The sequence below is a fragment of the Centroberyx gerrardi genome, chromosome 11 (assembly GCF_048128805.1).
Source record: "Centroberyx gerrardi isolate f3 chromosome 11, fCenGer3.hap1.cur.20231027, whole genome shotgun sequence".
In the NCBI taxonomy this organism is placed as follows: domain Eukaryota; kingdom Metazoa; phylum Chordata; class Actinopteri; order Beryciformes; family Berycidae; genus Centroberyx; species Centroberyx gerrardi.
In genome coordinates, this window is record NC_136007.1 from 4779149 (window position 1) to 4840096 (window position 60948).

General features: G+C 42.8%; 1 protein-coding gene and 3 non-coding genes across 4 annotated transcripts; 1 reads left to right on the forward strand and 3 right to left on the reverse strand.

The window, feature by feature from the left end:
• Positions 1–15273: 15273 nt before the first annotated feature.
• On the reverse strand, positions 15274–15346 carry trnav-uac (transfer RNA valine (anticodon UAC)). The gene has a single exon. It is a non-coding gene; the product is annotated as a tRNA-Val (tRNA).
• A 1720-nt stretch (positions 15347–17066) lies between these two features.
• On the reverse strand, positions 17067–17139 carry trnav-uac (transfer RNA valine (anticodon UAC)). Its single transcript has one exon. It is a non-coding gene; the product is annotated as a tRNA-Val (tRNA).
• A 561-nt stretch (positions 17140–17700) lies between these two features.
• trnav-uac (transfer RNA valine (anticodon UAC)) lies at positions 17701–17773 on the reverse strand. The gene has a single exon. It is a non-coding gene; the product is annotated as a tRNA-Val (tRNA).
• Positions 17774–26733: 8960 nt separating this feature from the next.
• Positions 26734–57658, forward strand: nsd1b (nuclear receptor binding SET domain protein 1b). Its single transcript, XM_078286693.1, has 26 exons — positions 26734–26755; positions 28755–29658; positions 33643–33803; positions 34962–35134; positions 35573–36614; positions 36837–36977; positions 37410–38663; positions 39140–39252; positions 39686–39944; positions 41408–41508; positions 41733–41778; positions 42249–42532; positions 43909–44046; positions 44989–45112; positions 45572–45772; positions 48600–48779; positions 49019–49175; positions 50248–50453; positions 52158–52270; positions 53515–53661; positions 53801–53923; positions 54470–54586; positions 54932–55073; positions 55706–55812; positions 56197–56398; positions 56940–57658. The coding sequence occupies exons 2-26, from the start codon at positions 28772–28774 to the stop codon at positions 57656–57658; spliced, it is 7137 nt and encodes a 2378-aa protein (XP_078142819.1). The 5' UTR covers positions 26734–26755; positions 28755–28771.
• The last annotated feature ends 3290 nt before the right edge of the window (positions 57659–60948 follow it).

Here is a 60948-nt window from a genome sequence, read left to right on the forward strand (position 1 = left end):
TTTGGTGACTTTAAATAGGGGATTTGAATTGAATGACACTGCTGTCAGTGTGTGTGTGTGTGTGTGTGTAGGTGGGTGGTTGTGTTTTATGTGTTTTGTGTGTGTGAGAGAGAGAAAGAGAGATGTGTGTGTCACAGAGAGTCTTACAGAGGCAGAGCATGTGCTCATAAAAACACGGGCCACAGGATTTTGATACACTATAAAACTTTACTGGACTTTTTTTTTTCACAAGTATTCTAGAAATTTCCTCCCACAGTTTGATTGTGCCAGGATTTGAGCGTTCTAGGTTACCGCTTTCAATAAAAAAAAAGAAAACAGTTTATCCACTTTGAAAAAAGTGGGTTGTGAAAGTCATTCCGTAAACGGCGTCAGGAATGGATCATTAACGCGGCAAACAAAATTAAGGAACATTAAAAATACCACACAACAAGGACCGGGCACACGCAAAAGCATTTTAGGATTAAGATTAAGACCATTACACATGTACGCAACACTGCAGATTAGAGGCTGGATAAATGGATCCAAAGTTCACGGAAAAGACGTCAGAAAATGCAGCTCCTGCAACTTTACAATGTCTATAATTTCTAGTCTTTCTGAAAAACACAGTGTAGGTTTATGCATGAGTGTACAAGGGAGCTGTTATAAAAGTCTCACATTTATAGGAAAAATCCACCATAAAACACTTGAACACTGTTTAAAAAACTGCCATTGGCGATGTACTTTGCACTGTGTCCATTTTGTTGTTAGGTGTATTTTCCTTATTCCTGTGGATGACTGGCCAAACATACACTGAACAAAAATATAAACGCAACACTTTTGGTTTTGCTCCCATTTTTCATGAGTTGAAATAAAAGATCTAAGACTTTTTCTATGCACACAAAAGGCTTATTTCTCTCAAATTTTGTTCACAAATTTGTTTAAATCCGTTAGTGAGCACTTCTCCTTTGCCAAGATAATATCAAGATGCCGATTAAACAGCATGATTATTGCACAGGTGTACCTTGGGCTGGTCACAATAAAAGGCCACTCTAAAAAGTGCTCACTAACACGGATTTAAACAAATTTGTGAACAACATTTGAGAGAAATAAGCCTTTTGTGTGCATAGAAAAAGTCTTAGATCTTTTATTTCAACTCATGAAAAATGGGAGCAAAAACAAAAGTGTTGCGTTTATATTTTTGTTCAGTATAGATGTCATGTCCAGATATTTCCAGCAGCTACTTTGATATCAGAAAATGTTTCAGGATGTAAAACATCAGCGGTAAACGTCAGGTTTTTGGTGTCAGTCCCTCAGAATCAAAGAGCGAGGGCTTCTTTCTAGAGCCGCCATTTTGCACCGAGAGACGTTCAACAATCATACAGGGAGAAATCCATCGTAGAAGAGGAGAGAGACCAGTTTCTCCACCCACAGGAGCAGGAGAGAGACCAGAATGCAATGCTTGTCGGTGCAAAATGGCGGCTCTAGAAATATCTCACTGGAGTAAGAAAAATACTAAAATACTCAACCAAACAACGAAATGGGCCCAGAAATGCAAGGTACATCACCAATAACTGTTTCTAGTGTCCAGGTTTTAATAACAAGTGAAATAACTGCACGTCCATGTCTGCAGCTGCTGTACGTTCCTTTAAACCAGCAGTACAGGAAGAAGACATCAACTGGTTGCATAAATAAGCGGTCAGCCAAGTCATGGTGAAACGGTGCGGCGGTCAGCCACAAAGAGCGAGTGGCTTTTATAGCAAGTCATCCCCTCCGCCTCCCATCATCCTCGTCACTCTCCACCGCCCTCCAACGCCTCAAAATAATACTTTAACAACTATGTATACTATCCAGTAACTCAGAAGTACCTTGAAATGTTCGTATGTGGGTGCATGTGCAACACTTTAGTTCAGTTAATTTAGTTTAGATGCACAAAGCTCTGGAAAAAAAGAAGAAAAGCAACACAAACGTGTGTGGATGACATTAAACCCCCCAAAGGGCTTATAAAAATACCTCACCTCAAAAAGACAAAAAAAAAACCACAAATCACGCGAAAATTCAACAAGGAGGAGAATGGAACAAGTAACGCAAATAAAATAGATTAAGGGAGAGTGCAGTCAGCAGGAGGTCTGGAAGTGTGTGCATTCAAAGAGAGTAAGTGTGTGTGTGTGTTTGTGTTCATATTTCTCTACACACTGTGTATACAATCAAGCGCCAACTGTGTCAGCATTAAAACAAGGAGTGCAGAATGAGAAAACCCCTCCATTATTTGTTTCTGTAACTCACTCATTTATTTTTGTCATCTCTAAACTTTGCTGTCATCTCTAAACCCTGCCTCATGCAAATCCTCTCTCTCTCTCTCTCTCTCTCTCTCTCTCTCTCTCTCTCTCTCCCCTTGCAGTAGCTCTCTTCAGTCAATTTTGAATCTCAAATTTAAAGAGTGAATTTTACATTTTAAACAAATAATGACATTTACATGAAACCAGTCCCCAGCAAGCATTTGATGCAACATGCAGGAGGAGGCCGAGTTCAAACCAACACAGAATTGGCACACTCTGCTATCATGGCACGACACAAACTCATATTAAAACAGCTTTGGAAACTGTTTTGAACTGATATCAGAAAAATATTTAGGTCCTGATTTGACAAAAATCAGTACTCGTACTCATGTCTTACCAACTTGAACCGTACTCTCATGGACAAAGTCAAGTTGCAGTCATAAGTGTTTATAAGTTCAAAGTTTAATTGATTAGTTTGATTCATTCACTCACTCAAGTGCATTTAACAGAGATTTCCCAAAGCAAGGAAGTTCAAAACAGTACAAATGAGTTCAAATGGGGCAGCAATTCAGTATTATAGTAAAAACAATCCATACACAAATGAGGGTGAAGGTACAGTCTGTAAAGGTGCGGCCTAAGACTTTTAGCTGACACTCCTATCCAGAGAGACTAATGGGTGCAAACAGTAGAATAAGCTGCTCCCTGTTATCTTTCATGTAAAATAGGTACTGGCACCTTTTTTATGAATAGTGTGAATGTGCCCTAAAGTATTTTTTTAAGGGTGCGTTCACATCAAGCATCGTTGGAGTGGTTTATTCAAACTCTGGATTGTTTACTCCTCCAGTTTGTTTGGGCAGGTGAGAAGAACGTAATACCAAACGACCCCAAAAACGCAAGGGATTATGGGTATGAGGAAACGGATGTTAACATCTGACAGCCAGCAGTTCCTCATGCTTGGAAAGCCCAGCAGAACAAAATGAAGTCTGGACTGATGCTCATATTCAGCTGCTTCTTCTTCATGAACACCACAGAAGAAGAGACAGACAAGTCCATCATGCTGAGCTAAAGTTACAGGAGCTGGAGTCAGATTAATTTTGACTCTCTACTTGTGAGTCATGTGACTTTTGCTTACAAGCCCTGGTTCACTTGTAATTGGACAGTGTGATCCTAAATGAACCAAATGCAACAAAGTCAACCTGTCCACTCTGTTTCAGACCAAACTAAACGATCTGTCGGTGTGATCACGGCTTTAGAAAGTGTTTTTCGCCGAAGACTTGTACGCTTGATTCAGAAGTTTTCAGACAGCCGACGGGCAGGTGGAGACACAAACGTCTCCGTCCGTCGGCCTTACGTCTCCTGTCGTCTTCAGCCTTCACGTCTCTTTCCTCCCTCCCTCCCTCCCTCCCTCCCTCCATCCACCACACCATCTCTTTGTCTGTCTCTGTCTCCCAGATTTTAGCCTGGACCAGACGCATTGTCTTCTTTGACGACCGACTTGACATCTCTCTTTTACAAACGTCTCTCTCTCTGTCACATACACACAGACACAAACCCACACAAAGACACACACAAACACACACACACTGACACACACACACACAGAGCTGCCCCCGGTCACAGTCTGCCAATTCTGGCATCTTGACAGATTTTCGTTCAAAGGTTACATGTCAATCTGATTTGACAACCATGATAAAGACTTTTAGATTAAGTCCCAGTCAAACTCTAAACAGGAATCTGAACCAGCTAAATGTCAGCGAATCAGGGACTGAGTGTAAAGTTTGTGAAATGGCACCATGTCAGGCTCCACTGCTGTTTTCTAATGCCTGCCAAGTAGTAGTTAGAAGAGGGTATCCCATGCTCATGCCATGTGAAATCATTTTGAAACCTCTGCCTTTTCACAGTAACAACTGTCTTTTATTAAAACCTTTATTTATGTCCAGGGAAATATCTTTGAGCTCCATGCTCCTAGTTATGCAAACATTTCTCAGAGGCAGAGCTGCTCTGGAGGCTGAAATAATCTGATTGGTTGAGTTAAACCTCAATGGGCAGAGCCAAAGTAGCACAGTTTTTCTTTTAGTAACGTTATATTGAAGTCCAGTGAGAAAGACAAAAGGTAAGAGAGGAGGAAGCTAATATTATGAAGCCTAGTGCTCTGCTGCTAACTGAAAAAATACAATCTAGTCATACTAAGTTATCTAGGTTAGCTAGTTAGCTAGCTGACCTTCAACATCATGATGCCATGGTCATGAAGGAATGAAAAAAACAAGTAATTCATATTTATTTATATTGTGACCCAAATTTCTTCTTTACCACTCAAGTTTGCCAGTTAGCCGACCTCTGACCCCTGCCTCCTTAAGTGTGCTAGTTAGCTAACTTGTGCTTTGAAAAACTGTGGTTCTTTATATAATTTTAATTTTATTTGAATGCTTTGTTCTGTAAAATAATGGAAACATTTAAATAAAAAGTAAAAAAAAAACAAAAAACTGTGGTTCTCTGGCTCCACCCACTGAGTTTAACTGACCCAATGAGATTATCTCTGTTTGTAAAACATTTATTTATGTTTGTAAAACTAAAACTCCAATCTGCCTCTTCACAAACACCTTGTTAAAGAAGAAAGGGTCTTTTTTTTACTTAACGTGGTAATCTGTGAGCTCCTCATTTATTAAAATTGTGTCTCCATCTTTGTTGCTCAGCGCTCATTGGAGTAGGTGTCAGTTTCTAAACATGGTGGATATCTCATGTTGGACTGCACCTCTTCAGCTTCTCTGTACAGTTTACAGTCGTCCACCGTGCGGCATCGTGACCGACACGGCCCGGCTGCTGCCACGCCGCCGCCGGGGGTCATGTGACGGGGCGGTGGGAGTGTCAGTCAAACCTCTGGGTGGAGAATGGAGAGGGAGCTGTTGTAGCATTAGGTCATCCCCACCCCTCCTGTTCTCTGTCTCTCTCGCTCTTTATCCCTCCATGCCTCCCTCCCCTCGCTCGCCCGCCGAAGACCCCTCCCTGCTATTAGCCCCATCTGTGGCCGCTTGACAGCTCTCATCACACTGGGACCTGCCGGGCAGATTGACAACTCAATGAGACGACCAGCGCCGGCCTTTTACAAGCACCATTTCACGGCTGCAGTCTTTGTATGAGCAAACCCGCCCCTCCCCTCCCCTGTCCGACTCTCTTTTTCTCTCTCCCTTTCCCTTTTTGTTTCTTTCTGTCCAACCGCCCATCACCCATCCACGCCTGCAGCCCCACCTTTCCACCGCTCTGCCTCCGGTTTGGGGTGGGAGCGGTGATAAAGAAGTCAAACAACCACCAATATAAACATAAATCAATCAAATCAGAACTTCAGAATAGCATTAAATGTATGTTTTTTTCCCCCCTTGAAAGACCTTATCCTCATATAACTTACATCAGTTTGACACCACGAATTCATGAATGTTTATGCCGGCCCAATACGAGGGGTCAACTCTATTCTGCAAATAAAAAGGTTTAATTTAATCAATCATTTTCAGTCAATCATTTACTTGTATAGCACATTTCATACACAGAATGCAGTGCAATGTGCTTCACATATTAAATATTAAAAAAGGATTAATACACAAAGTAAAACCACGGCCATGTTCCCATATTAAAAGCAGGAGAAAATAGCATCAGATTACGACACAAAATAAAACCAACATAATGGATAAAAAGAGATATATAAGTTAAAAATAAGCATTTAAGGTGGGTTTAGCTTTCACTACATCCATTGGGTTGGGAGGGAATGGATGGGAGGATTGGAAGGAAGGAAGAGAGGGAAGGAGAGAGGTATGGAGAGGGGTAGGAGGAAGGGAAGAGAGGGAGAGGTGATGGAGGAAGGGAAGGAAAGGAGGAAGGGAATGAGGAAAGGAGGGAGGGGAGGGGACACCGTCACGCCTTGGTGCCTCTCAATTGAAGTCTGAATCAGCGGCTCGCTCCATATACCTCATCTTTGCATGTGAATGGCCGGCCCATTGTCCGGGCCTAACTGCACATTTAACCTGTCTGGGAGGAAATAAAGGGGGAAATTTCTCTCTCTCCGTCTCCCTCCTCACACCCTCTCTCTCCTTAACAAACCAATTAACTGGACATTTCTCCCGCAAAAAAAGACGACTTCTTTTGCACAAACCCACAAACAGTGAAGCAGCGGCTCTCCGTACAAAAGGGAACGGGATGTTTATGGTTTAGCCGGAGGGAGAAGATAGCGCTCTCTCTCCGTTTCTCCGGCCTCCTTTCTTATCTGTTCCTTGGATCGAGGGGGATGATTGGGGTTTGGGTTGGGCCACGTGGTTCGACAGGCCGTCCCGTAACGCCACGGTCGCAGGTTTGATCCCTGTAATGGCCAATGTGTCCATAGAGCAGGAATTAACTCATTGGTTGCTCTCCATCTCCCCATAATCCCTTTCATTCCTTACAGTGTCATATAGTATATTGTCTGTTTATATTAGTTATGTGCAGAATTATTGATTATTTTTGTCAGTTGATGTGTTACTGATTGTTCATTTCCTACTCTGATTTGTTTGCATAGGTTATGTATTGTGTGTGTGTGTGTGTGTGTGTGTGTGTGTGTGTGTGTGTGTGTGTGTGATGGAAGACACATAACCCACATCACAGTGTCGGTGATTTTAGTCAGAAAAAGAGAGAGACAGAGAGAGAAAGCGAAGGAAAGAGAGGAAAAAAACCTGACTATTAAGGATGTAGAAGAAAGAGAGAGAGAAAAGAAAAGATAAATGTGAAAGGGAAGAACTCGAGTCACAACTTGACTTGATGCATGAAGAGAAGACTTGGGACTTGACTCTGACGTTGTGAAAGTGTATATGTGGATGTGTGTTTGTACATGTATGACGAATTTATATAATGTATATATGCTGGGTGGTTCTTACTGCAAGTCCTTAGGGTTTTTTATACCACCTGTGCATTATAAACTGTTATATACAGTATATTGCACAGATAAGCAAATAAATAAATTGGTGTCTGTTGTTTGATATTAATGCACAAATCAGCTCACCTGGACCTGACAGGCTCGTGTCAGCTGGAGCTGAATCTCTCACTTAATTGCTTGGAAAATACTGTAATTATTGTAATTACACAATTGTGAGAAATGTCAGGCTTTAGTTGGGTTTAGCCTCACAAACTATTATTCATCAGGCTTAGTTTGGGGTTGGACAAAAACACTGTAGGCTCCCAGCTCTCCTGGAAAGACTGTTGTATGTATTTTCATTTTTCATCCAAATTTTTGTTTATCACTTTCTTGCTCGAGTTGAAAGTTTGCCTTGTTCTCTGTCTGTTGATTGCAGTTGACGACTCATCATCTATGAAACTCATTCAGAACACATTCTGTAATTTCACAAAACACTCTGGCCTCAGTTGGAAAGCAAGAACCTTGTTTTTAATTCCTGAAACCCTTCCTTTTTCTTTCACCTAAATGGAAGCATAATGACCCCAAGCTCTTCTGCAGGTGTGTTCCCAGAGTGCACTGCTCCCGCTGCGTACAGGAGTGGGGATCAGTTTTTTCTGCCGTAGCCCCTGGCTGTGCTTTGTGTGGCTGAAGGAGTTCAAAAACGCTGGTTGTTTGGCTCTGCACTGGCACCAAGCCGACCACCCGAGGCCAAACCCGGGGGGGTGGGGTGGGGGGGGGGGGATCACCAAATATCTCAGAGTTAAGGTGCTGGTCTAGGATCAGTGAGTTGTTGGCCCAAATCAGCTCAAATAAGCCCAAATCAGCTCACTGTTTTTTTGTTGTTGTTGTTGTTGTTTTGTTTTTTTAATCATTGTCAATGATTTCTTCGAGAAATAAATATGAATTTGAATGAATGTCATAAAAACAGCCAAGTGTTTGTCACTACATGACATTTGGTCGTCATGTGTTTATGTGGGCTTGGACATTTCCCGACATTGAAAATCCCTACAAATGAGATGCCTGTGGCGGACACAGTTTGGCTCAGCACCAAATAAATGGGATGAGCGTAAGGACTATTAGAAACCTTTATGTGGGCACGGCCGATCACATAATAACTTCATTGAAAAAGGAGCTTACACCGTCACTATCAAACCCGACCAAAGAAGTCACAACACTGGCACTTTACTCCCACAGTCCAGAGACATGCAGGTCAGATCAACTGAAGACTCTAAATTTCCCATAGGCTTGAGTGTGTAGCACCAAAAGGTTATTATACAAACAACATTTCGAACTGACGAACGTCCATCCAGGTCGAAACGTTGTTTGTATATTAAACTTTTGGTGGAATTGGCAGAATTCTGTGTGCGGACCGACTTTAAAATGATTGAAACGTGTCTTGAAGAATTGGATGTGTGTGTCCTGGGTTCGAATCCGGCCCAGGACCTTTGTCGCATGTCATCCCCCTCTCTCTCCCAGTCTTTCCTGTCTCTCTCGACTTTAAAACTGTCTAATAAAGGTGAAAATGCCCCAAAAATAATCTTAAAAAAGATAAAAAATTGGATGTGCGTATCACAGGACATTTGAGAGATCTAAGAATTTCAGCCTTTTCCACTGTGGTGCTCATTGTAAGTCGCCCTGGACAAGAGCATCAGTGAAATGCCAAAAATGGAAATGCAAACCTAAATGGGAAAGCTTGCCTCGGCGCAGCGCTGCGACCCTAAGCTCCGGCATGAATGCAGGCCGGGTTTCCCGAGGAGCCGGGTCCTGGGGAGAGGACGCCGTCTCGGTACCTGTGAAGCCGTCAAACGACCCGCTGGAGTTTGTTTGTGTCGGCGGCACAATGCGCGACGCCCCGGCCTGCTGGTTCTGAAGCCGAGCCGAGGGGCCAGCTGTAAGAGGGTCTCAGCCGGGGGCCCGGCCCGTCGGACCCGCTACGGGCCGGGCCCTGCGAGGCTCTGACAGGGGCAGCTGCGTCCCAGCGGCCCCTCAACGCCCCGCTCATTCTTCTAATTAGACACTTGGAGAATTAGCTCCCGCAAGGCCGGGATCCGCCTCCCAACGCCCCGCGCTCACCCGCCACCCCCAGCCACAGGACAGCGCACTGGAAAAAATGTCCACATGAATAAGTCATTCACTGGTGTTCAGTCTGGTGTTCAGTCTGGTGCTCAGTCTGGTGTTCAGTCTGGTGTTCAGTCTGGTGTTCAGTCTGGTGTTAAGGCCGGTTCCCTATTAGAGTTAAAACGTCTGTCAGTGCAGTGAGATGATTGGTGAGCGCAGGTTCACTTGCTTGAAGAAATTTCTCGGAATAAGTGACGATTTCTTGAAATAAAGTCTGCTAGATTTGAAAAATAAATTCATAAACAATGAACAAGTTGTCATTTCAACAACCTTGCAAGCAAAATGATCTCTTCCCATTGGTTATTTTTCACCTTTTTTTTTTTTTTTTAAAGGCTGTATTCAAAATTTAAGCTGCAGTAGGCAACTTTGAACGTTGTTGGGCCCCAAATGGCAACGAGAGGTAACTGTTTGAAAACTGTTTGAAAATTTCAAAACCCAGAAATCCTGTGAGGTGTCGTCCGTAAACTGTTCACCAACCGGCTGCTCTGTGATGCTTTATTATAACAACGCTGGTGAGTCCAGCTTTCTCTGCTGCTGTTTAGGAGACAGTTTGGATTTCACTCTTTAGTTTTGATTCATCACTTCCGGTGTGTGGGGAAGATTTTCCCGCCACTGACCACACCTGACACTAGAATTTCATTTGGGCAAACAGGGAGAATCTACAGCGTCTTAATTAGAGGGAACGGGACGCTCCTCTTTGTTGCAGCCCCTCTTTGTCTGCTAAGACAGGGGCATTTTTACATAGAAATCTTAGCTTAGTGCAGCTTCAAATGACTTGTTGAGATGGACATTTTTTTGCAGTGTGTAGAAGGTGGCAGGTTGTGATCCTACAACCCACATCTCATATACATAATCCAGCAGGCAGGCGGGCCCCTGCTCTTCTTGAATGGGGGGCTCTCCCCTCCTTTGGGGACGTTTTGGGGCTGAAAGGGAACCCTCACCACCCGGCTATTGGGGGCCCGTGGGCGCAGTGAGAAAATGAAGACCTCTGCGCCCCTCTAAATCCCCAGGAATTTCTCATTAAGCGCAGGTCCCGGGCTGCCGAGGACCCCGAGGGCCCTCACCCGCCCCCTGTGAGGGGTCTCCCTCTCTGGCGGGGAGAATGGAGCACTCCACTCCACTTTGTGCTGGCTGCCGGTTACCAATGCATGTTATTCACCTCTTCCCTTTCTCGCCAACACAAGAGGTTTCTCCCAATCACGCTTTCAAAGGCCCTCAGGACTTCCTCTTCCTTTCATTCTGTTTTTATGTGTGTGAGTGTGTGTGTGTGTGTGTGTGTGTGTGTGTGTGTATGGGATGTGTTATAAGGCCCAAGCATTCGGCTAGAGAGAAAGGCATAATTGAATTTGACATTTTTTAATGGTCTCCTGAGATATTTTTGTCTGGAGGCGCCCAAAGCCGGAATGGACCGGACTCTCATTTCAAAGAGGTTGTTTTTTTTGTTTTGTTTTTTTTTCTCTGTGCCTTGTTCATAAGTAGAAGTAGGATTAATGAGGATTATGTATATGAGGAGAGGTAATGAGTTTTGATGAGAGTAGAGAGGATATTTAGTGTAAGATTTCAAAACATCTCAGTTCTGGCAGCGAGTCAGGGTTTGGCAGCGTCGGCTGTTGCTTCTCAACTCTCTTCCTGCTTTCATTTTGGAGTGCTAGTAGAATATATGGGCTACTAAAATCAAAGGTAAAATATAAGGCAATGAAGTTGTACTCAGATTACAAAGCACAGACATATTGCAAATAAAAGCCACACTGCTTCAGCTGTTGTCAGTTTCTTTTATTTTGCCTAAAGAAATGCTGTTACCTCCCCTCTGTGGTGAATTCCTGCTCCTACAAGAAGACTGCAGAAGAAGAACTGATGGCTTTCACCCCAAAACACTCAAGTAAATATCCATTTGGAAAAACATTGTTACCGGATGCTCTATTCGTCCCTTAATATCTCAAAAATAAGATGATTCAATTTTCAATAGTGTTACTATTTCATAGGCAAAAGCCTTAAGATTTCTAATAACATCAATACTATTGAAATATACAGACTGTAATGTTATTTTCATACCAGCGATCATTTTGTCAGAGTTGGTTTTTCATGTTGGAAATTCTCATTCCTCCAGTTATATCCATCAGTATTATGATTCATTGTAATCAATTTTTAATCATGATGTAATATACAATAACGCCTGCAGCAACCCAAGGGTTTGAATACTTTCTTCTGGGTATTTCTTTTCTTTCTGGTATTACAACAAATTCAAATTTTCTGGCGTGATTATAACGTGAGAAGAGTGCATGTTTTGCTTATAACACCTCAAAATGCTCTGTGAGTAAAGTGTTACTCTGTCCTCTTTCCATTAGGACTGATATGTTTGTCAGTGAGGAGAGAGGAGGCAGCCGAGAGAGAGAGAGAGAGAGAGAGAGAGAGAGAGAGAGCAGCTCACTTGGTCACTTGAGTTCAGTTATCAGCTGTGTGTGTTGGCGAGTCCGTGGGGAAGTGTTGGAGCGACCGGTCGGGAGGCTCATTACCAACAGGCTGTCAACACGTCCAGCAGGAGAGAGGAGCTCCATATGGCTCGCTCACTCAGAGAGACCCTGTGAACCGGCGCTGTGGACGGGGCCGAGCGACGGGGCCGAGCGACGGGGCCGAGCGACGGACGGACGACCGCAGAGGCTACTGGCCCGAAACCCTGAAACTAACACAACATGACCGAAGGTGCTGTGGAATGATCTTAAAGGGACAACAAGTCAGGTTTTTACCGCAGAACTTAAATGTATAGAACGGCCCTTCCACTGTTTGCCACTTTAATTTAGCTAGCTCAAAACGGCGATTATGGAATTTTAAGGTTTAGTTGCTATGGTGACAACACAAGTCTGGACATTAAACTTGCTTGAGAACTGTGCAGATCAGTCTGTTAGCAATCAAAACTCAACTGAAAGCTAACGTTAGCGACGAGGCTAACGTTAGCTTTATCACAGACTGTGCTTCTCTGGCTAGCTCTTCTACTGAACATTAGCATATTAGCTGTCCTCTCGCCTCAGCGTCTTGCCGTAAGTCGGTTTATACGGAAGCTAGCTCAACGGTTCACATAAAAATGGCCGCCGCTCCAACCGTCCAGGAATATAGATTTGAATGGGAATGATCGTTCTATCCATTCAAGTTCTGTGGTTTTTATTGTCCCCATAGCACAAAAAAGACCATAACACTGTATATCTGCAGGAGGGTTCATTGGTCAATACCAAGGAGATTTCTGGCTTTTTGTATTCCCTAAAAAAATGGTTTCCCCTGGTGGCATGGTCTTGTTTTGTCCTCAGTGTGTGTAGCTGTTTTGCTACAACACAAGGAAATTATTGTCGGGAAAGCGCACTTAATAAATGACAAGTAGACTCATTTATAGCGTGACAACTTCCTTCTGGAATCAATGGATGCTTGTGGTTTGAGGTGAGAAGATCACAAACAAGCGTGACATTCGGTTGGCTGCTTTCACTTTATAAAACAGTTTTGGATTATTTGAAAAGCTAGCAACGGGAAAACAGTCCACAAAAATGTAAATGATTTAGTTATGTTCTTCCCTGGTGTGAAATCGAGGCGAAGACACACAGCCAAGGGAGAGACATTTTTTAGGGGATACAAATTTTGGCACAACACCGACCCATACTCCGTTTTGGAACGAAAACTCCCAACCCATTGGAATTTCAGGAATGAAATGTCAAGTTCAATAGATATAGATAGACAGACCTGAATAAATACATACATAAACACATACAGTAGTATATCAATAACAACCAAGAGGGCATTCCTTACGGTTATTGGTACAACAGAGATGCAGTAGGTACAAAACACATCACCACAGTAAAAAAAATCTCCTAAGGTGTTGTAATGTCTGAAAAGTATTATTTAATGTAGTGTGAATTCATAAGAACGAACAGTAAAGGCGGAGCAGCTGTTGTAGATGAGATTCTATTAGTCCCTCGAGATCAAAATACTCTAATAAAATACATTCAAGTACATCAAAAGTGTAGTTAAGTAAAGTATTTGAGGACCAGCGTTACTTTCCAAACAGACTTCAATAAAGCTCCTGAATAGAGCCATTTTATCTTGTCTTTAATGCCGGCAGATACAGGCAGTAAGAGGAGAGTGCATATTTAGAGACAGAAGAAGAAGTCAGCTTGTAATGTGAACGCCGCTGGTTTGATTGGTCCCCACAAACACACACACACACACACACACACACACACGTTTTTACTGCAAGTTGCTCTGCATAAGGGCCGTCAGCTAAATGCCTAAAATGTAAATGTATGAGAGGGAAAGAGGGAGAGATGAAGAGGGGAATACAATGAAAAAAGAAATAAATAAAAAATTAGTGGAGAGAGAGAGAGAGAGAGAGTGAGAGGGAAAGAGAGGGAAAGAGAGAGAGAGAGAGAGAGAGAGCTGTCCCATGCAGGCCAGGACAGCTGACAGCTGGGTTCAGGAAGGTCAGAGGTCGTGGATTGGCAGCAGCGGGGGAGTGAAGCGGAATCTAAAACAACAGGAAGAGCCATACACACACACACACACACACACACACACGGTTCCGGGAGAGGACAGCGTGGGCCTCCGGAAACTCTCTCTCTCTCTCTCTCTCTCTCTCTCTCTCTCTTTGTGAGGGAGTGACAGACAGTCGGCTAAAACTTCATCAGTGTTGACGCTTCCTCTCCCTCACCCACCCACACACCCAGGATCTCTCTCACTATGTGTGTGTGTGTGTGTGTGTGTGTGTGTGTGTGTGTGTGTGTAGCTTCTCTCTATCTCTTTCACTCTTTCTCTCTCAATTAAATTGCCGTGAGTGTAAAGCTGAACTAGGCAAGATTATAATGTAAAAATATGCCCGTCTTGATATTAATATTCAGACAAGAGCGTCCCATCCCCACTGACTGAGACGCTGTACGGTGGCCCTGTTTGCCCAAATTACATCCTGGCATCAGGGTTGGTCACTGGCGGGAAATCTTCTCGGTGCACAGGAAGTGACGAATCGAATTACGGGTAATTATTACAGGTGGAGCGCACATGAACACCCCAGTGAAGTGCTAAATACAAATGGGAACGTTGAATTTTACATGATACCCAAAATGCCAAGACGTGACATTCTCACTGTTTGTTCTAGCCAATAAACATATTAAAACTGATACAAATATTCTCCTCTTTTTTCTGCCGGTCCAGCACAAAGCACTCGGTTTCTCAAACAGTCACCAAAAAAGCTACTTTTGTTTCAGGACCCATTTTGTTATTTTCCGAATTAAAAGTAGTTGAATACACAACAAGCTGTATTCTCGACTGTAAAAATCCTAAATACAAGCTGACGAGGAGCACATGAAGGCAGCAAGACTCTTCCACTAGATTGCTGTAGGGCGACCAAAGCTCTGTGAGTGGGGAAAATCTAGGAGATCATGAGGTAAATATTGGACTTTTGGATCTACAGTGCAATCGTTTGGCCTCAGAATACTTGGATTATGCTGTTTAGAGTAATTTTATGGTCATTTTTTGCCCTTTTTGGAAATCTAAAGAAAAGAAGAAGAAGTTGTTTTGGAGCTGCGGAATCTAACTCACTTTGTTTTGTTGACATACAAACTTCACCAGTGTTTCAACTGACATGAGGGTGAATATATAATGAATTAAAATTTTTGGATGGACTATTCCATTAAGAGCAAAATACAAAACTGTCTGCTTTAAAGCAGTGAGCGAGCGCTCAGAGAAAGCTGGACTCACCAACGATGGCTGAACGTTTTTATGAAATCAAGGATAGTAGAAGTTTCTCAACAAATAGAGTAACACGTAATAGTTCATTTGAAGTTAAAACATGAGAATCACCATCACCACGAGGTTTTCACAAGGCAGCATCAATACACAAATTTGCCCAGAAGGGTTGGAGCTCAGACAGAGGATAAACACATGGGTTGTTCCAAACCTTTGACCCTCCAGTTACTGAACAGGCTGTAATCAGCACATATCCCTCCTATAAAATGGTGGTTCCACTGGGGGTCAAACCCAGGACTTTTTGCGCGTAAAGCAGATGTGATAACCACTACACTATGGAACCATGGGCAGAAAACGCATTTATAGATATTGGCAAAATACTAAACTGTCTTCTTTACAGCAGTAAGTGAGCACCACAGAAAGCTGGACTCACCAACGATGGCTGAACCTCTTCACCTCCTCCATCTCCACCACACACTGAGAAGAAGACATTTAGGTCAGAGGACTGTGGAGTTTACTGATGTCACATTACATGGTTTCTGGGTAATGAAGTCCTTCAAACTTTGCTGCCACTTGGGGTCGCCACAGTGCGTAGTTGCCTGGTGCAGCTTTAGAAATGTTTTCATACATTTGTTTTCGAACCACGCACTGCGATTGTTGAATTGTTGTGATGTTTTCAGCTGAAAGATACAAAACTGCTCAACCATTTTTTGCATTCATTGGCCATATGACACTCAGTATAATTAGCAATTTCTACATATATAATTTGTACATATCATCACTGTCAGGTGAAAACCTTGTATCTCCAACACGTCAACTTTTCAGGCGCTAAGAAAAGTAGGTTATGTTTTTTGCACCATGAATTTTTGAGCTTCTACAATGGGGTTTGAAAGGTTTTTATTATTATTATTATTTTCTTTATTTAAGCAGGAAGTCTCATTGAGATCAAGATCTCTTTTCCAAGAGAGACCTGCTAACAACAGAACAGTTATAAAAAAGACATGCAAGTTCATTCAAACATTACACAGCAACAATCAGCAATCAAACACAAATCAGTGGAAACAGTTACAGTCAATGTTAGAAAAATCATGGATTAAGAATTTGAACTTTTCTAAAGAAACAAGGTATTCTAATTTCAAAGACCTTTGCAAATCATTCCATTTGTAAGGCGTAGAGTATCGAAAACCATTTTTGCCAAGCTCTGTATTTACATGCGGAATATCTAAGATTAGGTAAGTATTTATAAGAATCTACAGTTTCAATTTGGGTCCCATTCAAAGTGTGAATACCAATATTAGATATAATGCTATTCACACAGTGAGACCTTGAAAAAAGCATACATTTAGTTTTATCAGAGTTCAGGGAAAGTTTGTGATTGACTAACGATATTTGAAAAGTGTCAAAGGCGGACTGCAAGTTCGAGACAGCTGTGTCAGGCGAGGAGCCAGAGGCATACAAGATTGTGTCGTCTGCATAAAAATGGACATTGCAGTATGATGTTGGAAGGATTATATTATTTATATAGATTGTGAAAAGAAGTGGGCCAAGAACAGACCCTTGTGGAACTCCTTTACTAATTTCAAGTGAGCTTGATCTAACACCATCAGCAACAATAACTTTCCCAGAAAGGTAAGCAGAAAACCAGTTAAGAGAAACATCATCAAATCCAATGGAAGACAACTTAAAGAGTAAAATGCTATGATCCACAGTGTCAAATGCCTTCGACAAGTCAACAAAGAGTGCGGCACAATGTTGTTTTTTATCCAGAGAGTTGATAATATCATCTATTACCAGAGTTGAAGCTGTTACCGTGCTGTGACCAGGTTTATAAAATCAAGGATGGCAGAAGTTTCCCAACCCATAGAGGAACAGGTTCATCAGAAGTTAAAACATGAAAATATCCATGATTGGATTTACGAGGTTTTCACAAGGCAGCATCAATACAAAAAGTTGCCCACAAGGGTCTAGCTGAAACAGAGGATAAACACACGGGTTGGTGCCAATCTTTGACCTTCCAGTTACTGTACAGACTGTAATCAGCACACCACCTTGTTATGAACTGATGCTTCCACTGGGGGTCGACCCCAGGACCTTCTGCGTGTAAAGCAGACGTGATAACCACTACACCATGGAACCATGTATGAACATAGGCAAAATAAGATAAGTGTCTCCTTTACAGCAGTGAGCGAGCGCTCAGAGAAAACTGAATTCACCGGTGATAGCTGAACTTCTTCACCTCCTCCACCCACCACACATTAAGAAGAAGACAGTTAGGTCTGGGGAGTGCGGAGTTTACTGACGTCACATTACGTGATTTCTGGGTAATGAAGTCAAACTTTCTAAAATTCACAGTTACCTCTTGCTGCCATTTGGGGTCGCCGCAGTGCGTAGTTGCAGTGCGTAACCTTGTATCTCCAAAATGTCGACTTTTCAGGGGCTAAGAAAAGACATTTGTTTTGTTTTCTTTGCACAATGCTTTTTTGAGTTTCTACAATGGGCTTGAAAGGTTTTTATAAAACCAAGGATGGTAGAAGTTTCTCAACATTTCAAGTTAAAGCTCAACATACCAATTTGGCCAGAAGGGTTGGAGCTCAGACACAATATGCTCAGAGGATTTAAACCCATCGGTTGTTGGAAACCTGTGACTTTACAGAACTGAACAAACAGTATTCAGTAAATCAAACTCCTTCAAACCGTTGGTTCCACTGGGGATCGAACCCAGGACCTTCTGCGTGTAAAGCAGACGTGATAACCACTACACCATGGAACCACCATGTGTAGATGTTGACAGAAGTAACACTTGGTGCTCTTGTGGATTACGAAACAGTAGTGAAGTCCTTAGGTTTATAGGTGCTCATTGGAAACAGGAATCAAATCTGTAGAAAACTGAGATACTAGAAACTACACTGAAAACAGCAAAGGCTTTTTCAATTCAAAGCTTTTAGTCTCTTCCCTCCTTGCTGGATTTTGGCCTTGGACATTTTACATACAGCTCAAGAGTTTACTTTTTTCTTACTGGAGGTTTTCAATCTTAGATCTCTGTTTTCTACTAATGTATAGATGTCTTTAAACTTGTCAGTATTTCCATCAATATTAGCAGCAATGTAACGGACACCACCAGTTCACATTCACTTCATTTGTGACAGTTTACTGCAGCTGATATAACTCCTAATTATCTGATTTTATGGTATGTGCATTATTAGTAGCAACACAGTTAAAACTGACAATATTTTTTTAGTCATTTCATCTCATATTCTGTCTGTATGTCTTACTTTTTCTGAAAACTGAAAAAGTTAAAAAATTCTGCCAGGTACTGTAATTACACGTTTACAGTGCAGTGTCACTTGTTTAAGGAATTTTCTAGGAAGTGTCAATAAGTGTCAAATTTGTCAATATCTTGAAAAAAAGCCAGATTGGGCTTTTTTTCACTCCACTGGTATCAGGAAAAATGACACTTGATTCAAGCAAATTATTGAAATTAGCGGATTTGCATTGGAAACAGGTGAACTGATCTTTTTTCACTTGTTTTAAGAAAAATAAAATTTGAATCTATGGATGGTATTTCCACCAGGAGTGAGTTTAATCAGTTTCTTTAATTCTGTATATGTCACTCTAGTTTAAGGTTAAGGTGCAAGTTCAATTTCGACATCAGGCATGCAGACATCTTGATGTTTTTATAGCGAGATAAACTTGAGGATTTCTTTCATTTCATTCAGCAGCCACTCCTAAACCGCTGGTCTTTTGCCTCCACCGCTCTCCAAGTCGTCACTGGTGTAAACAAACACACCGCTCATGCGTCTGGGTCGACATCCTCTGGGACCGCTTTTGTTTTTCCTTAACAAGGTGAGAGGGAGACAGGAGAGAAAGCTCTGGCACATTTTGATCTTAGACCACCAAGGCCACACATGTGGTTCCAGAGACTCTGAATACTAGGCTTCCACAGATATAGTACGGGTTTTTCAAGGCCAATACCGGTATTTTTGCATTGGAGCAATTTTGCGGCAGTATCTTTATATTTGACCATTTTTATTCTCAAAAAATTAAAAGTCAAAATCTTCTCTGGGTAGAAAAGGTCTCTGAAACAGAATTTGGACCATCATGGGACACCAAAACTCTCCACTGAGACCCAGCTCTTTCAGGCAGGTTGGCCCACCACACCTCTTCAACGGGAGGGGAAACTCACTTACTGCCTTTAAATAAAGAATACATTGACAAAAAAATAAAGTAATAAAGAAAATGTGCAAAGAAAATAGCATTTCGTGCCAGGTTTTACAGACTGTTCCAGACTGCTCCATCATATTGGCTGGATATTTCATAAAAACCCAATATCAGTCCTATCGGCAGGCTAAATATTGAGTCGTAATCTAGGTGTGTACACTGGTTATGACATTGCTCTTAAGATAATCAGACTGAAGTATGGATAAAGAGTTTCTATTATTATTATTCTATATGTCAGATAATTGCCTTAATCAGGTTGAGGTTAGGATTAGTGCATGTAAACGTAGCCACCAGGTTGGGGGTCAATTCATGAATTAACTCATCAATTCCAGTTCAGTTATGACTTACATTATGACTGAATGTCTTTGATTTGTTGAACTGTCTTTTATTTGATTCATAATGTTTGATTTATAATGTGCGAGCGAGTCAAGAGAAACTCTCTTAGGAAACAGAATTGAATTCCATTAAATTCCACTTCTGTCATTCCAGTTCACTTCACATTCTGCTTCCTTAGATCTGGGTGAAATTCACATTCCGACTCCAGGAACTGAACTGGAATTTTCCATGCAGTCTCCATTCAGTTCATGAACGGCCCTGACCCCGGCATCCAGTGTCGGCCCGCTCAGTGACCTGCAGCTCCGCCTCATATCAGGTGTTGTGCTGCCCCTTGGTGGCAGTATCAGGTTACCACAAGCTGGCTTCACTGGAGTCAGCCTTCACGTGGGGCTTTTAAAGACACAATCTGCTTTTTTTTTTTTTGACCATCGAAATTTGGGGTTTTAATCATGTAATTGAAGGGTTTGATGTGAAGATGATCTGTTTTACTTCAGTGATTACAGAAGATATGATTATAAATACACTTTTTACAGCTTGGGTGTCAATTCACTTAACCCCAGCATCTAATATCATGTGCACCAAAACTTAAAAACCTGCATATCAACTAAATTTCTTAGACAAATGAAGCTGATGATTGCTGATTATTTTGTCAATTGTGATTGATCATTAGATGAGGGTCACCAAACCTTGTTGCACAGACACACACAGCTACAGTGGCTTCCCAATACATTTCTGGCAATGATCTTTGCTCTCCATCATAATGAAGATCAAACTCACTGAGGCTAAAGTGTGGCAAGTAACATACTTTGCCATACCCAACTGATGCCCATGTTTTACATCCTCAGTTAATACATCTTAAAACTCATGTTTTGTTCAAATATACTGCCAGTCCTTGTGTCAGTAGCTCATTCACTCAATTTCAGCGTCAAAATGTCTTCAGTCAAATCGTTAACAAAGCCAGTGGAGTAACAGCAGTGGGACAGGTTCAGCACAGTGTTCTAGTAATTTATGTGAAATGTATATGATGTTCTTAATCGCCCTTAACCTTTTCACGTCTGTCAAACAACTGCATGATCGTAATAATTTAATTATCTGGAAGTCGCAAAATGCTAACAAGCTCGCTAACTTCCATGCAAACTTCCATTCAAGACACGAGTCAGGTTAGCATTTTGACACTTAAAGAAAAAACATTTTAATGATCCTGCTGGCAAATTATTTACACCATACATTTCACATAAATTATTAGAACACAGACAAAGCAACCACTGAAAATGACGATTTATTGTTTTGTCCATAGAAACTGAATAGGGTTTCGCACTTGTACCACACTTTGGCTTTTTTGCTGCGTCATTGCCATTTTTATCTATGGTTGTTGGCACACAAAAAAAATGTAATTCTGTAATGCATTGATGTAATAATTTCGTTATACCATATGTCATTTCTACTTACATTATTTCACCCATTTTGAGAAGAGAGCAATTGGCTAAAGACATCCAAAAATTCCATTCAATTATTTTTTGGAATAGGCGAAGACAAAAAAAAAGGATCCGGATTGAATCCAAAATGACGGTAACACTTAAGAATTAGAGTATTGGGGACGTTTTGGGGGCGTATACCATTTGCTGTGGGCGTGGCCAGCAGTGAGCTGGTTGTGGCTATTGAGATGAGGCCAACAGCCACAGAGCAGGAAGTCATAGGAACAACAAAACGGAAAGGAAGCAAAGTACAGCGAAGCTAAATATGCAGCAGATAAGACTCGTGAATTTGGCATTGTGTTTTTCTTGCAGATTGGCTGTTTAGCATCTGTGGAGGCTTTACAGATGTCAGTCACCTCAGCTTCAGGATAGATGACAACTCTGTCATATTGTAGCGTTAAAACCAAACGGCCAAAACCACGCGTGAATTTTGACGCCAATACTGAAGTGGCAGCAGCAGCAGTTCCTCTAACGTCCACTAGAGTCCGGCTCCAAAAAGACTCCAAACCGCAACTTCTGCTAAAAATATAAGTAGCTAATTTCACTTCTTCTAATGTGTGTCCTTATGGCGATTTTCAAAATAACTGTGTCACGGGATATCTAACGGGTATAAAACAGCGTTGTTTGCCTAGTGATTGACAGGTCGCCTGTCCAGTGATTGACAGGTCACTGCATCATCATGGGTCACTGGCCCATGCATCGCCGATTATGGGCCAATAATAGGCGGAGCTGCGGCTCTGCAGACGACCCAAACTCCGCCCCCTCCACCTTGGCTCCACCCTTTGTCTCGCTTTGGCTGCTCCGGCTCAAAAAAATGTCGACATAGCAGCGACTGTAAACCCAATTTCCAGGCTTCACCCATTGGCTTCTAATGGGTGACGTCACACTCACTACATCCATCTTTTCTAACAGTCTATGGTTAAAACCTTTCCCCCCGAGCATTTAGGAGAAACTATAAGAGCAGAAGAGGGCCTCCACCCCTTGCCTATTCCCTGAGCCAATGGGCTGCCAGCCTCATGTATAATGTTGGAGAGGGGAGGAGGGAGGGAGGGAACGGCCTAGATTTTCTACCCGGAAACTGCCATGCTCCCTCTCTCCCTCCCTCCTCTCTCCTTCTCCCTCTCTCCCGCTCTCTTTCTGTTTTTTCCACAGGAAGAATGCAGCCTTGTGTTTGCCTGAGAAAAGAGAGGAACCAGGCGTCTTCGATTCAGGGTTGTGCACAACATGACAACACGCTGCATGCAGGGACGTTACGTCATGATACATCTGATTCTGGTATTCTAATTCGTAGATTCAGACAAGCAGAAAACATGCCACACACACACACACACACACTCCCTCCTCTCCTTTCCACTGACCAGAATGAATGGCTGGTGGAGGAACACTGGTCTTTTCAGAAGTACATTATCTACTAAGTGGCTAATGTTTTTCAAACAAAAGAGGAATAGCTTGGCTTCCTTTTTTCAAATATTCTTTTACCCTTGTCACCAGTGTCAGACTTCAATAGTTCAACAAAGAATAAAGCAAGGACACACTCTACTATCTCCACTCGACCTGAAAGAAAAAATGAATGAAAAACGTGTCATATAATAACATTTATTATATATTTTATTTTTCACTTATTCCAGATGTCATCGTAAAAAAAATAGAGGATGATCTAGCGTCCAACAGCATTTCTGGGATCCGGTTTTCTTCGCAGAACACTTTTTTTATACAACGCTGACGCCATATAATAAACGTTTTTGACATTACAGAGGTTCAATTGTCCTTCCTAAAACTTCATAGAACAGTTTAAACAAGGTTGGACAGAGGTAAAAAGGATGTTAAATGAATGATCGCCGTCACATTTACCCCTACAATCTACACTACAGTATACAAGGTGTACAATCTTCTACCCAGTCCCTTTTTCATCCAGATTTTTATAGACAGTCCAGAGATTCAAACTGCGAACCATCCAGTCACATGTCTATTTCTTTCTTTTCTTTTTCTGTTTTTTTTCTGGCCGTTTTTGCCTTTATTTGAAAGTTGACGGTGGAGATGGCAGTGTTTGAAAAAGACCTTTTGAGAAAGTACCGGCTGCTTTGACTGTGTGGAGTCTTTCAGTTTCATATTACCAGAAAAGAAACCTACAGAAACCAAGCGTGTCTCTTCTAGCTGAGTCATGTGAAGGCCGGGGAAATGACAGAGAGAGATGGGTGTGTCACAATTGGCTATAACCCCTATTGGTAGCTTTAGCAACAAAAATAAGTCAGAAAACAACATTTGTTGTTGCGTAAAGCGTGGATTCTTGAGGTTTTTAAGGCCAAGACCCAAATCTGACAGAATTTCCCCTTGTTTTTCCTGGCATGTGGGGAATGTTTGTCTCTCCATGCATAGCAAGACTTGGCCCATGGGGGACATCATGGAGAATGGCAGAGAATTCAAAATCCTGGTGCTGGCATCCAAGGAAGATAACAGAGCTGCACCCAAATACCTCCAGGTCATGATCCAGCCCTGCACCCCCAAACCTCCCTGCCATGGTCCAGATCTACTTGCCTACACGCTCCACCAGCAGCCACATGGCACAGCATAGCATAGCATAATATTCCCAGAAAATCCCATTGTGTGCTCTCACAGTCTCCCATGCCATCCTCCCAAATTCAGCTCCACTGAGCTGTACATCAATGTGACATGGAGTGGAGTTTTAGTCATATTTATCAGAAGCAGAGCTGCTCTGGAGGCAGAAATGATCTCACTGATTGAGTTAAACCAAAGAACCACAGCTTTTCTGGCTAAATAACGTTAGACTGAAGCCCAGTGAAAAAGACAAGAGGTAAGAGGAAGCTAATATTATGTCTTATATATACAGTCTTACTAATGTTACTAACTAAAAAATGCAGTCTAGCCTTACTAAGTTATCTAGGTGACCTTCCAAGTTCAAACTAGCCATACTAGCCTATATCTACAGTTAATCTAGTTAGCTTCTGACCTTCAACATCATGAATGCCATGGTCATGATCAAATGAATAAAAAAAAAGAAGTAATTTATACTTTTTATTTATATTTTAACCAGTGTTGGTTCTCATATTCAAGTTTGCCAGTTAGCTACCTGAAAAACTAAGGTTTAACACATGGACTTGAGTATCCCGGTTATGATCGGGTTTTTGAAGTATCCCGTTTTTGTGTTTGCACATGTAAACATCATATCCTGATTTCAGAAACCTAGATAAGCCCTTATCCCGGTTTTGAGAAACTTGATTATGCTAGCTGGAGCATAATCAAGGATACTGTTGCATGTATACATCTTATCCCGGTTTCTGACCGATGCCGACTACCTGCGCAGGCGTGTAAAAATCTACAATTGGAAAAAACGCTAAATTAGTAAATCTACAATGGAATATCATTAAATTGAAAAGAACGTGAGTGGCCTAGAGCTTAGAGGCTTTAAGGCGGACTCTTTTGCATAATGATGTGATGATTTTGTGACAAAAACCCACTGTCGTTCAGTTTCTAACACAGTTAGCCATTAGTTAGCAACTTACTTTATTAGGGCACATAAAAGCTTCAAAGGTGGGATGTTTAATGGTTTATTTTGTGAAATATGAGGCTTTTAACCAAAGCCCCATTCAGATTGTAATCACAATCAAAAATGCTAACTCACTCCCTCAAAACTGGACCACTCTATTACAAATGGACATGAAATTAACATATTTGAATTTTGAAATTGAGAAATTAATTACAATATTTTTTATAATATTCCTAAAGTGACCTTACTTTATGGTATTTTTTTAGCTGGTGTGGTATGACTATAATATTGCTATATATATTGCTTATAGTGTGTCTGTGGTATTCAATAGTGAGGTTATAGTGAAGTTATCATACTTTATGGTACTTTTTAAACTCCTATGGAATCACTATAATATTCCTATAGGGACCTAGAGTATGTCAGTGGTACTCTGGTGAAATAATAGTGACCTTATAGTACTTTATGGTAGTTTTTCCATATCTATATGGAATCACTATAATATTGCTATAATAGTCATATAGGGACTCAGAGTAGTCAGTGGTACTCAATAGTGAGTTTAAAGTGAATTTATCATACTTTATGGTACTTTTATCTCCCATGGTATCACTATAATATTCCTATAGTGACTTCTTGGTAATAACAGGCTGTATTATAGGACTACTATCATTCTCTACTATCACCAGACGCATTAAGCAACTTATAAATGCCTTTTTTCAAATCAATACCTGGTCTGATGCAGCAGTGGAAAGTCCGGGAACTTAAAACCCCATGCTGACTGACTCCTAACTACAGTATGTGGCTGCAGTAAATGAGAATTAAAACCAGGTTAATGATGGCTTGTTGGAGACGCATGGCGCTCCCTGGCCCGCCGGGGCGCTGTTCTGTTCTGCGGTGCGCAAACCTGCAGCAGGCCCTGTCTGTCTCTCTCCCTGTCTGTCTGTCTCTCTCCCTGTCTGTCTGTCTGTCTCTCTCCCTGTCTCTCTGTCTGTCTGTCTCTCTCTCTCCCTGTCTCTCTCTCTCTGTGTCTCTCTTTCTGTCTGGCTGTCTGTCTGTCTCTCCCTCGCTCTCTCCTTCTCTCTCACTAAACCCTTCCTGCTGAGATCGAGGCTGAAAAGGGAAAACGCAGCTTCTCCTTCAACCAAAATGCCACTGTACTGAGTAGAGAAAAAGCACGGCAGGGAAAGTAGGGAACTGATATTTCGTGAAGCGGCTTGTTTGAGGATGCAAAAAAAACATCCATCTAGCGAAAAGAAAAACACCACTACAACATTCCCAGAATATCCCTACAGGATCTCTGCGGGCTCATTAGTGAGTTTGTGGTGACCTTGTCGGACTTTATGGGTTTTTTACCTCGGGTATCTCTAGAATATTCCCATAATATTACCGTGGGGGCTTAATCTGCTGGGATCTACGTATGGTATCTTTCTAACATTTATTATAGGGTTACTATAGGTCTTTGTCGACAGGGATATGCCACTGGGGGAACGCTATTTTCCAAATCGCCTTCCAGAGCCAAGAGTGTGGGGTATTTTTATACCTGAACCCCCCTCCTCCTCTTCCTCCTCCTCTTCCTCCATATCTCTCTGTCAAATCGTCTCCAACAAATCGGAGGGATTTCCCCCCTCCCTTATAATCAAATATACCAAAGTGGAAATCTCCCAGTTCAGCCCCGTCTCAGCGGCCGAGCTGCATTTCACCCTGCGTTTCTGCACACACACACACACACACAACATGAAAAAAAAAAAGCCCTGACTGCGTGTCGTCCCTTAATGCTTCCATTTTACACACAAAAGCCACAAACCAGCAAGCCCAGACGACGCGCAGAATGTCATTTAGTGTTGTGGCCGTGCTGCCAGGCGTGCGTTTGACACACACCAGGTAATAAATGTGTCTCAATCCCCCCCGTCGAGGCAGAAACGCACATAAGACAGTGACTTTGGGAGGCACAACATGTAAAGAAGGGCTTTCTGTCGTTGCCTGGATGATTCAAGGCTCAAACCGCCTCCAGAAACATCTCAGGAGTGCAGGAGAGGTGCGCTTGGTGGCTCAGTTTTTGCGTGGCTGGGTGAACTTTATATCGAGCATATATTAACACTTTGTGGCCTGTTTTTTTTTTTTTTCTCTCTCCTCTAAGGCTGGAGGACTCCATTTTGAAGGGACCGGGTGTGCAGAGACTACAGCAACTCGTCTCAGGAAAGGAAACCCTCTGTTTTTCCGGGTAGCCCGCCCTGCAGCACATTTCACTGCTTTCAGACGTGGACGTTTCTGAATTATACTTTACATTTATTTCGTGTCCAGGGCGCATGTGTGGCTGCCAAGTGCGCGTCGTGCTGGTGAAGATGCCATTTGTTGGCACAAGTTTGGCATGTGACATGTCAGTGGTGATGGCAGCCCGGTTTAGGTTAATAATTGATGCTTATAATTAAGGGAGGGGGGCGGGGCGTTTTTGAAGTGCAGTCCGTGGTCGTCTGGTGCGTTTTGGTGGCTGACAGCTCAGAATTTTTTTTTCTTAATGTCTTTTTTTTTTTTTTTTGGGAGATTTACGGCCCCTTCTGTGCTCCATGCTGTGGACTGGCTGGGGAGGGAGGCAGTGGTGACGACTGGCAGTGCGCACAGACTGGCTTGCAAGGGGCAGGTCTGCTCTGCAGGCAGGAAACAGCCGTTTAATAGAGCAATAATCCATAGTGAGCAGAGTAACGGGGAATTAGAAAGTTGTAGTTTAAAACAAAACAAAGGGGGAGTGTCGCCGGAGCAGCCCAACACGGCGGTATTTCTATTCTAGGGGCCGCTGGACCAGGCGACAGCGCATGTAGAGAGGAGGAGGAGGAGGAGGAGGAGGAGGTGGTGGGGGGCGGGAGGTGGAGGGGAGGAGGGGGGAGTGTGTACGTTTCACAGGATCCAGGCCTAGTAGTATTGCCGCTGGGATTCTCCTCATCCGCTTTCAAAAAATCGGAAATTAGCGCATTTAAATGAAAAAATGAATGGGTTGAGGGTTATTTTTGCGGTGGCCGACACCGGAATGGTAAGATTCTTGCGGCGGATCCCGTGTCATTTGGCGTTTTATCCGTGATTTTGTTGTTTGATGCACATACATCTGTCGGAGGGAAGCCTGCGTGTGTGTGTGTGCGTGTGTGTGTTTGTGTGTGTGTGTGTGTGTAGGTGAACTTGGTGTGTGTCGTTTCTGCATGTTATGTGGCGTTCCTGTTTCTGTCTTGTGCACTACTGCAAGCCACGGATGACACACACACACACACACACACACACACACACACACTTATACACACATACACACTTACACACATACACACTTACACACACACACACTTACGCACACACACACATACAGCCGGGTCCATTTTAATCTCAATCAGGGGCATTCGTGATTTTTCGGCCCGGTGTTTTCATACCGGGTTAACCCCTCTGAGCGTCGCGCGGTTACATTGGTTTAATTTTAAGATGACGCGCTATAATATTCCTATAATAATCCCGCGGGGTTTTAGTGTGTCTGTGGTATCCGGTAGTGACTTTACAGGCTGCTGACCTTATCGTACCTGATGTCATTTCCATCACGATCTTATCCCTATAGGGCTTTATAGTTTTGCTGTGGTGTTTGCGCAGTATCCTTCTAAAATTTTATTACGGGATCACTATAGATCGGCGCATTCCTCGTTATTTAGCGGTGTGTTGTGCATACCCTGCATGTGTCTGTTTACCTTTTTATTTGGAGATATGGAGGCAGACCATCGTGTCTCTCAGCACTAGATGTTTAAATTATGTGAGCAATCAGTTGCCTTCCTCAGCCACTTTCAACTATATCTGATTACAAGCGGTTTGGGATAACTTTGGATATAGGCTACCAATTTTATAGCAAACTATTGAGTGAAAGACATGTTATCAGTGTCTATTATGAGAAAGAATCAAAGCAACCGTATAACTGAAAAATCAGCTAAACTATAAATCCCCATAGGAATATTATAAATAGGCTATTGTAAGTGTATTACTGGGATACTATACGAGATGAAATAGCAGTAAAATCTAATAGAATAACTATAAACTCACTATAGTGTACCACAGAGACACTATGAGTCCCTATATGGATATTATAGGAATATTATAGTGATTGTTCATTATGTTGTTTGTCTTAGGCATTTTGATGTTTATGATGACAGCAAACAACATTCAGTGTATTAAACGAAGCATGTTTTCTGTGTTTCCAGGGAGGAACCATGGCAGCATGAGCGGGCCTCACAAAGGGCCCAGCAGAGAGACTCCTCGCTCCAGCTGCCCTTTGACCTCCGGCCGCGACCTCTCCACCCTCTCCTCCTCCTCCAGACACCATGACCGCCGGACCGGCCTGAGCATGTCTGCCGCCGCCTCCTCCCTCAAACACACGTCCGTCTATGGGTTCACACAGAGGGACCACTCTTCCTCCTCCTCCTCCTCCTCCTATAGTCCGCTGAGGAGGCTGCAGCATCTCACCAGCATGGTGAGCCAGCCTGACCTGGTGCTGCCGGAGAGGGAGGAGAAGGAGCGAGTGAGGGACTGGGAGTGGGAGACGGGTAAGAGGGAGAGGGAGACGGAGAGGGAGTCCTGGACCGGTCGCACCACCAGGGATTACGCTCACACCCGGAATACAAGCAGGGAGAACAACTTTGGGAATTCCTCAGACGGTCAAAAACAATCCGCGGTCCAACCCGGAAGTAGAGACGTGCCAGCAGCAGCCAATCAGAGCGATCCTACTGCCTCGGAGAGAAAGACGGAGGGCGGTTTCTCGGGCCCGCCGAGCCCGGCCTTCTCTCTCGACAGCAACAGCCCCTTCGCCAACGGCTTCCTGCACTTCGAGTCCTCTTTGTTCGAGGACGACGACAACGACAACGACGAAGGGCGGGAGAGCGTGTCGCCCGCGGGAGACAAGCGCGAGAGGGCGGGGAGCGCTCTGCCGTCCGCTCCTGGGGTCTTAAATTCGGACTCCAAGAACCCGGCCGCGTCGTCAGCCAAGGTGGTCACCCGGTCCCAGCGCTCCGGTCAGCGCAGGAGGTACTGGGACGGGTCGGACGACGACTGGGACAGCGACGCCGAGCCCTTCCTGTTTGGGAATAGTCCCTCAAGAAATTCAATGGCAAGTTTTACTATTTCAAACAAGCTTGCCACAGGTTTTTCCACATTTCAGGCTTTTTCTGGCACACAACTCCCATTCATTTCCAGTTGGGATTACTACATTTTCATGCTATTTTGTGTTCCTGATCACATCCCTGTCAGAGGCACATCTAGTCTCGCAAGGCCAGACCCAGATCAGCCATTCTCCCTAAATCTCGTTGTGGGTCTGAGAAATACCTTCCCCTTTTTCTCGTAGTCAGTGCTTCCTGGTTGACCTGCGCTCGTATTTTCATTGGCTACACAGAATGTCATCAGCGACAAACTCAACTTCCCAGCGGGGAGAAGAAGAGTCCAGCTGAGTTTGTTATTAAAATGAAGATGGCAGATTTAGACGATGTCATGCCTCCAGTTTGTGCTGACAGATTACAGAGATGAAGCACAGGAAGTTAGTTCAAGGGAGAGATGTGTTAGCATATCTACGGAAAAAGCTTCTTTGCTCGATTCTGATTGGTCGTCCGTTTCCTTCGCTTTCTCCGCCCCTTTTTGTGTGAAATAGGGAGGGAGATTTAACAGGGTTTCTCGCCTGCGAATGAAACCCTGGTAGAGGCTGATGCACATCCGGCTTTCTCACTGGTGCAGACAGAGACAAAATAGGAGAATTTAAAACTAGGCTCGCACAAAACATTACTGCTCCACTTGGCCTCGATATCAAACTCTAATCTCATCTAAGCACTACTCTGTGTAATGTGGCCCTTTTTTATGTCAGTTGTTTCATACCTTTTAGAACATCACTCAAAACCATTTCTGAATCTTTAGGATCCACCAAGCAGCTCGTATTTCAGTAACATCTCAACTTCAGTATCTTCCTCAAATTTTTCCTACTTACTACCCAACATGATCGCCAATAAACTCCTCATAATAAGGCCGGAGCAACACGTTGGTCATGTGAAATTGTCTTCCTGTATGCAAGGCTTGCTTCACAAATATTTGTTGACTTACAAAACATTGCGCTTGTGGATCTTCTCTCACCAAGACTCCAGAGCCTCTAGCCAGCCTTAATGTGAGGAGTTTATTAGCAATTGTGTGGGGCAATTGGAAAAAACGTGCAACACATTTTCCTTGAACAAGCCAAACAGTTACAAAAGTTTCAATTTTATTGCATTTCGAGCTGCCTGGCGGAGAACCAGGGCATCCCGACGCTTTAGAAACAGTCTTCAAAATGGCCACATTACATACAATAGCATTTTAGATGGAATTTTAGATGACAAATATGAGAGAATACCACGTATGTATGCTTCAAGACAGTATTAAAGATACATAGACAACCTTTTAATGTTTTAACGTGGTGGTATGGTATGATACCCCGAACCATGCAGGGACGCACAATGGTGCGCAAGATATTTTCTTTCTGTGGATATAAATTAACTGTAGTAAATTTGTGTGGAGCAGTAATTCTGTGTGCAGGTCTACTTTAAAGAGTAACTAAACCCCAAACACAAATGTGTGGTGAAGCCTGACATCTAGGCTAATGGTGAAAAGTAGGGTACTGAACTGGCCTTCTGCTATTGGCTGGTCTTCGGTGCCAGGTGATGTCACCTTCTATAGAGTACAATAGGTGGTGACATCAGCTGGCACCAAAGACCAGCCAATAGCAGAAGGCCAGTTTTCACAAGGCTACTTTTCACCATTAGGTGAAATTTTGGATTTGGGGTTTAGGTAGTCTTTAAGAATCCTAAGCTTTAGTACTGACCTTGATTCAGTATTTAAATTAAAAAATACACTCTCAGATACTTTAACACTGAGCACGTTTACATGGATTGCAATATTCCGATATTAACCCGATTAAGACAATACTCTGAATAAGACACTGCCATGTAAACAGCATTTTCTGATTACCTTAACCCGAATAAGGTCATAGTCGGAGTAAGCAATAGTCGAATTGAGACATGTGGAGTATTCCGATCTTAGTCGCATTATTGAAGTGCATTGTAGACATGTAAACACCTTAATCGCACTGTACGCACTAATCGCACTAATCACACGTACGGCAATCCAACTGCTTGACGACGCACGCTCTAGCTTCCAGCGAGTGTTGCGCAACTTGTTTACAGGAGAAAAGACGACTGCCACCGGTAAAAAGAAGTCCCAACATTTTGTCCCGACCACGGTAGCAACATGACAGAAAGGGTTTCAGGTTAAATTCTGGAGGGAAACTCGGACGTAGGACGTAATGTGGGCGTGCGTCTTCAGGCATTAATCGGACTATGCTGTACCTTAATCGAAATATTGTCTTATTTAGAATAAATAATGTAAACGTAGTCACTGTAAAATATCATCAATCTGTCATGTTCAATGCTTTCCACGAGTTATTTTATGATCAAGCGTTGTAATTTACTTTCCCTCAATCTGCCTTGTCTACTTCTATTTCGGTTAGTGATTTCCTACATTTGCCTTTCGAGAACCCCCAGAGAGGGAGCATGAACTTGTTGCTTTCAGTCAAAGATGGGCATATGGGCATAGAAATACAGCTAGTTAGCCAACTAGTTTGTAAACATTCAAAACGCAGCCTGCCTTGTGGCTGCATTGCATTCTGGTCTATTGAGACTACTGTCTGGTCTCTCTGCCTCTTCTACGAACTACAAACTGTAGTTGAGCCAAAGAAATGCAGGAAATCACTGTAGGAAAAGTGAAGTAGAAAATATCCGTTCACAAAATAACTCCTGGAATGCACTGAACATCACAGACAGATACTATCTAAAGATGTAATGGTGTCCGAGGGTGGATTCTTCCATTACCCACAGTGCCGCGGCTTGTTTTTTTCTGCGGCTGGCTGAAAACGACCCTGCCGTGGTTACATCACAGCAGCAGTCCTGCTACATGCCAGTCATAACTCAGGCCCGATCGTATCCGCCGCTCGTCCACTCAACCTGCCGCTGAGAGCTGTTACTCATTTACACAGTGCAGCCAGGGAGGAGATACTTGGCTGGTGATCACAAATTGTGACATCATTATATTTTGATGTAAAAAACCTGAAAAATGTTAAGCTGCGAGCCGTTTGAAGAACACTGCCTACAAAAGATGAGCATTTTTGAGGATGTACAGTAGTCTTGAAATCTTGAATCATGAAATTCAGGCAACATTATTTTTCTTAAAATGGATATACAGCATTTTATTATTATTTTGGATTAAAGTCCTTCTTGTCTTTTGAAAAAGTTGTTATAGTGACATTTCAGTGTTGCCATGGCTCACACAGTAAGTATAACCTTGGGCACATCGAAGTAGCTTTTGGTTAAATAAAGTTAAGAACTATTATTGTACATAGACCCAAGGCTTATTGGCACTTGTATTTCTATGACTGTTGACATTTTAATGACTCGAGGTTTGGGCCTGTACTTGAGCTAGAGGCCTAGAGAGGTCAGTCGAGGTCAGTAAATCTGTTTGTAGTTGAACACATCCCCAGCAGCCTCCATTTGTTTTTGGGCTCACAGCCTCAGAATAGGCTTATGCTTCTTATGGATGATAATGATTTGCATCGATAAGATTATTCCTATGATTGTCGTTCAGGAATCTAATATTTCAGGATTCTTATTCTTGGAAGATTTTGGACACAACACCCCCATTAATTTCTAATGGATAGTCCTGTGTTCTGTTTTTTTTGTCTATTATTTCTTGCTTTTTGTGTGATTACATCCTTGGTTATACAATTCAATACAACATACATTTATTAATCCTTCTGGGAAGATAAATTTGAGGACCAGCAGGGTGTTCAAGACAGGCAGACACAAGCATGAAAACAGACACTATTAGATTATAACATTAGGAATTATGCAAAATGTCTATATTTATGTCTTTGCAAGTAGAGAAAATGTATATTTGCAATGTAAAGGGTCATTACAGGCCAGTGGACACAAACATGTTGGAATAAGGGAGACCACACTGTCAAAAGTCTCAGATGTTACAGATGTGCCGACAAATTTCTGTTTTTACCTTTTTTCTGTTTTTTTCTTTATTGGCATGTCTTCAACAGCAAAACAGCCCAAAGAAAAAGTTTCTGCCGCCTGTGAAGTTTTTAGAGGGAGAAGTCATATGGGCAAAGTTCAACCGAAGACCATGGTGGCCTTGTGAGGTGATCGTTGACCCTGAACAGGGAATCTACCACAGAATGAAAGGTGGGCCTGAAACATTACTCACTTGCTTGGATATTACTTGGAGTAATGTATTGTATATCGGTTGCTTTCACTTGTGTGATTTGTGTTTTGTTTTTTTTGTCTCCAATTTTCCATTTCTAAAAAAATGAGAAACATTCAGTGCATTTACTGAACGAAAGAAGAGTAAATAAACTAAATTAATTAAAAATAAAAATACCTAAAATCTATAGGAAAAATATTATATACATTTCCTAAATTATCTTATAATGTATGTATATTTATATTATGGTGGGTGTCTAGGCGTGACTAGTCCCAGAACAAACAAAAATGTCTAATTAGCTGTGTTCAACTATTCCATTTCTTGCATTATGCCAACTCCCTCTCTAGTGCTACTGCTAATTGTTGTTGGAATTTTACGTCATTGAGTACCATCTTGCTAGAAAAGTTTTCAAAACATGAAAGACAAAAATCAAACTAAAATAGATACACATTTAGAATAAGAATATACATTTCTCATATTGTTATCAATAACCTGATATATTGGTAACTTCAACCAGTGGATGTCCTATTGCGCTGATAACCCACTGCTTTTTGAAGCTATTTCAAGCACTTGCATCCCTTGACATTTAGTATGTATTTATGCACTAAAAGTGTTTGCCTGCTTTAAGATTTAGACTTATGTGGCTTGTGTGGAGTAAGTTGGGTCCTAGTGATTCAGCAGGCTGGGGCAAATGCCATGTAGTTGTGATGTAGTGGGTTTGACCTGGTTCTCCCATCTTTCCTGTCACTCAGATGCATGCTACAACCACTTATTTTCAGTTGACAGTCAATAAATCTGGGCATAAAACAACCACTCATGTTTAAAATCCTGACATTATTATGCATGTTCGATTATTTAAGTATTTTTGTAGAGATTTAGAGATTTTCCCTCCCTTTAGTGTTTCAAATCTCAATCCCTTTGGTATGCTGATGTACTTGTGTACTTCCTGTACAGCATGATGTGCCGTAAATGTTGCAGTGAGTTGCATTGGGTTGCAGGTTTATAAAAAGGCAGAGGGGCAGAGATCAGCCAAAACTGAGAGTGCCATTACACTTTAAAGTAATCTTTTTATTATTTCTTAATTATCTAAGGTGCTTGCATCCCATTACATCAAGGCTGATGTTTTCTTGTTGTTTTAGAGCCCAGTGACCGGCCTTGTCGACTCTACCATGTCAGGACCTTTGGGGAGCCAGTGGAGCTGGCCTGGGTGGAAGGGAAAGCCACTCACACTTTCCACGGAGGCTTTGAATTTGAACAGCTGCCCCTACTGCGCCGGAGGGGCAAGCAGAGGGACCAGAACTACAAATACACTGTAATTACTATTTTATGAATGATGTGTCACTACTTAAATCCCCTGTTAAAATGTTTGTCTAAAGCAAATGTTTTAATCTTTAGATTGCTCCATTGTTTTTATTGTATTATTTTGTATTGTTTGTTATTATTATTGTCATTACCACAGCTGGGTGGTAATATCATGTTTGATGATTGAAGGAATTTGTTACACGTGATGTGATTTGTTACACAAATTATTTTTTTTCTCTTTACAACAAAGACTTGTCAAGATCTATCCATTAATCACTTTAATTACCAGGATGGTGATTACCACCACCATCAAATTCTTTCTTCTATTAACTGTTGTGTAATATGTGTAATTATTGAGGAGTGTCTGTTTTTGTGCACTGCTGGCTCTCTTTATGTGCAAAACAAATTCACCACAAGGTTAATAAAGACCCATTCTCTTTTCCCACAGATTGCTAAGCGCTTTCAGGGCTCTTGGAAATCCAGTGTGACAGAGGCTGAATCCGTTCTCCCAGAGAGACCCAAAATGGCTTCCTCCATATCTTCCTCCATAGACGAGGCTTTCCATGACGGCTCCACACCAGAGAGAGAGAACAAGGCCCATCCAACTCTTCCTCCCTCCACTTCACCTGTCTTCACTCCCCCTGAAACGTGTCACATGACCAATGGGTCCATGTCATCCCTGATAACAACTCCGACAAAGCCAAGCACTTTAAGAAAGCCTCCTGGCAAGAAGAAACTGTGTAAATCATCAAAGGACATGAGCAGTAAAAACTCTAAAAATACATTTCGCGAAAGCCCAGATCAATCAGAGAGGGACACTGGAGAGTGCCCATATTCTGACCTTGACTCAGTCCCTAAGATTTTATGTCCTAAAGCACTTGAACGTCAGTCCAAACTGGTCCCGACTCTACCTTCCGTTACAGTTGTCAAAGAGGTGAAGAAACAGCCAGAGATTCAGAGTGGGCTGTGGTTCAGCAAAGCAGGCAAAGACAGACGACCTAAAACGACCAGTCCAATATCAGACCGCACTCTCTTTAGTAAGGTGCCCTGTAAGAAAAAGACCTCATCTGTTGTCAGTAAAAAGACCCTGGTTACTAGTGTCACCTCCAATGTGACTGGTGGGCCCACTGACCAATCAGGATGGTCAGACAAGCATAAGATCCCGGTATGCGCTGAAACTGACATTCCCTCTGACCAATCAGGACATCTGAAGGGTAAAAACACCCAGGTTGTTAGTATGCCTTCTGCTACGACTGGCAGGTCCATTGACCAATCAGGATCGTCAGACAAGCATAAGACCCCTGTCTCTGTTGAGACTGATGTGCCCTCTGACCAATCTGGATATTCAAAGGGTAAAAAGACTCCAGTCAATAATATAACTGTCAATGTGACTGGCATGCCCTCTGACCAGTTAGGCAGTTCAGATGTTAAAACGGCCCCAGTACCCAGTGTGACGGTCAGTTTCAGTGACCAATCCAGATTGTCCGAGGGTAAAAAGAACCTGGTTTTCAGTCAAACTATTGAACATTCTGACATATTGGCCAATAAAAAGGCCCATGTAATTGGCATGATTTCTGACCAAGCAGAAAAAACAGAGAGTAAAAAGACCCCAGTTTCCAGTTTAAATGTCAGCACTACTGACCCATCAGGAAGGCTAGGGAAGCAAAAAACCCGGGTCTCTAATGCATCTGCCATGCCCATTATCAAATCAGGACGTAAGGACATGAAGGGTAAGAAGACCCCGAAGTCCAGTATAATCGTCAGTCCCACTGACCAACTATGGACAAAGCATGGAAAGACACCAGACACTAATGTGACTGGTGTGTCCTCCAAACAGTCAGACTGGCCAGAAGGTGTGACTGGTGTGTCCTTAAAGCAGGTAGTTAGTTCAGAATCCAAAAAGGCCTCAGTTACAAGGTCAACCGCTAGTTGTGTGACTGGTATGCCTTGTCACCAATCGGAATCATTAGAAGGGAAAACTATCCCGGCCTCCAGTGTGACAAGTATGGCCACTGATGAGTTAAGTAGCCCAGAAGTCAAAAAGATGCCAGTCACAAATGTAAGCCCTAGTAGTGAGACTTGTTTGTCTTCTAACCAATCAGGATGGTCAGAAGGTGAAAAGTCCCCAGCCTTCAATGTGACAAGCATGTCCTCTGACCAATTAGGCAGCTCAGAACTTAAAAATACTCCTATCACCAGTGCAGCTTATAATGTGACTTCTCTGCCCTCTGACCAGCATGGGAATTCTGCTTCTAGGAGTCCTCCTTTATCCTCCGTGTCTGTAGGTCCATCGTCTGACAAATCAAAGAACATTGTAGATGAATCAAAGCAGGTTCCAGATGAAGCACTTAAAGTTCTAGGTGAGCAGCCTGCCCACCTTCCTGCCAGCAATCGGCTGATGACCAGAGCCCTGAAGGCCATGCGGGAGGCTGAACAGAAAAGGCGTGAAAAAGCCAAGCAGAAAAAGGACCAGGCGTGCCACTCCACACACAACTCCACTTGGAAGCCAGAGAACAAACCGGGCTTTTGCACTAAAATGAAATCTCTCAAGTCTGATTATGATGATGATGGTGATCAGGACACAACTTTTTCCAGCTGTAACACTCCCCCCTTTTCTTCAATTTTTTCTGATTCAAATGACTTTGAAGCTGACGTCAAGAGCGAGGATGAAGACTTCTCAATATCCACAACTCCGCCAATGGACTTCATACCCCTGACTTCTAGAGTAAAGGCAAAGAAAGAAAATCTTTCCTCTGACATATCCTCCTCATCCTCATCACCCTTTTCTTTTATGAATAACCTCAAAGACCTGGAGGAGATATCCTTCCAGTCCCTGACAAATGAGAGCGACGGTAAACCCATCTCATTCAAACCAGACACAAACTACAAGTTCAGTACTTTTCTCATGCTGCTGAAGGACTTGCATGACACTAGAGAGCGAGAGGGGGCTCCCTTAGAGCTGGAGATTGGGCCACCAAGTGCACATGTCAAGGAGGAGCCGTTAGTGATGCCCACCTTGCCTGTGAAAGCTTCAACCACAGGTCAAGTTCAAGTTGAACACGTCAATGATAAGTCTAAACCTAAGTCAAGTCCAAACAAAGAAATCACACACATTGAAAACAGCGCAGGTCAGCCCACCAAAAGGATCTGTAACAGAAGGAGCAGCTCCTCTGGGGGGAGGAAGAAAGCCAACAGCAAAGTGCCTTGTCGTCCAGCCAGGTCAGGACCTGGCTACCCTGGCTACCCAGCAATGGGTTCCTCGCCAGTAACGGAGTCCTCATCGGGTGTGCAGGCCAGCACCTGGGAGAGTCTTGTCCAGGATGGAGGTAGTGAAGGCGGAGTGGGGGAGGAGGAGAGATGGAGCAGAGCAAAGGAGAAACTACAGAACATGGTGCCTTTGGAGCAGAGGGGCTCCGACGCCGCTCTGTCCTGTCAGCCAAAGACGGGTCTGGAACAGCCAAATGGCCTTGTCGCAGACTGCACTGAGATGAACATAAGCTCAACGCACAACACTGGAGGAGGCCAGGAGGCTCCCATGGGTAAGATCAGTCTAGGTTAGTGTCTGGCTAATAAATTCAAGCCCAGCCTGACCCAAACCCCAAACATTTCTCCCCGAACCTGAATGGAGATTAGCCTCGCAAGCCAGACAAAATTCACAAGTTGATCACACTGTATGACACGTCTGGCCATGCGGCAACACCTTGGGGAAGCCAAATGTGTCTTGCACTGTGATCAACTTGTGAGACTCGTCTAGCTTGCGAGGCTAAACGGAAACCAAGGACCAATAGCTTTTTGTGAGTGTGAACTTGACTTTAAGTGTGCGTACACCAAGCCTGTGGGGAGCAATTTAGTCAATCTCTGGAGCACTTACTCCTTTAGTTTGGTTCGTTTACATTTAGCTAGTTTTTGTTCTTAACTGAACACTAGAATTAGATTTGTTTGTAATATTTCACATACTGTAAACAACATAGCAATGAAAACAACTACAGTGTCTTTTGTCACATGTCTGTTTCAGCACATAAACGAATAAGAAAACCAAGCAAAAGGCTGATCGAATGGACTGAAGAGTACGATCAGATTTTCTCCACAAGGAAGAAACCCAAAAAGCCTGTCCAGTCAATTGAAAAGGTAAAAAATATTATGCAAATTAAAATCTAATGTAATTATGTAAACACATGTTGTGTTATATATGTGTAATGCTATTGTATTAGGGATCCATCAATACTGATTCTGAATGCTAACATTTAAGTATTCTCTAACATCAAGCACTGATCCAAGCCATTACATTTACTAGACAGCAAAGACTTTGGACCAAAATGATTGAGATATAATTGAGTTTTCTCCATTAGAGAGACCAAGGACCCTGTGTTTAAAAAAGGCAGAAAAGCTTTTTGACATTATGTGGCGCTTTGTGGGAAATGCTACCATTGGGAAAATTCTCTGATACTGAATTTTATCCTGGTTTTGGTCCAATACCTGATACAAGTATCAGTATCGTGGCATCCGTACATGGCGTTTGTATCACTGACTGACAATGAACTCTCCCCATTTATTTTCTTAGGCTACTCCAACCATCAACCCCAAGTCCGATCCACCGCTATTGGACAAGAATGCAGATGACCAACCCCCCTTGAACTTAGTTCCTGAAATCCAGACACCACCCCCTGAGGAAGTCGCTTTAACAACACCCTCAGAACTACAAATTCCCAGTACTGAAAACTCATCTTCCCAAGATGCACCGGTACTTTCCATCGACACACTAACCCCTCCCCCTGAAGCTGAACCTTCCCTGTCAACAGAAGCCCACATCAAAGACAATGGTGAGGCACTACTTGCATATCTTTTTTTGAAACTAACCGCATTCACACACATGTATGCTGCACAAGAAGTCTATCCTCTATCTGTTAGTCAAAAAAATCTCTAAGAAAATCTCTTTCTGGTTAGGTATTTTAAGGCTTTTACAATGGTGATACTACAGTGCTATTGCAGTCATAGACCATTTAGTGTTCCATCTAGTGTTTATATTATATGTATTTTGCACGTGTCCTACAGCATCCACTGCAGTTTGTACTTTCTCAAAAGATCTTAAGTAGATTTCAATTGGCATGTTCAAACACAAAACTGGAACTGGAGTCTTTCCAGTTACTCATTACTAGACTGCTCCCCACAGCTTCTGACAGCAAGAGAACAAAATTTGCATTTTATTAAAATATGTCTCGGGGGCAGAGTGCCAGTAGAATAGAAATGTACTACTGAATGTAGCACATGCAGTACATTTTTAGATTTTCTAAGATACATCTGTATATACATCTGTATATTTCCAACTGTTCCTAATATAATTGATGATTGATTGATTGATTGACATTTCTAATAATTATTGTTATTATTATTAATAGCCTAGAAATATGATGAGATAAAAAGATAAGATAAAATCATATAAATCAACCAATCAGGTTGCTTGGTTGAAACTGCCTGTTGTGTAAAGGCTCATGTGAATTGGTTGCTAAGCTAACAAGTGAGAACAAGGATTATACAACAGTTCGTTCTGGCTGAGTAATTTGATTGGACAAGAGGCATTCCATGAGTGCTGATATACAGACAGCACTGGGACTTTTTACTCTATGTATCACTCCACTTCACAGGCGTTCTAATATAACCTTGATTAGGCTATACAAAACTCTTAACTTCATTCGCACCTAGTAGCGACAGCGCAAATATGGATACGTTTGACCTTAATTATGAACGGTCGTCAGAGGAGGACGATTGGGAAGAAAGTAAGCTGAATTTGTCTGTGCTAACCTCAAAGTAGCTAGCTTGCCTGCAGTCGGGAAACAGTTAACCTGTTGCTTGGCAACACTTGCTAGTGGAATCCTGAGGGAACTGTTTTTGTTGGCGGAGACGAATAAAAGACAAAAATCATCTGTTGTCTCAAATTACCATTACTTGATAATTAGCTTTGTTTGTAGAACTGTTGTATAAAAGCAATTATTCTTAGTTTTTGTTTAAACCTCCTTATAATGCGAGGTTGGGGGTTCACTAGACGTTTCTATTGGATCTTTGCTCTAGTTAGCTAGCATACTCGTCTCTACTGCAAAAATGTCAGTTCATTGTTGTCAATTACAGGATACTGTACCTCAAGGGGGGAGTCAGGTGGGGCCAGAATCCTGCCAATATTGTTGCAATACCTACTGGTTGCAGATAGAGGATGATGAAGGTCACAGATGACTTCATACCCCTTTACATTTCACATCATCCTGATCGGGACATTGTGTTCCATTCACAGGAAATGCTCCTCTGCTGGAAAGGAAGAGGAAGAGAAAACCCACTCAGAAGATCCTGGAGTACTGTCTGGAAGCCGAGGCCTCGGCAGGCCCCAAGAAGAAGGTACGAAATGGACATGGGATGAAGAAGGGTGTTTTTGTGTGTGTGCGTGCAAGTGTATTTATATGAAGTTTGAGTGCATCTATGGTACAGTATGTCCACTTCAATATACCTGTGTGTCAGTGTGATGTGTCTGTGCACAGATGCATGTTTTCAAACTTTTGTAACTATACTGTTTGTTGTTTTGTATTTTGAGTAGATTTTGACTGGGTTTCTCTTTGCTACAGGTCAAGTCACTGAAGAACAACGTAGCAAATCCTGCTCTTCCTTCAGGTCAGCCAATATGGAAGATTATTTGCTGTTTGAAATATTCTAGTGCAATTTATAATGATTATAGAATGTGTTATTGTGCATGCCATTCTCGTAAGTAGCTTCTCCTACACAGTAAGTAATGTCAGTTTATTTAATTGTGTTCACTCTTAAAATTGTATTTGTCTTAAAACGTGAAAATTAATTCCACTTATTTCCAGAATGTTTGGAAAGTGGAATATCTTGAAATAAAGCAAATCACACCGCTTGTTTCAAGATAATGTATCTTGATTAAAGAAAATTCTTAAGACAAGTCAAATTTGGAGACACATGAGATTACTGCACACCATTGGTAGTTTTCATTACTTGAAAAATGAGATTTTAAGACCGAATACAAAATTAATTAAAGATTTTTTTGCAGTGTATGAATTTAGTTCTCTAGAGTCAAGTTATAACTGTGATAACTGGTGCTAACATGGCTGCCTTACACTCAGGTGCCGGAGTGGCATCTTTAAAATCAAAGAGCAAGCAACCGACGGCGTCCACCTCCACACCTGCGACCCCAGAGGTTTCCACCTCTGTACCCGCGCCCTCCGTCCAAACCCCACCCACACCCACCCCCACCCCCACCCCCACCCCCAGCACCCCCGCCCCCTCTACTCCTGCACCATGCCCACCCGAGCCTAGCCCTGAAGAGAGCGTGTCGGACAACGTCACTACTCCACAAGAAGAGGACACAAAGGAGGAGGAGGTCAGAAAGGACACAGTGGAGTCAGAGGTCAGCCATCTTTACTTTCCTAACTTGGATTTGTTGTGTGTTTTTTCTCCTGTTCACATTTGGAACTGTTACTTACTTCAAAATGACATGGTGAACTGGTGATTGCACGTACCGGTGTTTCACCAAACCCTGAATAGACTCCAAAGGCAAGAAGTAACACAAGGAGTTCATCAGGATTTAAAAAAACTCTACTCATGGGTAGGGAAGAAGCTAGAGCCGGTGAAAAGACAAAGGAAAGTTGTACTTCTATGGTTGAAAGCAAAAGAATCCAAGTCCAGGCACAACTGAGTTTTTATAACAAAAGCCTTTATTTAGAGGGCAAGTTTTTATAACAAAAGCCTTTATTTAGAGGGCAGAGAAAATATAAAAAGAATGAAGAAAGAAAAGCCAACACTTATAATGTCCTTTTGTCTTTTAATTAAGAGAAAATATACTATAAAAACACCAACGTGTTTCGGCGTTACACCTTCCTCAGAGTTCCTCAGACACTTGTGTTTGTCCTCTGGACTTCTTGTGCTTCCAATCATAGAAGTACAACTTTCCTTTGTCTTTTCACCTGAATAGATTGGTTGAACCAATGTGCTTAGGGGAGCTCTTATATACGTAAACGTTTCATTTTTAGGTCACATTGTCGAAATGCGACTCTGAAGGTCAGCCACCTTTGGTTCCTGAGTTAGCTGACCACCAAAATCTTACATTGTACACAATTATTATGATGAGACTTTTGAGGTAGTACATATTACATGGGTACCTGTACCTGCACAAAAGCCATGACACCCAAGAGGAAATTCTTAACAGTTAATGTGGGTCCTTGGGTGATGCCTGCTTCGTTCAAGCATCTCACACCTGGCATCATCACCATCCTGTCCACAATCACTCTGAAGATCTCACTCAGGTATCACTGCTCTCAGTTAAGTATATGTAATAAAGTAAATGATGCCTTTTCCTCGAGGACTTTATTTGCGTACAATTTTGATGTACTTGAAACAAACCTGTTACAATATGGTAACAGGTAGAATTTGAAAATACTTGGTGGTTAATTTTACCCTAATAGGTTTCCAGATGGACTGGGTTGTCCACAGTGTAATGGTTACCAGTAAGTTCCTAGAAAGGAAAGTATTTGAAAGTCAATTTATTAGTTTTATGTAATTGACTCCTTGTCTGACCCTATCTGAATTGGCCTGATGCAGTAAAGCCCACCCATCTCTGCTAAGAATTGCTTGCAATTGCTATTTGACCCAGGTTTGACGTGTTCTATTTATTTATCATAGGAAACTTTGTTCTTTCACTCTGCTACATTTTGAAACAAATATCCTATTGTTTTGCTGTAGGACACTGTAATTCTCCTTTACCACACTGTACTCTTGTCTCCTCAGGGTGACCCGTCCAGCCTGGATAACAGCTTCTCTTCTCTGAAGGAAGACTCGTCACTGTGCGACGACCCGCTCTTACCCACCAGGAAGATCATAGGGGACCGAGGAGGCCCCGCCTCCATGAAGGAGAATATATGTCAGGTGAGTCGGACTTGACTTGTCCGAGGGCTGGATCTTCATCAGTGCTATATTTTTTGTAAGTTCAGAAGCTTCTTGAGAACTTCCTAACTTTCTTCTATAAATCTTATTTTGTAGAAGAAATTGCAAGTTTTATCTTAGCAATGATGAAGGTAGCTTAGTAGAAGGTTTGTGAACTCGGTCTGTAGTGGCTCAGAGGGCTGAGACGCTGGTGACGATGTGGGTTCGAACCCAACTCACAGCCTTTCTTAGTAGGTGCTTGGGAGCAGATCTGTAAGAGCCGGGATCTGTGTGTGTTGGTTGGTTGGTTGGTTTTGTTTGTGTGGAATGCTTCTTGCAATGCGCAGTGCCTAAGGAAGTCACACAAGCATGAGTGAGCTCTAGGTTGGTGCACAGAACATTTGCATACTAGGAAGTAACTGGAACTGTAGTGGTAGTCAATGCATGAAAATACACATCCTCCACCCCATAGCACACTCGTTTTTCCCTGATATTTTGCACTTATTACATCCGCCTCACCTGCGTCTGTGTGTTTGTCCGTCCATCCGTCTGTTAGCAGGATATCTCAAAAAGTTGGGCACGGATTTGCACAAAACTGGTATGAAGTTTGGTTATGGGCCAAGGAAGAACTGATTAACTTTTCATGTCTATTGGCCAAAAGGGGGCGAAAAAAAATGTCCTCTACTGAGCACATTTTGTAGTTCCTCTTTTGAATGACATTTTTGGGGCTCCACTGGGGCCCCCAGTTGGTGGACGTTTTGATACAGAGTGCGTTACACTGCTATGAGTGCATACATTTTTAGCATGTGGGAATCAGACTCCTAACCCTGGTCATGTTGCTGCAATGCTTTAACCATAGAGCTACACAGGACCACATTTTACAGCTACTCTGAACCTTTATTATTACATTACGTCTTTTTACAGCAGGTTGTGATTTTGTCCTAGGTGTGTGAGAAGACGGGGGAGCTGCTGCTGTGTGAGGGTCACTGCTGCGGGGCCTTCCACCTGCCCTGCATCTCTCTGGCCGAGGCTCCTAAAGGGAAGTTCATCTGCCCTGAGTGCAAATCGGGTACGTCTGTTAAAGAACCTAAACCTGGAAAAAAAAAAAGTCTGTCTGCAGTGGCTGCTGTTGGATCCAGTACTAATGCAGGACAGATGCAGGGTTGGGGTACTTCTGCAAAGTCTACCACTGTATGCAACTAGAGGATTAATACATGAAGCGGGACTTAATGGCAACCACAGCATACAGTGGTAATGCAGGACAGATGTCGGGGGAGCGGCTGTTACAGTGGCAATGAAGAACAACTTCAGGCGGTTATTTTTCTTCAGCTGACACATTGTGTGAAAAATGTTTCAAAAATTTAGCCTATTTTTTCTCTGAAAATGGTTTGTTGTCATTGCTAGCATTCCTCCTCCAGCCGCAAATGAATTACTTCGAAAAATAACCAGCTAAAATAGGGGGAGGGCTTCTATTTATAATGATAAACTGCTGTGCCAGATATTAATCATATTATTATTTTTCTCCCAGGCACCCACACCTGCTTTGTGTGTAAGAAGCGAGGTGAGGATGTGAGGCGTTGTATGATTCCTGTGTGTGGGAAGTTTTACCACGGGGAGTGTATAGCCGGCCACGCCCCCACCGCGCCGCTCAACCGCGGCTTCCGCTGCTCTCTCCACGTCTGTCTGACCTGCTTCATCGCCAACCCCAGCAGCCCATCTGTCTCTAAAGGTAATCTAGATGATGCTATGCTCCACCTCGTCCTACTGCTTCTGCATCATTAAAGGTACCATGTGAAACATTTTCACATCAAAAGATCATTACCACATTCATTTTGAGTTTTTATTACCGTAAACAAATGAAACCATCAATGGGAAGATTGGCAGTCTCTGGCCTCTACACTGCGTTTTATATTGGGCACCACTGGGTCAGTTTTCGCAGGAAATCTGATGGATTGCTTTACGGCACAAAACGAGGGCGCTGTTCTTCCAGAGCTTATCAACATGTTAGCTTACGTTGTCTGAATGCATATTGGCTGTTATCAAGGGCTGTTACATTGGGTGCAGTTGTGTGAAATAGGTGTAACCCTAAGTGTAGATACAAGGTAGTTTGCCGCAGATTAGTATAGAGGCTTTGCAGTTGTGTCATGAATCTCCTACCAACCACGTCTGGCTCCATCATGGAGGTTCACTGGAGAATTGGTGTGTGCAAATAGTGGCTGAATATAACAGGAAAGAAAAAGAGAGATACCTATTATATATTGCTGTGGTGTGCATGTATGTCCAATCAGTAGCTAAGTAAAAGTGAATAGTGTGATAAGGTGGATTTGTTTCCAAATTGTGGTTACTCTGTGACAAAGCTAAACTGTCTTGCCTTTAGCCCTAGTTTCTACTCCAAAACACAAGTTGTGACTCGAGGAGAGTCAGCTCAGTTAACCTGAACAAACTGTTGTTTTGTTTTGTTTGCTAGCTAGCCAGCAGTCTAATTTAGCAGAGCAACCAATGTTAAATGTTAACATGCTAATGCTAGCTTCTACTAGATACATTAGCTAGCGTGCAAACAAGGCTGTGATGGTTAGCTGACCGGACACTAGTTAGCTAACAAGCTGACATATCTAAACACAAGATGGATCAGTTGCACCAGTGACAAAATGAGAAGCCCCAAGTCAAAAACAGCAGAAGTTTTAACCATGTGCATTTCATTCTGTTGAGCCAGCCAAGTCATGTGTTTACAGTTTTTCACAATTGCTTACACACATTTTCTGAAACTAGGGCTCATTTTCTCAAAACTCTAAACACAAAACACAAAACCACTAACACAAAATGCAAAACTCCACAAATCACTGGCAAAATGAAGAACTGCATTCAAAACCATTTTATCTCTTTTCAAAATGCTATTTTGCAGTAAAATGACACACACAACCATCAAATGAATACATCTTTCTAACAACCGACTACACACTGATGTGCTCAACGGAAAACACTATTATGAATATTTCATCAGTAGGCTTATGCCTTTTGCATTTTCAGAGTTAGACTTATGCACAGTAGCCTGTTGTAAACGACTGTTACAGTATACAGTAACACACAAATACTTTATTTCAATCACAAATACTATATGTCAACACTTGAATGTGTTGGATATGTGAAGTGTTCTACATACAAAACACAATGCAGTAGGATAAAAACAGAAAAAAGGCTTTTCTGTAAAAAATAAATAAATAAAAATTGAAAAAGGATAGGAAAAAAAATGAGGCTGCATCCTGCGTCCTGTTTGGGTCGGACAGCACCTCATCTACATCACAAGCCAAGACTTGTCGTCTCTCAGTTTTGCAGAAGATCAAAAAACATGACAAGAATATTTCTATTTTTCAATATGAAATGACACATTACTGTAACATTGGCCAACCATCACTGAGTAGCACAGGCCTACTGATGTGTAGGACTACTACTAATACTACTACTACTACTACTACTACTACTACAGTATACCGAACAGTAGCTTGGTGTAGAGATTAGGCTACTTGCCAGTTCTCATTTCTGAATGTCTGGATGATGGAAGCAGCAGTGAAGCTCAGGTTGGTCGGGACTCTCTGCCCAGCCTCCCTCAGGCTCAACCCATGTGGACCACATGGTGAACCAAAGTGACCCGGATCTCATCTGAGATAACTGTTCTCCTTGCTCTTCTTTGTCCCTATCCTCCTCTTCCTCCTCTTACTGTCACTCCTCTTCCTCTAGCTCTCACTGCAACATTGTTCTCAAAAACAAGAGAGCTCACCTGTGGCCTTTTTTTATAGAGCTAAAGCTCTGATTTCTGAGTGAACAATTCAGATATTAGTGTTTATATGTGTGATGAGTGGATGTGGCCAATTGGTAAATGAAGTTTAGCATTTGGGATGGCAGTGCTTCCAAATGAACACATGTGATTTTAGTTTTTGAATGTTGTGTCTAATGTAGAGAATGAGAGAAAACTACACATTATTGTGTGTAGTGTTTTGCAAAAAGTGTGACTGAGAATTGCAAACTGAGTGAAAAGCAGAAAATGTGCTTGCAGGTTTGCAGAATTGGTTTAGGGATTTGATACATGAGTTTCAGGTTTTAGTGATTGTGTCCCAAGTTCCAGTTTTAGTGTGGAAACAATTGTGAAAAACTGTAAAATGCAATCAGCTGTCACAGCTATTGCTGCTGAAGAGCTGTGGACCTCCACTATGGCCGCCACAGTGCGTCATGTCACCATGTCACCTTCCTTTTCCATTGTATTTTCTGCTGTCCATCTGTCTGTTGTCTGTGTAGTCTGGTGCGGTGTGTTCGCTGCCCTGTAGCCTACCACACTTACTGATCTCTACCTGTTCTCCTGTGTTGTGTGTGTGTGTCTGCAGGTCGTCTGGTGCGGTGTGTTCGCTGCCCTGCGGCCTACCACACTTACTGATCTCTACCTGTTCTCCTGTGTTGTGTGTGTGTGTCTGCAGGTCGTCTGGTGCGGTGTGTTCGCTGCCCTGCGGCCTACCACACTTACTGATCTCTACCTGTTCTCCTGTGTTGTGTGTGTGTGTCTGCAGGTCGTCTGGTGCGGTGTGTTCGCTGCCCTGTAGCCTACCACGCTACAGACCTGTGCATGGCAGCAGGCAGCGTGGTCTTGTCCAACAACAGCATCATCTGTCCCAACCACTTCGCCCCCCGCCGCGGCGTCAAGAACCACGAACACGTCAACGTCAGCTGGTGCTTCGTCTGCACTGAAGGTTAGGGTTAGGGTTAGGTTACATGTCCACCAGGATTCTGTCTTCGCAGTGCTGGCTTGTTTTTTCCAGGGCTGAATGTCATGTTCTACCTATATTTTTGCAGAACTCGGTAGTGCCAATTTCCATGATGTAGCACCAATAATGGATATTGCATCACTTGCGTAGGGAATAATACTGTTTCCAAATGAAATATAATTTATAAATTCATCATCACTGCCGTTCCTCCTCCTGTGCTCCAGGGGGCAGCCTGCTGTGCTGCGAGTCCTGTCCCGCTGCGTTCCACCGGGAGTGTCTGAACATCGACATGCCCAAGGGCAGCTGGTACTGCAACGACTGCAAGGCTGGGAAGAAACCCCACTACAAGGACATCCTCTGGGTGAAAGTGGGGCGGTACAGGTCAGTGGCTAGCTGTAGAAACTGTAGAACATCAGGCCAGAAAGTAGGGAAAAAACATAGAAAACCTTTTTTTTTTTTTGGCATTTAGCTGACGCTCTCGTCCAGAACGATTTACAGTGAACAGTGCAACAGTAGAATTAGATATAATTCTGCAAGGAAAAGAAGTAAGAGCAGAGAGTTAGAATACATTTAGGTGGTAACATGAGTTTTCAATATCGATATATAACGATATCAACTAACATGCAAAATTCTGTTAAATGATCAAGTTGATGTTGATCAAATTGAACTAATATAAAATATTTAAAAAACTCAGTTTCAGATTGCATTGTGTGAGAGATTTTAATTATTTGCTTTTTATCAATATAAATAACTGGTAACACTTTACAATAAGGGTACATTAATTAAGGGTTAGTTAATGCTTAATAAGCATTAACTAACCCTTAATTAACAGTTAACTAATGTGTCTGGTAATCATTTACTAATGGTGTTCATGTTAACTAAGGTATTAATTTATACATTATTTAATAGTCATCTTTATAAACTATTAAATAATGTATAAATTAATACCTTAGTTAACATGAACACCATTAGTAAATGATTACCAGACACATTAGTTAACTGTTAATTAAGGGTTAGTTAATGCTTATTAAGCATTAACTAACCCTTAATTAATGTACCCTTATTGTAAAGTGTTACCAAATAACTACAGTTGAAGAAAGTCTCTCGCTTCTTGTTTCTGTCACACTGATGGGTCCAAGGCTGGTTTTTAGAGAAAATGACAACCAGATGCAGATATTCTGGTCACAGCTTGTTTTTATTTCTTAATGAATTACATGTTCAGACATATTGGTGAACGTGGTCTTTGTTCTCCCTTCATCATTCCTTAAACAAGAGGTTCTTATATTTTTTCAAGATGGATTCCAAATCAGAAATACGTGTTCTCCCTGGGGTCCAGGCTCAATATAACACACCACAACTCAAAGTCATACAGGGACTCGCCAGAAACGGGCCAATCGGCGCAGCCTTAGACCGCTGTCTTATCGTTTTCTTCCTCTCCTGCCCCGGCCCCCAGGTGGTGGCCAGCGGAGGTCAGCCACCCTAAAACGATCCCAGAGAACATCCAGCGGATGAGGCACGATGTGGGCGAGTTCCCCGTTCACTTCTTCGGCTCCAACGACTACCTGTGGACCTACCAGGCCCGGGTCTTCCCTTACATGGACGTGGACGCCAACAGCAAAGAGAAGATGGGGAAGGGCGTCGATGCCGTCTATAAGAAAGGTATCCAGTGTGTGCTTTTTTTTTTTTTTAAGTTTTATTTTTCTTCATTGAAATAGTAGGAAAACTGAGAGGAGACACAGGAGAGTTCTGGCAGCATTTAGACAGAGTTTTAGTTGAAAGCTTTTACCTGACTGTTCATCTCATCTCTGAGTCTTTTCTTTTTAAAAATATTATCAGAATCAGAATCAGAAATACTTTATTGATCCCCGAGGGGAAATTGGGTTTCGTTGCAGTTGCTCACAGAAATATATATATATATCTTATATAAATTATAAGAAAAATAGAAATAAGAAATAAATATAAAAATATGCAGAATATGTGCATTATACTACAATAAAATAAAAATATGTAAAGTACCGTATGTGCATTATAAAAATATGTGCATTATACTGCAATATATAACAACAATAATATAGAAATAAGAAAAATAAGAAATTTGAGGGTGGGTGTGAGGGAGGAGGAGTAGGAGGAAATCCCTGACCTGGGCCTTTCACTCCTGCTTTTTTCCTTCCCCTTTGTTTTTGAATTATTGCACAAAATTATTACCGGAATCAGTATTGCACAGTTTAAAATATAAGTTATAAATTATGGGGTTATTAAGCTGCTGACGGGGGTGAAATAAGTCCATGAGCCAGTCTGAGTGTACTCCTGTGCTTGACCGGCACGTCACGGAGTGGGTGGGAGACATTGTCCAAGATGACACGTAACTTAGACAGCATCCTCCTCTCTGACACTGCCTCCAGAGAGTCCATCTCCACCCCCACAACGTCACTGGCAATATTGTGACAGTATTTATTTTTTTCTTTAGTGAGACATTTCATCCTAAGCCAGCAGTGGCACATAGGGGGTCTTATCCACTCTGATTCAGTTATTTACTACAGTGTAGAGGGAAACAAACATGCATTAACACTCTAGTACAGAACTGCAGCCCAGCAAGACAAGGCAAAAACCTACTAAAACGAATCAGATTTTTGTAGCTTGTTAAATTATTCGTAACAGAATCTTTCGTTTTTATTTTTCCATCTTTACCTGTGAGTAAGGGCAGAGGGGATAGGATTTCTGTTGTTTATTTGCACTGGGGAGTCAGCAGAGTTTATTGTGATTATTGTCTTGATGTGTCAGGCGAGCAAATATAGTATTTTTTTTTTTTGGTTTGTTTGGGGTTTTTATTCAAGGAAACAATGCAATTAAAAAAAAATTACAAGGTGAACATTTTTCTTTTAAACCTTCTCCCAACCATTGTCAGAAATTTGTCTCACCTACCAAGGGCTGGTAAATTAAAAAAAAAAGGACATGCCAACAATAATTTCTACTGGCCAAAATAATAAGATTTACATAGAAATATGTCTGTTTTCAATGCTATTATGCATATGGAATCAGATACTTTGTTAACTTGCTTCCTCTGATACAGTGGATCATGTTTATAACTCATAAAGTCCAGCAGAATTCAAATGACAATAGAGCATTTTGAAGCATTTCATCTCATCTCAAAAAGTTACCGCCGTGTGGTGGGTGAGCCTTATTTATTTCATCCGCCAAAGATCATTTCACCGGCAGAGACGCTGATCCTAGTATTTTATTTTTCTTAGCTTTTAATCTAGTGTTTTGTTATGCTGTTTACTGTGTCTCAAGCTCGTTCCTGCTTTGACGGTTGATTTTGTTGAGTGTTTTTTTTTCTAACTGAGCGTTCATCTCCCTCCTCAGCGTTGGAGGAAGCGGCAGTGCGATTTCGTGAGCTGCAGGCGGAGAAGGAGCTGAGGCAGCTTCAAGAGGACAGGAAGAACGACAGGAAGCCTCCTCCGTACAGACACATTAAGGTCAGCCTGGTGGACTGGTGCTCTTGTAAAGCTCATTTGGGGAAAGTTTAGCACTGACGCTGGGAGCGTTAGGGCGATCTGTTGCCTGCTCAGTGTTTGGAGGCGAGGGGGCTTTCTGTTCCTTCGTTAGTTCTGCAGGTTTCTCAGACATCACTTTCAAAACAAGTAAAACAAATTGTTCCCCACGAATGATGGGTCAATTGATGTCGCCAGAGACGGTTTAGAAACGAGACGGCGCAACTGCGAGTCATTTCCTGTATCTGTGTCACGTGGGTTTCGCCACTGCCCCGCCCCTTTTAGGAGACTAGCGGCAGGTCCTGAGTCTATTCACTCCAATGGGAGAAGTGAACGTGAGCACAGATTATGACCGATTCTTTCGCCCCATAGTCACCGAAGTACATATTGGACCCATTTTTCACAAGCCACATATCTTCCGAACATTCGGACACTAAAATGGCATTTTTCAGACAGACAAATCAGGAGAAAATTAACTTTGTTCGAGACCTGTCTCTGTCTCAGCAACACACTCTCGCGAGATCTGGCAATATCATCATAATCCCGTCGGTCTGGTTTCACTGCAGCGCTGCCGACGTCGCTTTCCAACTGGATAAACAGAAACTTAAAGGGACTTATATGTGAAACCATGAATTAAAAGTTAAAATAATTATGGACGCGCAACCCAATCTGCTTTCATCCATCCACACGACGTTCACAACACTTCCAAACGAGGTGGGGGGATGGGGGGGAGAGGTGACCACGCCCACTTAGGAGACAGGAAGTGTATACCATTTCATACCATTGGCGCAGCTTGTAATGCGTCATCTTGTGTGTATAGAGCATCTTTGATGTCGCCCTTGGGCCAGTCGGTAACAAGGTGCATCATCCGTCCATGTTTCATCAAAATTGGACCAGTGGTGTGGCAGTTAGGGCCTTTCAGAGTTTGAAATTTTAACCTTTAATTGTAGCATCTCCATCAGGCCAATCAGTGTAATCTTTTAAACGGCAGACTATGGTACCAAACTGCACCATCCCTCCAAGGTTTGTCAAAATTGGAGCATTGGTGTGTGATATCTCACATATATGCAAGGTGTGTAAATGTCAGATTCACAGAGCAGATGCAGCTGCGCATCATCAGCTGTTCACATTATTGGTTTTACAGATGGAAGTAACATATGTGTCAAAATGTGTTCAGAAATGTGTACCGCTTCATGCTGATGTCATTTTGACCTTTCCAACTCATTCAGGTGAACCGACCAATAGGGAAGGTGCAGATCATTACGGCCGACCTGTCAGAGATCCCGCGCTGTAACTGTAAGGCGACAGACGAGAGCCCGTGTGGTATGGACTCAGAGTGTATCAACCGCATGCTGCTGTACGAGTGCCACCCGCAGGTAGGCAGTACACCGCGTTTTTGGGAGATTTGTTGAATCCCATTGGTCAACTTGCCTGTGAAGTGATGAGAACATGGACACCTGAATCATCCATGTGTCTCTGGTAGAGGATTCACTCTGTGACCCTCTGACCCCGCAGGTTTGCCCGGCAGGTGAGCGCTGCCTCAACCAGGCGTTCACCAAGCGTCAGTACAGCCAGGTGGAGATCTTCAGGACGCTGTCGAGAGGCTGGGGGCTCCGCTGCGTCCATGACATCAAGAAGGTAACAACAGTTACTGCTAACAGTTACTATTACTACTACTACTACTACTACTACTACTGCTACTACTACTACTGCTACTACTACTACTACTACTATACTGCTACTGCTACTACTACTACTACTACTATACTGCTACTGCTTCTACTACTGCTACTAAAACTACTGCTACTACTGCTACAGTTACTGGTACTATCACTAATACCACTATTACTGCTACAGCTACTACTACTATTACTACTAATCTACTACTACTACTAATCATAATAGTAATAATAGTAATCAATATTGACTTTGTATAACTTTTCTTTAAAAAACAAAGACACTTGTGCGTCCTGGTGGTCTAAGGCGCGCACCATGTAACTGTGACATCTGCACTTTCCTGTCTCTCTCCACTGTGCCAATAAAAATGTAAAAAAAAAAAAAAACCTCAACAAACAAGACACTTTTCTTAAAATGTAACACGCTGTTTTAATCGATCCATCCTGTGTACAAGGAGATGTGTTGTGTTTGTCATGCCTTTGTGTTTTCCCATGTGTTTTCTGTCAGGGTGAGTTTGTGAGCGAGTACGTGGGGGAGGTGATCGACGAGGAGGAGTGCAGGTCGAGGATCAGACACGCCCAGGAAAACGACATCTGCAACTTCTACATGCTCACTCTGGACAAGGTAAAGCTCAGAGCCGTGTGTTTAAGATTTCAAGAGTAGCAGTGTGGATCACTGACCAATTCAGCCAATAAGGAGCCAGTTTGATACGAAGCCATTGTTTTGCTTTGATTTGATTGGCTCATGGTCAGAGAGAGTGTATGGTGGCCAGCAGGGACAAAGTTTGAGAAGAGGCAAAGACTAAACACTGTATATAACTGAGGCATTAAAAAGTTTTTGTCTCAAACAGTTACCGGCCAGTATCCGCCAAAGACAAATTTTAACGCCATTTGGTGCTTGACAGATATGAACTTCCAACCCTCTGTGTGTGTGTGTGTGTGTGTGTGTGTGTGTGTGTGTGTGTTTCAGGACCGGATCATTGATGCCGGGCCGAAGGGGAACGAGGCTCGCTTCATGAATCACTGCTGCCAGCCGAACTGTGAGACCCAAAAGTGGACGGTGAGCGGAGACACCCGGGTGGGGCTGTTCGCTCTCGTTGACGTCACCGCAGGTAAACTCTCCGCTTAGAGCTCAAATTAAAGATAAAAATGATAAAGAAGATGGGTTTTTTTTTATCATCAACTGTCCATAACGGCTTGTGGAATCAGTCTTTCCATGAAATAGACTGATCATGTGAATCCAAGTATTGCTAGAGATGGTTAAGTGACAGATTCTTAAGGAATGTGCAGCTGAGACTTGCATTGAGCAAAAACAGGTCAGGAAGGCAGTCCAAATATATTGGACACCTTAAGCCAGTGGTTCTCATGAGGAATAGTTTAATTTCATAATAATTTAATTCAATAAGAATTATCCCCATTTGGAGAATAAGAATGAGTACTGTAATCCTAGGTTTCACTCTCACCCTATTATATCCCCATGTAGAGTGTAGACAGTTCTACAGTTCAATAATAAATCAACAACAATTCTCCTCCCATGGGTCCTTCAGGCAAAATCTTATAAAACAGGCGTCCGTGGCCAAAATATTTGTCTTTTTGGGAGTCTGTGACATGAAAATGTTTGACAACCACAACCTCAATTCATTGCAACATCTGTTATATGCGTCCCATTTTGTGTCCCTGATGGGAATCATTCACTTTATACACAATGGCACAACCCACTGTTTGTGTGTGTGTGTCTGCCCAGGCACAGAACTCACCTTCAACTACAACCTGGAGTGTTTGGGTAACGGGAAGACGGTCTGTAAGTGTGGAGCGCCAAACTGCAGTGGCTTCCTCGGAGTCAGGCCAAAGGTGAGAGGAAGGACAAATAAATACTGTTTGGCTTGATATAAAGTACAACGTTTGAAGTGGAATTGATTTCGTATAGTGTCAAGTTCCGGGGTGAAAGCTCATATCAAAAAGTCAACTTTCCATGAATGGAGAAAATTCGTAACAGTTTCATCTCTTGCGTGCAGTTCTGAATGGTGCATGCTAATATTAGTAGTATTAGCACTCTGTGTAAGGTCAGTGGATGGTATAAGCTAGTCTTCCGTAATCTCAAAAGCACGGTGAAACTGCCACCAGTCCTCTTGTTGCACAGTGGTGAATTGATCAAAGAGCTTATCTGCCCAAAAGTCAGTGTACTCATTTAAATAAAGATCAAATGGAATAAAACTCTTCTTCTCTGCCGACCAGAACAACCCTCCATCTGAGGACAAAGGTCGCAAGCTGAAGAAGAAGGGCCAGGCCAAGAGGAAGAGCAAGGTGGTGGTGACCAAGGAGAGGGAGGACGAGTGTTTCAGCTGCGGAGACGGAGGACAGATGGTTTCCTGTAAGAGACCCGGCTGTCCCAAAGTTTACCACGCCGACTGCCTCAACCTCACCAAGAGGCCCGCAGGTCAGTGGCTCCGCCTTAACATGGTGATATGTGAAATTATCTGGGGGTTTTTTTGTTAATTTTGGTGACATCTTTGTTGCTCAGCGCTCACTGCTGTGGTGTTTCTGCACCGTACTTCCCAGAGATCACCTGTCAGTCAAACAGTGTGGGCGGAGCTTGGATCTGCTGATGCAGTTTGAGTTTCTGTAGGTGGCGCTCTTTTCTTTGTCGGTTCAGCCATGGTGGCTATCACTGGATAGCCACCAGGATTTTTCCCAGGAAAGAGCTCCCAGACACTTTCTGAAATAAGTATATAATAAATGAGCTAAGACAAATGGGTCTATTAGTTTTTTTGTGTGTGGCAAACCTAATCTCCTATGAACTATGGTCCTCCTGTATCTTAGAAGAAGCCCAAACTGTGCAGAAGTCAATTAACTTTTTTCCAAAATATTCAAGTTCACTTTAATCCAATCAAATCCAAAACATCAAGACAAACCTTCTTGGTTGAACCGCCTGCCTTTGTACTTTCCTTGATGTTCTTATGTGTGTGTGTGTGTCTCAGGTCGCTGGGAATGCCCGTGGCACCAATGCGACATATGCGGCAAGGATGCGGCGTCCTTCTGCGAGATGTGCCCCAGCTCGTACTGCTGCCAGCACCGCGACGGCCTGCTCTTCATCTCCAAGCTGGACGGCAAGCTGTCCTGCAGCGAGCACGACCCCTGCGGGCCCGAGCCGCTGGAGCCGGGCGAGATCCGGGAGTACGCGCCCGAACCCGCACCCCTGACCTCGGGCCTGGGCATGGCCGTCATTCCCCCCGCCGCCTCTAACGCCACCGCGGGACCGGGCCCGACCACCAGGAGGGCCAGAGAGGTCAGGACCGCCGCCTCCGAGTCCTTCCCCCCCTTCTCCGTCCCGGTACCCGTCACCGTCCCTGTGGCCGCGTCCGCCGCCGCCGCGTCCGCCACGCCTCCTCCCGCCTCCGACGCTCCCGCCAGCCCGCGAGCGTTCGACCTTCCCCAGTACTCGCCCATCTCTTCGTACGAGGACGAGAGGGACGTCGCGGAAGAGGAGGAGGAGGAGGAGGAGGAGGAAGAGGTGTTGGCTGAAGAGGAAGAAGAGGACGTAGAGGAGGAGGAGGAGGGTGAGGAGGAGAAATCAGATGCGCATGAGGAGGATGGAGAGGGAGAGCTGGAGGAAGGGGGGCTGGAATACCTTGAGATAAAAGAGGAGGATGAGGAGGACGAAGAGGAGGAGGAAGAGGAGGAGGAGGAAGAGGAGTGACGCACAGTGGATTATCATTATACAGTTATTACAGTGGCACAGGATATGGAGGCCAACCAATTGCAATACAAAAGCAGCTTGTCTGTCCCTGCTGTCGGCCAATGAGTGTTTGGAGCCTACAGTGGGAAAGGAAACGGAGAATCACCTGACACAAGATCCAGGTCATCATTTATTACATCTAATGAGCAGGAGTTTGGGGTCTAAACCTTGTCACTGCGGCGGGAGAAAGGCTCGCTAGCGATTGGTTGGCCTTCCTTGCTGCCTGATCTGTGTACTCAAACACAGATCATGTTGTCATTGTAAATATAGATCTATTCATGGACCTTGGTGCAAACTGGCTCCATAAACTGGGTTTATAACACAGTGACTTTGCACACAGTGACTTTGCACACACTGACGCTGACTGCACCTTGATACGGGAGACCTGACAAACGAGATTATCTGGAACTGCTATGTAAAACTTGGGATTGTGATGAATGGGAATTGTAGTCATATTCACTCCATTGTACTTTTTTTTGGATCAATTTCACCTAGCTGCTGGTTTGTTTTGGTATGTTTTTGTTTTATAGTATTCCAGATGTCATTTGTGCCAGCAAGATGGCCTGCTAAAGCTCAATGTAGTTCAATCCAGTTATCTACTGCGTTGTAGACCCGCTGCGTAGGTGTTCCTGCAGCCTCCGTCTCCAGTCTCGAACCCACGTGTCCTGTGCCTGACGGTACGAGGAGAGGCTTCACCACCGAGCGAGCCGCTTGAGAAGTGCGCTCTTGAATTAGGTCAAAAGGTAACATGTCCGCACTCAACCCTCCTAAACTCACTTCACCTGTCACAGCAACAAGCCTAGCTGAAGAACTGGCCCCAGCCAATGACTTCTAATCCATAACATTAGAATCTAATGTTCCCATGTTTACATTGCTGCACTTTCTGAGGGAGGCCATGGCAACAAAAGTACCAGAAACAATACCTATCATTTAATTTGTAGTGGAATTAGTTCCCCTCGATAGTGACGACGTTTACACTCAGTCTGGTAATCCATTCGTAGGACTGACTGAACTCCAGTCCAAATCAAACAACCTCATATAAACACCTCAGTTGGACCAGAGGAACCCAACCAGCCTCAACTGGGTTGAAATGTTCCATCCGTGTCGATGGACCTGGGTTACCATTTTGAAGATCCATTCACTGGTGTGTAATTCAAATTTTAATGGACACAGATGAATTGCTAGTGAAATCAAAAGGGCTTCGCAGACATTTTGCAGTCGTTTTGATAATTATAATACTGGAGCTGAAGTCTCTGACGTACCACAGCCACCCGAATCAACTTCCATCCTGCAACGAGGACATAAAACACACAAGTCGTTATTTCCATTGGTTCAAGTCTCCCCTCGAGTCTTGAATTCTGCTTGAAGTCTCCGTGGCTGAAAGGTTAAGAGGGAGCTTGAACGGTGTCTCGCGTTGATGTGCTTCAACGTCAAACTGTATCTTCAAATGTGAAAGTGCCAGATTGTGCTCAGCAGTGGAGCGATGTAGCCTCACCAAGCGTTCACAACCACAGGCAACTTGACACAACAGGCGCCGGAGGTCCGTTCTCGACGGCCAGTGAAACATCCGGTGGCCGGTGTTGACCTCGGTCAGTGCCGCAGAAAAGAGGAATTCATGAGGGGACGTCACCCATCAGCAGCCAGTCGCACTTACATTGCTGTACTTCCTGACTGTTGCTGCGACACTGCTGACGTTACAGCTAGCTAAAATCAGCCGTCGGATTGTAGCATGGCATTGTGGTTGCTAGGGTTTGACCGATATAGGTTTTTCAAGACTGATGCTGACACTTTTGGATTGAAGCTGCCGTTATTTTGTGCCAATATTCTGTAAATTTGACAATTTTTATGATAAAAACATCCACAAATTACAAGAATTTAGTGTTATCATCCAGAATTGAATCCTTGCCAGGGTGTAAAAGCCTATGAAACTGCATCATGAGACATTAAAACTCTCCATTACAACCCAGGATAATTAAATTCTTGTTTTGGTTAGCTCCTTCACAACAGGGTGAGGCAGGTTTCAGTGCAGGTTTTACAGACTGACACCTGGAGCTGAGTGATTAAAGTCCTATCCTCGCCTCCATCACATTGGCAACAGCGACTGGCGGATATCTGATCGGCAAACCAATATATCGGTCTAACCCTTGTGGTCGCTGGAGGTCTGAATGCAGAGATAGCAGTAAGGTTGCTCCTACGTGTATGGTCTGTTCTGTATTAAATATTTATATAGGCTTTTGTAACGCACAAATGATGACAAGGGGTTGATGTGCTCTCTGTCTCGTCTCTGTTATCAGTCCAAACTTCCACAGAGGGAAAAAAGACTCGTTCGTTTGACGTGAGGCACTTGAAAAGACGGACTCCTGCCATGATGCTTGCACTTCAGTATGTGTCTTTGCCACGTGTTTCGCTCCCTCTTGAAGCTTAACATTGTCTGTGTGTTATCTGCCAATGCCTTTGACAATATTTGTTTGTAGATTTTTTTTTTTTATTTGTGAGCCAAGTTTCCCTCCTAATTGCGCCTTTTTCGAAAGTTGCCCAACATGCAATGTCAAGTCTCATTCCAGTGTAATTATTACCTGTTAGATCTCAAGCAATGGCCTGTTAAGAAAAGTGCTATATAAATATATGATGACAATAATAAGAAGTTATGAAATGATGTAATTCTTACTGGCTTTATTTTATTCATCATGAATTAGTCCAGTATGAACTTAGATGAGGTAAAGGATTTATATTAAACAAGAAAACCCAGGAGAAATGCATTATCTGAAGTTCAGCATTCAGTATCCCTGCAGGTTGCAGTCTGTACAAATGTAATGATTTTGCCAAACAAAGATACCACATTTCAGACATTTTGCAAGAGCATGTATGGACATCTCATTTTGCAGCAAAATTCTTTATATAAAGCTTGATGTACAACAGCACAACAAAGATGCAAAACACACTGCAACATAAGATGCATGTTACGATTTATATCATTTCCGCGAAAACCAAACTTTTCTTTTTCGACTGGGATGAAAACGGTTCCTGCCCCTGCACTGGTTGCTCTGGTGCCACCTGCTGTCGTTTTGCAAATTCAAAAAGACTCGCAACACTGTGGCAGCTCCCAATATTTTGCTTACTTTATTCTACATTAAAAAATTTGTAGGCTACTATTTCGACTCAGCACCTGAAAAAGAGATGTGCGTGTGTTCACTCTGACTTACCTGCTGTCGTTTTATCATCAGGAATGAAACCCCCCCCCCCCCAAACAC

What these genes read in the sequence shown, in the direction of transcription:
- nsd1b (XM_078286693.1), top strand. Translation starts at nt 28,772, where the DNA reads ATGAGCGGGCCTCACAAAGGGCCCAGCAGAGAGACTCCTCGCTCCAGC. An exon ending in AATCTACCACAGAATGAAAG is followed by an intron (nt 33,804 to 34,961) that starts GTGGGCCTGAAA and finishes TTGTTGTTTTAG; the next exon opens with AGCCCAGTGACCGGCCTTGT. An exon ending in CGGCAGGCCCCAAGAAGAAG is followed by an intron (nt 41,509 to 41,732) that starts GTACGAAATGGA and finishes TCTTTGCTACAG; the next exon opens with GTCAAGTCACTGAAGAACAA.